The sequence below is a fragment of the Lucilia cuprina genome, chromosome 5 (assembly GCF_022045245.1).
Source record: "Lucilia cuprina isolate Lc7/37 chromosome 5, ASM2204524v1, whole genome shotgun sequence".
Taxonomy (NCBI): Eukaryota; Metazoa; Arthropoda; class Insecta; order Diptera; family Calliphoridae; genus Lucilia; species Lucilia cuprina.
The window spans coordinates 67,023,911-67,094,372 of record NC_060953.1 but is presented as its reverse complement, the minus strand read 5'-3'; the positions used below and the strand labels follow the sequence as shown (position 1 = coordinate 67,094,372).

General features: G+C 28.4%; 13 protein-coding genes across 19 annotated transcripts in view; 6 read left to right on the top strand and 7 right to left on the bottom strand.

Moving 5' to 3' along the window:
- LOC111690716 (larval cuticle protein 65Ag1-like) overlaps nt 1-2,210 on the top strand; it is a 6,660-nt gene extending 4,450 nt beyond the window's left edge. Inside the window, exons 2-3 of the mRNA XM_023453255.2 lie at nt 1,733-1,857; nt 1,950-2,210. Of these exons, the coding sequence (XP_023309023.2) occupies nt 1,739-1,857; nt 1,950-2,148 (318 nt within the window). The 5' untranslated portion in view covers nt 1,733-1,738 and the 3' untranslated portion in view covers nt 2,149-2,210. The remainder of the gene's footprint in view (nt 1-1,732; nt 1,858-1,949) is intronic.
- The window catches only part of LOC124419903 (larval cuticle protein 65Ag1-like), a 9,968-nt gene extending 2,396 nt beyond the window's left edge, over nt 1-7,572 (bottom strand). The window contains exon 1 of the mRNA XM_046950895.1: nt 7,531-7,572. The gene's annotated coding sequence lies outside the window, so the exon portion shown is untranslated. The remainder of the gene's footprint in view (nt 1-7,530) is intronic.
- On the bottom strand, nt 15-488 carry LOC124419904 (larval cuticle protein 65Ag1-like). Its single transcript, XM_046950897.1, has 2 exons — nt 352-488; nt 15-279 (listed from the first exon to the last, which is right to left on the bottom strand). Exons 1-2 carry the CDS (start codon nt 468-470, stop codon nt 81-83), a joined length of 318 nt encoding a protein of 105 aa, XP_046806853.1. The 5' UTR covers nt 471-488; the 3' UTR covers nt 15-80.
- LOC111690728 (larval cuticle protein 65Ag1-like) lies at nt 3,729-4,247 on the bottom strand. The gene is made up of 2 exons (XM_023453272.2): nt 4,064-4,247; nt 3,729-3,977 (listed from the first exon to the last, which is right to left on the bottom strand). The coding sequence occupies exons 1-2, from the start codon at nt 4,195-4,197 to the stop codon at nt 3,779-3,781; spliced, it is 333 nt and encodes a 110-aa protein (XP_023309040.1). The 5' UTR covers nt 4,198-4,247; the 3' UTR covers nt 3,729-3,778.
- On the bottom strand, nt 7,057-7,597 carry LOC111690722 (larval cuticle protein 65Ag1). Its single transcript, XM_023453265.2, has 2 exons — nt 7,406-7,597; nt 7,057-7,305 (listed from the first exon to the last, which is right to left on the bottom strand). Exons 1-2 carry the CDS (start codon nt 7,522-7,524, stop codon nt 7,107-7,109), a joined length of 318 nt encoding a protein of 105 aa, XP_023309033.1. The 5' UTR covers nt 7,525-7,597; the 3' UTR covers nt 7,057-7,106.
- A 3,887-nt stretch (nt 7,598-11,484) lies between these two features.
- Nucleotides 11,485-12,008, bottom strand: LOC111690727 (larval cuticle protein 65Ag1-like). Its single transcript, XM_023453270.2, has 2 exons — nt 11,837-12,008; nt 11,485-11,733 (listed from the first exon to the last, which is right to left on the bottom strand). Exons 1-2 carry the CDS (start codon nt 11,953-11,955, stop codon nt 11,535-11,537), a joined length of 318 nt encoding a protein of 105 aa, XP_023309038.1. The 5' UTR covers nt 11,956-12,008; the 3' UTR covers nt 11,485-11,534.
- Nucleotides 12,009-12,671: 663 nt separating this feature from the next.
- Nucleotides 12,672-13,186, top strand: LOC111690696 (larval cuticle protein 65Ag1-like). Its single transcript, XM_023453234.2, has 2 exons — nt 12,672-12,846; nt 12,941-13,186. Exons 1-2 carry the CDS (start codon nt 12,728-12,730, stop codon nt 13,137-13,139), a joined length of 318 nt encoding a protein of 105 aa, XP_023309002.1. The 5' UTR covers nt 12,672-12,727; the 3' UTR covers nt 13,140-13,186.
- Nucleotides 13,187-14,331: 1,145 nt separating this feature from the next.
- On the bottom strand, nt 14,332-15,113 carry LOC111690694 (larval cuticle protein 65Ag1-like). The gene is made up of 2 exons (XM_023453231.2): nt 14,871-15,113; nt 14,332-14,671 (listed from the first exon to the last, which is right to left on the bottom strand). Exons 1-2 carry the CDS (start codon nt 14,999-15,001, stop codon nt 14,482-14,484), a joined length of 321 nt encoding a protein of 106 aa, XP_023308999.1. The 5' UTR covers nt 15,002-15,113; the 3' UTR covers nt 14,332-14,481.
- A 4,078-nt stretch (nt 15,114-19,191) lies between these two features.
- On the top strand, nt 19,192-20,017 carry LOC111690691 (endocuticle structural protein SgAbd-6-like). Its single transcript, XM_023453229.2, has 2 exons — nt 19,192-19,686; nt 19,755-20,017. The coding sequence occupies exons 1-2, from the start codon at nt 19,493-19,495 to the stop codon at nt 19,951-19,953; spliced, it is 393 nt and encodes a 130-aa protein (XP_023308997.1). The 5' UTR covers nt 19,192-19,492; the 3' UTR covers nt 19,954-20,017.
- Nucleotides 20,018-25,713: 5,696 nt separating this feature from the next.
- LOC111690693 (endocuticle structural glycoprotein SgAbd-5) lies at nt 25,714-26,393 on the top strand. The gene is made up of 2 exons (XM_023453230.2): nt 25,714-25,972; nt 26,037-26,393. The coding sequence occupies exons 1-2, from the start codon at nt 25,797-25,799 to the stop codon at nt 26,215-26,217; spliced, it is 357 nt and encodes a 118-aa protein (XP_023308998.2). The 5' UTR covers nt 25,714-25,796; the 3' UTR covers nt 26,218-26,393.
- A 5,691-nt stretch (nt 26,394-32,084) lies between these two features.
- On the top strand, nt 32,085-32,865 carry LOC111690695 (larval cuticle protein 65Ag1-like). The gene is made up of 2 exons (XM_023453232.2): nt 32,085-32,286; nt 32,382-32,865. Exons 1-2 carry the CDS (start codon nt 32,168-32,170, stop codon nt 32,578-32,580), a joined length of 318 nt encoding a protein of 105 aa, XP_023309000.1. The 5' UTR covers nt 32,085-32,167; the 3' UTR covers nt 32,581-32,865.
- A 13,904-nt stretch (nt 32,866-46,769) lies between these two features.
- On the top strand, nt 46,770-56,047 carry LOC111690721 (protein lethal(3)malignant blood neoplasm 1). 6 transcript variants are annotated; one of them, XM_046953247.1, is made up of 8 exons: nt 46,770-47,099; nt 47,178-47,292; nt 53,872-54,009; nt 54,071-54,328; nt 55,040-55,180; nt 55,247-55,372; nt 55,429-55,587; nt 55,649-56,047. In XM_046953247.1, exons 1-8 carry the CDS (start codon nt 47,079-47,081, stop codon nt 55,963-55,965), a joined length of 1,275 nt encoding a protein of 424 aa, XP_046809203.1. In that variant the 5' UTR covers nt 46,770-47,078; the 3' UTR covers nt 55,966-56,047. The 6 variants fall into 6 exon arrangements, with proteins under 6 accessions (XP_046809203.1, XP_046809201.1, XP_046809202.1 ...); XM_046953245.1 differs by having other exon boundaries at nt 55,040-55,372; nt 55,432-55,587; XM_046953246.1 differs by having other exon boundaries at nt 55,040-55,372; nt 55,652-56,047.
- Nucleotides 56,048-59,869: 3,822 nt separating this feature from the next.
- LOC111690711 (DNA-binding protein D-ETS-3) overlaps nt 59,870-70,462 on the bottom strand; it is a 57,895-nt gene continuing 47,302 nt past the window's right edge. For both annotated transcript variants that reach the window (XM_046951840.1, XM_023453249.2), the window contains 3 exons: nt 65,969-66,158; nt 61,513-61,721; nt 59,870-60,006 (listed from right to left, as the gene is read on the bottom strand). In XM_046951840.1, the coding sequence (XP_046807796.1) occupies nt 59,870-60,006; nt 61,513-61,721; nt 65,969-66,158 (536 nt within the window). The remainder of the gene's footprint in view (nt 60,007-61,512; nt 61,722-65,968; nt 66,159-70,462) is intronic.

Sequence of the window (70,462 nt, the reverse complement as noted above, 5' to 3'; positions counted from 1 at the left end):
AAAAATTGCAAAGGTTTATATATTCATATTTTTACTTTATTACTAAGGAACTACTTATTATATAATAATAATGACTAAACTTAGGCTTCAGGGGCAACCGGCAAATGAGCACCTTGGGGTTGGAAACCGTTTTCATCAGCAACATAGTTGACGGTGTAGGTTTGACCATCATCAGCTACAAAGGAGTAAGAGCCACGTACGACAATAGCTTCATCTTCAGAACCAACATTCTTCAATTGACCTTGTTCTTCAGCTTTGTTGCCATCGCTAGTTTCGTAACTGTAATTAAAAGATAATTTCTTTAGTAATTTAATTACAATTTGCTTTTGTAATTGTTATAGTAACACTTACGCATATTGGTATGATTCGGGTCCTACTTCAGATTCTGATTTCAAGACAACAGCATCTTCAGGACGGGGAGCGGCCAAAGCAACGGCGAAGAGAGCAGCGAATACAATGATGAATTTCATTTTGATTTGTATTTTGTTCTTAGCAATCGAAAAGCTTGAAACTGTATGGTTGATGATGGTCTATCGCTGTTAGTTTTTATACAAATTTTAATTTGTGCATAATTTTATTTAATCTACGTAAGAATCTATCTGCTGAAAATTTGTTTTTGGAGATTATTTGGTTTTATATTCAGTTATTATATTTTATATGAATTTTATTTATAAAAGTTGATACGAACTAGTTTGTGTCGCTGTAAATGCTTTATTTAAATTTATAGTCAAATAAAGATGTGCGTCATAAGGAAAGGTGAATGATTAAAGTGAAGAAATGAACAAAAGTTTTTAAAGAACAAATTATTTTACCATTTCTAAATTTATTTACATCAGAATTTTATAGACGAAATTCTGATGTAAATTAATAATAAACATAAGAACTAATGTTTTGAATCCATTTAATATCCCATATATGGTTTGTTTACTCTATACGATTTTGGTAATTTTTTCAATCTTGGTGGCTGTAAGCCTAAAACTTATCTTTCTTTATGACGCACAGGAATAGAAAAAGTAAATAAATAAATTTTTTATTTGCTTAGGGTCACTCCAAAATTAATCAAACCAAATAAACTTTTTTAAATTTGTTGCCTTTTTGAACATACAACATATTTTGTGAATGAGGTATTAATTGGATTTACTTAAAACTTATATGGTCCAAACTTTATAGATCTCTAAACATAGGCATGTCGGGTAATTTTTAGAAAAATTATAAATGGTATAGACTAAATAATTTTGGAACCCTTTATTTCATATTAACAAATGTGGGTTCGATCTCAGAACATCTATTACTCGTAATGCACCAAAAGAAAAGCGAAAATATCCTGTATCTTTTTATAACTTATAAAACGATTTTTCTTAATTGTTTACGCAAAATATAAAAGTTGAATGCACATGTATATGTATGCTTGTAGTTGTAATTAAACCAAAAGGGTTAAATATTTAAAGTGGTCGTAATGTCTGTGGAATGACTCTATACATTTAAATACATTTCTTTTGATTAACACCTATACAAACTAGTTCGTTTCAGCATTTATACATTGAAAATAAAATTATTAACTATAAATGAATAAAACACCAAATTATGACCAATAATAAATTTTCAGCATATAGATTCTTACGTAGATAAAATAAAACTATGCACAAATTTAACTTTGTATAAAAACTAACAGCGATAGCTAATCATCAACCACATAGTTTCAAGCTTTTCGATTGCTAAGAACAAAAAACAAATCAAAATGAAATTCATCATTGTATTCGCTGCTCTCTTCGCCGTTGCTTTGGCCGCTCCCCGTCCTGAAGATGCTGTTGTCTTGAGATCAGAATCTGAAGTAGGACCCGAATCATACCAATATGCGTAAGTGTTATTGTAACAATTGTTTAATTTAACTTAATCTAAAAAAAGGAAATTGTAATTACAATTATTAAATAAATTATTTTCAATTACAGTTACGAAACTAGCGATGGCAACAAAGCTGAAGAACAAGGTCAATTGAAGAATGTTGGTTCTGAAGATGAAGCCATTGTCGTACGTGGCTCTTACTCCTTTGTTGCTGATGATGGTCAAACCTACACCGTCAACTATGTTGCTGATGAAAACGGTTTCCAACCTCAAGGTGCTCATTTGCCCGTTGCCCCCGAAGTCTAAGTTTAGTCGTTTTTATAATATAATAAGTAGTTCCTTAGTAATAAAGTAAAAATTACGAATATAAATAATTATTGTTTTTTCTTAATTTGATTTAAAATATGCATTGAGTTTCCTAGTCGAACTGAAATTAATTAAATTACTTAGCAAAAAGTTTAATTGTCGTTGTAACTCTTATGAACAGAACGTATACAGCTTCTATAGCTTACTTATAAATTGGAAAGTCTTAGCAAAAATAAATCGTACTTCCAAAAGAATAACATGTTTCACCACTTCAAATGTATCACTAAGTGAATTTGTTTACCTTCTGTGGAAGTGGTTTTTATTGAGAATTGAAAAGAATCAAATTTTGTTTAAAATTGAGGGTATATTTTTTGTACTGAAATTTTTTAATTAAACCGATTTTATTTTGGAGTTGTTTGATAAATGCATGTAATTAATTCATTAATTTATGTTAGTATTATTTAAGTCAAATTAGTTGTATTCTATAATGCAACAATTTCACTTCCTAATAACTTCCAAAAATAGAACATCAGAATTACTTCCTAAGAATGACTACAGAAGTAGTGAATTTGGAATCAAATAAAAAGGACATCCCCCCATTGTCAAATAAAAGGACAAGCCAGTGTTAAAATCATCACCTCTTCAGGTTTCTTTCAGTACTTCCATCGAGTAAATTCTACTTCTTTTTCGTTTCTTTGGAAGTTATTTTTTGCTGGAAGCATGTTTATAACACATTGTTAGTAAGACTTTATTTGTAGTATTCATTGAAAAGTATGTTGTTATGTAAGTAATTACAATTTAAAGTCATAACTTAGTTTGTGCTGGGTATGTAATTTAAATTCTTATTTACATTTATGTCTAATTTAAAAAAAATCATGTGATCGTAAATCCCTCAAACAATGAGGATCAATCCTTTAATAATCTAGGGTTATGACATCTTTAAATAGCAAAATTATTTCATACAATTATTTCATACAATAATACAACTGGTAAATCATGGGCTTGCTGCGGAATTTTATATAACTCGCTGAAAAATTACACATAGTATCTCCTTACCATTATTAATAAGTTTCCAGTAAAAAGTTTCATTACCATGTAAGGGGTAAAAATGCTAAAATTCACTTACACAATAGCATTTTAAGTAATTATTTTAACACGGTGATGTCATTGGAGGCAAGTACTTACCACAAACAATTACAAGTCATTACAAAAAGTTGTCATTGTAAGTTTGTAAAATTTTATTCATAATTATGTCCTATGACACTTAAGGCCATATAGTGATTTTCGGCTAAACCATATAACAAAGTAAAATTCTAATTGTTACAATATTATTATTAAATTAATATAATATATTTAAGATATTTAAAAAAACTGTCTTAACGAACATATAGAGCGTAGAAGGTAATTTTTCATTTACGACTGCAGTAAATGGTTTTATATATCCTCTATCCTTAGACGCTTTTTTCAAAAATAGTTAATCCTTAATTGATTTTTTCCAATAATATTAATTTCTTAAATGTCAAAATATCTTGATCAAAATAACCGAGAATTGTTATTCTTTTAGTTATTGATAAGGAAAAAATTTTTTTTATAAATAAACAAGTATTTATTAATAAATAACAATCACAACTTAAGCTTCAGGAGCAACGGGCAAATGAGCACCTTGGGGTTGGAAACCATTTTCATCAGCAACATAGTTGACGGTGTAGGTTTGACCATCATCAGCAACGAAGGAGTAAGATCCCTTGACAACAATAGCTTCTTCATCAGTACCAACATTCTTCAATTGACCTTGAGCTTCAGCTTCAACACCATCGCTGGTAGCATAACTGTAAATTAAAAAATAAATCGGGAAATTAGTTATTTTTTATTTACTAATTATAAAGTATTTTGTGTGAGCGTTGTTAACACTTACGCATATTGGAAGGATTCGGGTCCGACTTCAGATTCTGATCTCAAGACGGTAGCATCTTCAGGACGGGGAGCTGGGGAGCGGGGTGCGGCCAAAGCAACGGCGAAGAGAGCAGCGAATACAATGATGAATTTCATTTTGATTTGTTTTTTCTTCCTAATGATCGACGTCTAATCAATGTTTAGTTGACTAAAGTCTATTGCTGTTAGTTTTTATACCAAAAAAGAAAAAAATCGGCTAATATTTTATGAATAATTTGGTGATAAAAATGTGTTTATGTATATGATTATGGTCATCTATTTGCTTAAGCGCACATGCTTTTTTTTAATAATTTAATGCTAAAACTAGTTTAGTTAAATGTTGTAAATGCTAAAAGGTTTGAACTTTTTTTAAAGTTAAAGTATCTAGACGGAAATATTTTTTTATTTTTGTATTTAGGTACATATGTACATAAGTTTAAATTCTTAGGGATTTTAAAAATATGAAATAAATTGCTTTATTATTTAATATTTAAATCTTAAAGCCAAAATTTATATTATTCAAGGATTCTACTCAAGTTTAAAATATTAACCCTTTGTATTGATAAAGATATTATCGCTTATTTTAGGTTTATTACGCACATTTTCCATACAAAATTCGTACAAAAAACCATCAATAATTATATTCTACACCACTATAGTGGGGAGGGTATTATGCGTTTGTGCTGAAGTTTGTAACCCCTAAAAATATTGGTCCTAGACCCACCTTAAAGTATACCAATCACTTTCTGAGTCGATTTAGCTATGTCCGTCTGTCTGTGTGTCCATTTAAACCTTGTGTGCACGCTACAGGTCGCAATTTTCAAGATAATTTGATGAAATTTGGCATACTCCTTTTTTGATTCAAGGACGAACGCTATTGAAAATGGCTGCAATCGGTCCATTATTTCTCCTAGCCCCCATACAACCGTACCCCCCGAATCGGACCTTTAGGCTCATAATAACGTCAAATGTATAATAATGTCAACAAAAATCAACAAAAAATAGTTTTATAGAACAATGAATGCCAATACTAATACAAACAATACAAACTCCCATTCAGATAATGACTTGTAGGTCAAAATTAACTTAATAAAACGATTAAAATCTACATAAATGACTTTGAAGTAGACGTTAATTCATCTACCAAAATTTATAAGGATAGGCCAATATTTACTCTTTCTCCCCTATGAGTCCTCTTGCAGAAAATCTCTTTTTTTGTCAACAATAAGTAAAAAAAATATTCCACAATAAAACAAATTAAATGCTTTATTAAAAAAAATCCACAATTTTAACATGTTGACTGGTGTAGGGTATCACATGGTCGGCAATGTCCGACTATAAATTCATACTTGTTTTATAAATCATTTATAAATATGGGGTTAAGTTATTGGGACTTACAAACAGTATGTGTTTGTACGGATTTAAGAAGATCTTGAATTATTTGCTTAAAAATAGTTAAAAAAAACATTTAGGAACTGTTAACGGTATCGGTTTTGGAATTATTCCGGTATTTTTGCGGTAACTTTAAGAATAATTTCTCAATTTTGTAATGAATATATTAAGCCACATCTTTTTTATATAAAAATTAAAAATATAAAAATATTTCTATATTCACTTTGGTATTCCGTTTGCAACACTATGAAGTATATATGTATATTCTTGATTCTTATTTAATTTTAAGACGATCTTGCTATGAAGTCTTGCTATGTATGTACGTTGAAAGCATGAGTGAATCCGAAAAGTATGTTTGGAATTAGAAATGGGTAATATCGATGTACGTTTTGGCATAGCCGCCATATAAATGGTCCTTCGAAAAACTGTTTTAACAGTTATGTTTTAAAATACAAGTACATACATAAATTTTCTATATCTAAAGTCTCTAAAATATTCCCCTTTTGAAAAAGACTATAACCCTAATACTGGCTTAATACTACTAGTATATCGTTAAAATTGACATACGTCAAAATATCTCTACAGAATTTTATGATTATGGTTAAAAATAGCATAAACAAGTTCTATGTGAAGCCAAATTGCTCTATAACTATTAAACTCTTTCATAAAATTACTTTAATGATGATAACAGTATTAAAAATATAGTTTAATTAAATAAAAATAATGTTTGAGGAATAAAGGATTATAGGATTATAATTCTTCATTCCGGATTTAATTGGTATGCCTTAATATAAGATTCCCTTCTAGAAAAGGGTTTTACATTTTATGAATATCGTTTCATAATTGATCCTACCCTTATATAATTTCCTCTTTAGAAAATGACCTTTACGCTAATGACAAATAAGTGATATACGAACCGAAATCTATCCACAAAATTGTTATAAAATTTGGTTCATAATTAAAATAAATAATTATGTCCATGGTTTTAAAATTGAAAACCAATTTATATTTTGTTAATTCGAAAGAGCTCGGCCAAGGAAGGAGCATTCCTTGTACGCCATACGGTTTGATGACGGATTTACTGGATTTACTGGGGTGGTTATATTGGGATTATGCATATCAATAATATTGATCCTTAATGTATACCAATAGGCTTAGAATAATTTTCTCAGTCGATTTATGTAGATATAATCGCGCTTCTATATAAACCTTGTTATCAAACTACAGGTGGCAGTTCTGTAGAAAATTCAATGAAATTATATTGTCCCAGAGACGAAGTCCATTATATCCCCCATTCAACTGAACCTCTCGAATATGGCTTGAAAAGGATCATGTATCAATAAAATTCAGGATAAACAAATTTTAACAACAGTTTTTATAGTAGCTCAATCCTAATATACATAAGTATGTATATTGTATATTCCCTGCAGTTAGAAAAATGGCATTTGAGACTAAATTTTTGTTTGTAATTATGAATTTAAATAATCTACAACTTAATTATTTTTAGCAAACCTAAGTACCTCTAATTCTTCCAACTATCTACTATACTCAAAACTACTTTATATAAAAAATAATATATCGGCATTTTTTTTTTTCAAATAAACAAATATTTATTAATAACTAACAATCACAACTTAAGCTTCAGGGGCAACGGGCAAATGAGCACCTTGGGGTTGGAAACCGTTTTCATCAGCAACATAGTTGACGGTGTAAGTTTGACCATCATCAGCAACGAAGGAGAAAGAGCCCTTGACGACGATAGCTTCTTCATCAGTACCAACGTTCTTCAATTGACCTTGAGCTTCAGCTTCAACACCATCGCTGGTAGCATAACTGTAAATTTAGAAGGAAATCAGGAAATTAGTTATGTTGTCTTTTTCGCTTATTAAGTATTTTGTGTATAAAAGTTTGAAAACACTATTGAAATACTTACGAATATTGGAAGGATTCGGGTCCAACTTCAGATTCGGATCTCAAGACGGTAGCATCTTCTGGGCGGGGAGCGGCCAAAGCAACGGCGAAGAGAGCAGCGAATACAATGATGAATTTCATTTTGATTTGTTTATTTGTTCTTCTAATGTTTCACGGATTGTGTAACGATTCGGAATGATGTTTTGGCCATTTAAATCATGTGCTTTTATATGAGTTTCGATAATTTTGTTTAATATTCAAAAACTATTAAAACATACGTACAACTTTAAGGTAGAAATAAAGTTAAGATGTGTAGTTTTATTTTACGTTTTTGTTTTTGTTAGTAGAATATAAATATTAAACAAATCTTAAGATAATATACATACATATGTATGTACATATGTTTGTATTATATATACATATGTATGTAAAAAAGTGTCAAAATACGTCATAATTATGTATTTGTTTGTATTATTTCTTCTTTTTAGTTTTTAATCTAAAATCTTTTAAGTTCATTTTGTTTAACTTTTCATCGGCATCATCTTCTTAATGACGTTTGAATTTTTTAATAAACCAGATTTATATATACTTGACATGTTAATTTTATTTGCTAGCTTATTTTAGCTGGTTCTATATTTTCTTATTGTTGTTGTTGGTTTTCCTTCTAGTTTTGCTAAGAATTTAGAGTTAAGGTTTTAATTAATTATAATATTGAAATACAACTAAACATATAGCCAGGGTTTTATTTAATACTAAATTTTTTAGTAATTATAAAAATATTATTATTTAATTTTATATTATTTCATATACCCAGCAAACATTATTTTAAAGAAATTTTTAGAAACTATTAAATATAAAGTTTGAATTGAATTTAAATGAAAATTAATGAAATAAATAAGAATTGTTTTAAAAATCTGCGAATATTTGCAATCTTATTGTTTGCTGGGAAATTGTATATGTATGTGTATGCAGGAGTATAACTGTTCTAATGATATAACAAATTTGTAAACATTCTTACATACATATGTTTATCAAATATGTTATCAAAGTTTATTCTTTTTATATAGAAGAACTTTTATCAGTATGATCGATTTAGCCTACTTAGATGAAAATTTCATGCCACAAGGTTCCATTATGTAGCTACATACATTCACGCATACCAACGTATTTTAATTATTTTTTCAACGTTGAATAAAAATTTTATAACTATTATAAATACCACGTTTCCGATATTATCATATTTTTAGAAATATAATTTTTTAAAACTTTAAATATTTAAACAATATTACAGTTAAAAGTTCATTTTAAAGTTTTGCATAAAATACATATATTGCATATTCGCAATGGAAATGGTGTTCAATTTATTAGCACTAATATGTACATACATTCATATGTATTTATTAAAAAAAACTGCAAATAGTTTTTGTTTTTTTAGCAAATATTGCTTATGTCTCGTTTATGAAATACTTTTATTTTCATTAGATGTGTAAACTAATTAATTTTAAATAGTCATTCATATATGCTAATTATAATTCATCATAAAACAAGTTCTTTTGTTATTAAAAATATTTGATTTTTTTATTTCCATAATTTATGTAAAAAACTAAATGTAAAAAGTTAAAGATTGACGTCAATATACAAAATTTAAACGAGAATTTCATAGGACTAAAAGACAAAGAAAAAATTTTGAATTTAAGATTTTCAAACTTTTTGGAAACATATAATTGTTTATAATGCTGAGCTGTTTTGCATTAATTTTAGTCTATAGATTAAAATATAACCTTCGATAATATTATCAAAATTTTATTCTAACAGGGTTCAAGAAACTGTGTAAAACTGATTACAATTATTCGGTTTTAATTATTCAAAAAAATTAGCTGATTCTTTGTTAAGCGAATGCAAAATCACATTTTAGAAATTTCCCGTTATTAACAGTGGAGCCGTGGCCTCCGGTAGTGGCCTCTGGTAGGTTAGTGTTCTAGTCTGGTAGACGGGAGGTGGTTAGTTCGATACCCACCCGTGGCACTGGTTAAGGATTGCACAACAGGCCCGATAGATGCCTACGATGCCTAACTAAGTAACTAACTAACTAACTAACTAACTAACTAACTAACTAACTAACTAACTAACTAACTAACAGTGGAGCAAAGTTGAAATTGTTGGGTTTTAAATCTATCACAAAATTATATTTTTTTCACGTCTGGAAAATAGTTTTGCCTTTTTGTTTTACTTAAAGTATTATGACTAGTTCCAGATGAAAATCCCAAATCTTCGAATATGCAACAGGATACAATTACCGACTGCAGTATGTTCAAATATCATTTAAGTTTTTAGTTCAAAGCAAATATGATCCTGAATTCCCCAGCAAAAAAAGAACTTCCAGAGAAGCGAAAAAGAAGTAGAACTTACTCCATGAAAGAGCTGAAAAATACCTGATTTTAACACGGGCTTGTCACAGGAAGGATGTCCTTTTATTTGACTCTAAATTGACTACTTCTGAAGTCATTATAAAGATGTTATTATACCCTACACCACTTTAGTGGGGAGGGTATGTATATTGGGTTTGTACTGATGTTTGTAATATACAAAATATTCGTCCTTAAATTATACCAATCGGTTTAGAATCAGTATCTGAGTCGATTAAGCTATGTCCGTCCGTCTGACTGGTTGGCTGGCTGTCCATGTAAACCTTGGGCGCAAGGTACAGGTCACAATTTTCAAGATAATTTGATGGAATTTGCACACACTCCTTTTTTGGTCAATTATTTCGCCTAGCCCCCATACAACCGTACCCCCCAAATAGGGTCTTTGGGCTCATAATTCAGTTAAATGTTCTAATATGTCAACAAAAGTCTGCAAAACTTAGTTTTATAGAATGTTTATGACATTACTATATATAATTTTATGACATTACTAATATATAATAAAACTTTAAAATTCTACATAAATAACTTTCCTCTACAAACATTTATAAGGATAAGCTCATATTTTTGAGCCCTTTTGTAAAAAAAAACTTTTTTTTTGGCAAAAACCAAGTAAAAATATTCCGGCATAAAGTTAAAAAACAAATCAAATGCTTATTTTTTTTAATAATTCCCATTTTAAACATACTGACTTATGTAGGGTATCATATGGTCGGCTATGCCCGACTATACATTCATACTTGTTTTTATGTTATTTTCTTGTAAGTTATTTGGAAATGAAATTGTAGTTTTGTATAATAAAAAGAATTTGACTTAAATAATTTGTACCCTGGATGCTTCAAAATTCCCAAAATAAACCATCAAAAACTGTTTTTATACATATTTAGTACTTTATTTTTATTGCTTTTTATTAATGTGCAACAAAAAGTACAGTTTTCTTTTGTATCCAATAATGATTGAATTTAAAAAAAAATACGAAACAGATAATTTAGGAAGATATTTCTAAAACATTTACAAAAATGTTATTATGTTTATTAAGTAAAAAGTCATGAAGAACCAAAAAATCACCTCTGTTACTCAATTGTACCCATTAAAAGTACGAATTTCAAAAGTACCAGTATGTTTATAAGGATTGTCCTATATTTTACCTATTAATACCTGTCGTGATAGGTGCCATAATATTTGTAATTTTTAGCTGATACAACTGTAACAAAAATCTTCTTATTTTTCCCTCCATACCAAAACGTAGTATCATAAAGTATACTCTTATCTTACTCCTTATTTGGAATAAAGAAAAGTGTTAAACTTCGAAATGTAAATGTCACGATCGATGGTATGGAAATGCCCATATTCCTCATTTGTCAAAACAAAGAAGTCGGGCGGCGCAAGAATATAAGGAAATTGGGGCTTGTCAGTTGGAATTTTTGCATGTCATATTATCTTAGCATAATTTGACGAAACTTTTTATAGTTTCGACTGGCTTGGAGGAATACATGCACGATATACATAATACAAATTTGATTATAGCAATAAATCCATTTGTTATCGCATAATTCGGTTCAAATTATTTCCTTTTTATAGTGTTAAAACACCATTTCAATAAATTCTGTTTTTCTGCATACGACACTTTCTTGCACAAAACTCCAACATTTTCGGATGAATCAAAAAAAGCTTTAAATTTTTTTCGGTCAAATAAACAAATATTTATTAAAAAATAACAATCATAACTTAAGCTTCAGGGGCAACGGGCAAATGAGCACCTTGGGGTTGGAAACCGTTTTCATCGGCAACATAGTTGACGGTGTAGGTTTGACCATCATCAGCAACGAAGGAGTAAGAGCCCTTGACGACGATGGCTTCTTCTTCAGTACCAACATTCTTCAATTGACCTTGTTCTTCAGCTTTGTTGCCATCGCTAGTTTCGTAACTGTAATTAAAAATATTTTATTTAATAATTTTTTTATATTTTTTTATAACTATTTCCTTTTTTAAATTGAGTTCAATTAAACTTTTTTTATAAAAACACTTACGCATATTGGTATGATTCGGGTCCTACTTCAGATTCTGATCTCAAGACTACAGCATCTTCAGGACGGGGAGCGGCCAAAGCAACGGCGAAGAGGGCAGCGAATACAATGATGAATTTCATTTTGATTTTTTTGGTTCTGAACGATTAGAAGCTCTAAAACTGATTGTTAACTAAACGCTTGTCATAGATTAGTTTTTATAGGTTGAATACTGAGATCAACATTATTTTTCACTCAAATGTGTATATGTATATGTATTTCTCATTTCAAATGGCTACATATCTTACTCAAAAAAAAAAAAAAATAATAATAATAATAATAATGTCATTTGCTTGAATGTACATAAACATATTTTTTTTAATTTATGCACATTTTTGCTATTATCAGTGCATGTTATTTTTTATAGATTTTGGCTTAATTTTTTAAAGAAGATCATTACTCTCTTTGTTGCATTATTGTTATTAATATAAAAATTTACTTAAACTTACGCACATTTTTTTTATTTTATTTTTTTTTTGTAAATATATATTTTAATATTGTTAAGATCAGATAAAGTGCCATCTGAGTTAAATAATCTTAAAACCTTTCTTCCAACGCAGAATTTTATTAGATGACTGCGAAAAATTTACATAAAATTATAACTGAATATTTAAATTAGTTTAAAAGATGATTTTAATCAAGAAATATAACAAATAATATTCGCAACATGAATACGAACGTATAAGAATCAGATGAGAGATACAAACAACCACAAGTACACACATATTCCTACGTCTATTTGGGCGTGAAAATATGTAGTGGTACAAGTTTTCAACCTATAAAAACTAATAGATAACAGCTCTAAGTTAACACACAGTTTTAGAGCTTCTAGTCGTTCAGAACCAAAAAATCAAAATGAAATTCATCATTGTATTCGCTGCCCTCTTCGCCGTAGCCTTGGCTGCTCCCCGTCCTGAAGATGCCGTCGTCTTGAAATCCGAATCTGAAGTTGGACCCGAATCCTTCCAATATGCGTAAGTATTTCGATGTTTTTAAACTATTGCTGCATTTTTTAAAATTTAAGAAGTGACAATCTAAACTAATCTATTGATTTCTTCTAATTTACAGTTATGCTACCAGTGATGGTGTTGAAGCTGAAGCTCAAGGTCAATTGAAGAACGTTGGTACTGATGAAGAAGCTATCGTCGTCAAGGGCTCTTTCTCCTTCGTTGCTGACGATGGTCAAACCTACACCGTCAACTATGTTGCTGATGAAAACGGTTTCCAACCCCAAGGTGCTCATTTGCCCGTTGCCCCTGAAGCTTAAGTTGTGATTGTTATTTATTAATAAATATTTGTTTATTTGACGAAAAAGAAAAGAATATTGCAAAATTATTATTTAATCAAGCTATAACTGAAAGGGAAATTCAATTCAGAGGATTAATTGCCGCTTGTACTTTGAATATTACGGATAATGATGACTAGTTTGATTTAAAAATTTGTGTTCAAACTATACAAAATGAGTAGATTATAGACTAGATTATAGACTAGACTATAGACAAGTCTATAAACTAGACTATAGACAAGTCTATAGACTAGACTATAGACAAGTCTATAGACTAGACTATAGACATGTCTAGACTATAGACTAGACTATAGACTAGACTATAGACTAGACTATAGACTAGACTATAGACTAGACTATAGACTAGACTTTAGACTAGATTATAGACTAGACTATAGACTAGACTATAGACTAGACTATAGACTAGACTAAAGACTAGACTATAGACTAGACTATAGACTAGACTAGACTATAGACTAAACTATAGACTAGACTATAGACTAGACTATAGACTAGACTATAGACTAGACTATAGACTAGACTATAGACTAGACTATAGACTTGACTATAGACTAGACTATAGACTAGACTATAGACTAGACTATAGACTAGACTATAGACTAGACTATAGACTAGACTATAGACTAGACAAAATGAGTAGATTATAGAATAGACTATAGACAAGTCTATAGACTAGACTATAGACTAGACTATGGACTAGACTATAGACTAGACTATAGACTAGACTACAGACAAGACTATAGACTAGACTATAGACTAGACTATAGACTAGAGTATAGACTAGAATATAGACTAGACTATAGACTGGACTTCTATAAAAATTTACGTTATATTTTGGTCTCATTACAGTATGTTCCAAATAAAATTTCTGCAATCTTTTCGAATTCTTAAGCTCTTGTATTTCTGATCTGTAAAACTGCATTATTACATTCATATAAAATCCAAATTAAGCTAAAAAATTTTTGTTACAAAAATTTTAATTCAAACTATTTATTTGCTGAAGATTTTCAATAGCGAACTAAGAACCATTCAAAACAATATATTTTAAATTTTTCTAGTGCTCAGTACGTTAAAACAAATATATGTAGGTTTAGGTTTTTCCTCTGAACGATATATGTATACCTCGAAATAAAAATAAACAACACTTTCTACCTAAATTTACATTAATTTTTATAAAAATATAAAAAATACATTGACTTTATTTGAATTCGCTCACAGACTTATGGATTAAACAGTTAGACGAAAGATTACTTAAACCTAGTTAACACAATGATTAAAGCAAGCACACTAAATGTTTACATGTTTAAAGACGAGGCAAATGGTCACCTTCTGGTTGGAAACCATTCTCATCAGCAACATAGTTGACGGTATAAGTTTGACCATCATCACCAATGTAAGAGTAAGAACCACGAACTACCAAAGCTTCGTTTTCAGTACCAATGTCTTTCAATTGACCTTCCTCTTGATGAGTTTTGCCATCACTGGTTTCAACACTACAAAATAACAAAAGAAAAAAAACAAGTTTGACATTGAAACAATCTCTCAGGCACGAAAATAAATCCTAGTTGGCCTTGATCACATGACCCAGTTTAATAGGCAGTAATAAAGAAAGGAAAAGTCTGGTTTAAAACCAGTTTAGATGCAGCTTAACAATTATAAAATCCACAACACACACGCTTAGTTGATACTCACGCAAACTTATATCCCTCGGGTTGTACATCCGAATCGTAACGCAAAACTTGTACTTCTTGTGCATCCTGTGGTGGAGCAGCCAAAGCACAACCGATTAAGGCAACAAACAATACAGCCACACAGAATTTCATTTTTATTATTAGATTTTTGAATTCAGTTAAATTGTTAAAAAGAAATATTTCGTTTGTTTTCTTTGTGGTTGTTAACCGTACAAGTACTCAACAATTAATGTTAACTACAACGTCTCATTATCGGCATTTTATACATATTTCACGATAAGACTCTTTTTCCCTTTATTATAACTGAATTTGTTGGTATTTAATAAAGACACAAAAAATAATTGTACATCATCAATACTTTGATGTTAAGTAAAAATAATAATAAAAATACATATATACGAAAAAGAAGTAGATGTACGTACTCTCATACATTGCGTGTAGTATTATACACGTAATTGTGTTTATTTACACTGAATTTGAAACACATACTTACGCACTGACAAAAAAGGGTTTAACCAGACAAACTGATAAACTTGTAGCAACATGGATGTGTGTGCTGCAGAAATTTTATGAAGAGATTTCAGATTTGAATTTAAAAAAATGTTGCTGGCTGTGATCCCTAATTAAACGGCTGGTTATTTAAACTGAAGTTTAAATAACCAGCTAAAAGACCACTTACCGGTGCTAAAAGATGTTAGCACCGGTAAGTGGTTTTATCAAGCTAAATATTATTATGGAAGCATTACAACATAAATAAATTGTAAATGTAATAGTGTAAAGCTTTAGAATTAAGTAAAGTTTTACATTTTATTAGTACATTTTACATTTTAGTAGTATTACGTTAGTGTTCTAGCCTAATATTCAACCTCAGGCACTGGTAAACCAGAGCAAAACAGGTCTGATTCGGATTTAATATATTAATATGACTTGTTACCAATCCAGCAAAAACTTTTATTATCGTGTTAAATGCTAAAGTTTACTTACACAATAGAATTTAAAGTCATTATTTTAACACAGTGATGTCATTGTAGATAAGTACTTACCACAAACGCTTACAAGTAATTAGAAAAAGTAGTTGTTGTAAATTGCATGAAAAAAAGTATAAAGCATTTATCACAGCATCACAGCTTCACAAGAGGACAAAAGGATTTCAAAGTATTTATATAACTCATTATTAGCAAGATCTTAATGTACTTCTTCTATGGAACCCAGGCGATATATAGTAGTCATAGAAATGTACATATGTTGTTAGGGAATTATCTATCATATCATCACATGTCTAATAAGGAATTAGTGGTTCTAACCCCAGTCAATATTATAAGGTTTTAAAAAAATATTAATTTTTTAATATGTATAAAAACCATTGCAGATGAGTAATGGAATAAACTAATAAAAATAGAAAATAAATAAATACCTGTCTTAAATCCGGAATAGTTAGGTAAGTACATTTGTAACCAATTATTTCTACTACAATAAGTAGTTATTCTAATGAAAAGTAAATACTGACCGGTTAAGTAAAGATTTTTCTGGGTCCTTTCAAACTAACAGATTGTTTCCATTTGATATTAACAGATAGGACGTACACTTAGGGAGTAGTGTAATCTAAACACATTACACCTTACTGGTACAATTAAAACTAAATCACAATATAACGTTGCATGCAAAAAGTACAAACTAGTTTACTTTAAACTATAATTATTTAATCATTCCATTTAAGCAGATAATTCATCAGAATTTAGTAAGTGGATTTCCTTTAAAAACTAGTTATCGGAAGAGAGCTCTGTTACTGTTTTATTAAACTAAAGATTATTTATTTACGATTTTGTTGCTAATCTTTGGCAACGTTATTCATATTTTTTTTGCTTTTTTTCATTTAAAGTATGAATGACCCCAAAATCTCAACTTAAAATTTCGTGCATCTATCACATAATCAAAAATTTTATAATGAAATTATTTGATTTTTATATTTTAGTTATTTGTGTGTCAAGTTCAATTTAATTTATATTTAATTAAGGCGTGGTTTTAATGAAATTTTCAAGCTTAATTTTATATAAACAATTTTTTCTTCTCTTTTTTTTCACAAATAATGTTAAAAATGCAGTTTTAGTTTTTCGTTTAAATGAAGAAAAAATTCACCCAATATATTATTAATAATTGTAGTTTTTGTTATTTAAGCATTTAATTAGCATAATAATTCTCACTTTCAATAATGCTTTCAATGAAATTTGATTAATTCATTATATTGATTATAGGAGGAGGGAAATAAAATTAAGTCTATTGTGTTTTTTGATTGTATTTTAAGAAATTATACAAATTCTTGTGATGTTATACCTTGATTATTTTACACTACTTACCATACTGTCTCTTGGTATCCAATAGAGGGATAATGGTAGATAATTTTGATAAAAATCCCTTTATGTTTGTTATTTGAAAATTTTTAAAGTTGATTTAAAATTGATCGGAAAAAGTATGATCTGAAAGGATTTTATTATTATGTTTTGTTTACGTAATTAATTCATAATTAATAAGTTAACCCTCGTAAAAACATGATATTTTTAAAAACAACATTGGTTTTCATCATCTTTTTTCCTGTTTGGTTATTTTAGTTAAATGATCGTTTTTTTTCAAAAAAAATTTTATTTAATTTCAAGTTTCCTGACTAACTGACTGCCATTGAAGAAGCGCCTTTATGCCATGAATATAACAAGCAAAAATTAAGATAAAATTTTAATTTAATAAAAAAAAACAGCAAAAAACTTCCAAAAATAAAATACAAAACAAGTATTTAGAATTTCAAGTTTCACGTGCTCAACTAATGATCAACAAAAAATAAAAATTAAATATGTTTAAATATCAAAAAAAACTAAAAACTTGTCTTAGAAGTTGTCTTAAAAGTTTTATTTAAATTTATGAAAAATAAAGAATTTTTTGTTTGATATAAAAACAATAAAGGAATTTTGTTCGTTATGCACGTGTTTATATGTTGGTATAAATATGTAAATAAATATTAAAAAAAACAGTGCTACAATAAAAACATTTCGTAAGTTATGTTTTAGGGGTATTTATTTATAATTATAATAAATAAACAAAATTAACACTTAAAAACAATTAAGAATATCCCTGCAAAAACTAAGATTGAAAAGCGATAAGTTAAAATGCCATTAAAACTACTCACTTGCAAATAAGTACTTAAATTAATCATTACACTCGGTAAAAACTTTCATTACCATATAAGGGTTTAAAATGCTAAAATTTACTCACACAATAACATTTAAAGTAATTATTTTAACACGACAATGACATCACATTGGAAGCAAGTACTTACCACAAACGATTACAAGTAAGGAGGAAAAGTTGTTATAGTAAAAACTTTCATTACCATGTAAGAAGTTAAAATGCATTGGAGGCAAGTACTTAACACAAACGATTAAAAGTAATTAGAAAAAGTAGTCACTGTAAATCACATGAATATACGTATACAGCATTTGTATCTTCAGTGCAAGATGACTAATGAATTAGAAAGTATTTATATAACACATTATTTGTAAGACCTTATTAGACTACATCTATGTAATCCAGACCATATGTAGTAGTCATTGAAAAGTATGTTATTAGGTAAGTAATTACAATTGAAAGCCATTACCCAGTTTTTGCTGGGTATCTTCACTGGCAAGATGAATAATGAATTGTAAAGTATTTATACAGCACATTATTAGTAATACCTTATTACACTAAAGATATGTAATCCAGATCATATATAATAGTAACTGAAAATTACGTTGTTAGGTAAGTAATAACAATTGAAACCCATTACATATGTTATTATAAAATATGAAATGCTCAGTTGCAATTGAAAACTAATTTGTGTTGTAAGTACAAATCATTACCAAGTTTTTGCTGGGTTATTTATCTAAACTCAGCTAATATTATTAAGTTGTTGTTAAACCAACCAACATTGGGTTTGATTTAAAGCAATTTAACTGCATTTAACGGACTGACATTTATTAACGTATCCATGTATGTATTTGATTTAAATGTTTCCCAAATTGGATCATTATACCAGTTAGAATATAACATTTCACTTCATATGTTTGAAGTGCAGTCAACATTCTAAATAAAGTGACTGTTATTATTTGAAATAAACTTTCTTGCTTCATTTAACGGTCATTATTATTCAAGGAAAGAAGCTAAAATTTATTCTGTTGCCAAAATACAAAAGAAAAAAGAAACCGCAAAATAGTGATAAGAATTTTGAATAAAACTGGTCTCATAAAGTGGATAATACAACAACTATCGTTTGTCTAGATTTGTAGTACTTTTTTATCTTATATGCCAAAGAAAAATTCTTTCTTGGCTTACGTCTTCTGTCTGACGATTAACGCAAGTTGTATGTAGTGTGTTGTTTTTGTCTATAAAAACCCTTAAGCACGTCATGTTCAAAACAAAATCATATTAAAATAAAATCCGTAGTTTTGTTTGAAAAACAAAAAATTGTTTAAAGAAATACGAAACAAATAAAAAGTATATTTAAAACACCATTACCGCTTGTTGTTCCTTACTTCTATTTAAAGCCTAGAAGTACAACATACATCTTGTGCTTTCTGTTAAGTGAGTGTCAGAATTATGAGATTCTTTATTCAAACTATTGGCATAATTCTAATATGTTTAAATCTCATAATATTGCACATTGCTGGCTCTACGGCCGCACCACTAGACACAGTGGACTCGACAAAAAGCCAACAGCAACTAACTGCCGATATGGTGAATACACTTAAATATGAAAATTCCAATATTGGTATTGATGGTTATGATTTTGCGTAAGTTTTTTTTTTAATTTTCTTCTTAAAATCATAAAATTATTATTTAATTCTTATTTTAACTTAAGTTTTGAAACAAGCGATGGTGTGTTGCGTAAGGAAACGGCCACTGTTAAGAATATCGGCACTGAGGAGGAGGCTATATCGGTGGAGGGTACCGTTAGTTGGGTTGGACCCGATGGTGTTCAGTATACTTTGAATTATTTGGCTGATGAAAATGGTTTCCAACCGGAGGGTAAACATTTACCAGTTGGTCCCGAAAGCTAATTTATTAAAAATGTATTTATATGTTAAAAAATTTTATTTGTTACGCATTGAACATTCTGTGAATTTCTAGTCTTTTTTATGTTGTTATGTTGAAAGAAATACAAAGAACTATATTTTTAAAAAGATTTTTTCGTAAAAATTTGGAAACGCTTTAGTTTTGAATTCTTGTACAGAGTCCCCTCAGAGAATCAAGGAGGTAAAATCTACTATGGAGAATAAGAAAAATATTACGATTTAATAACTTAATTAAAATATTGAATTACGCCTTTCTCTGATTTTAAAAATAGAAAGTATTTAAAAATGTTAATAATATTAACACCGAAAAAAATTCATACATTTACTCTCTCCCTAAGGTGTCTTTTGTTTATAACAATTATAACTCAATTTCGGTATGATTGATGTTTGAACTCTATACTTTGCCGTTAACCAATTAAAAGTAAAATACCACCCTAATTCAAAAATAAATACATGCACATCATAAATTACATAAAACCTAATAATACAATATAATTCAATCTGATTTCAACAAGCAGCTATGATAAATGATGTTAATGCCACCACCACCACCTTTGAAGTAAACAAAAAAAAGCTAGAGGTGTTTAAACAATAAATAATAAATAAAATAGTAAAAACAAAAAAAAATTTAAACAAAATTGGCAAAAATTGCATAATCGCCAACTACAAATTGCCACCTACAAAACTGAAGTACAAACAAATTAACAACGCACTTAAAGAAACGCACTTACAGATAGACGCACGGATGTTAGTGTCTAAAGTATCTATTGTGTTAGTTGTGTTTTTTTTCTGAAATTTAAAATATAATAATACAACCAATAAATCATTAGTTGAAATACAACTTCACAAACAACACAAAAAAAAAACGTCAAATCACACAAATAATAAAAACAAAAATCTCAAAAATTTTGTCTGTTAATCATGTCTGATGTATGACTTGAGTGACCGAGAAAACTTCCCTATAAAACTATGACGAATAATAAAATGAATTATTATGTATTTGTTAAAAGATAAAAATAACCCTGCAATGTTAATGGGGGACATTTTTAGAATTTGTATATATCTTTAAATCTGGAGGATGTTAATCAAAGAATATCTTTTAAATACATAAACTTTCTTTCCTTGCATCTCTTTTAATAATACAAGGAAAATAGATTTTTACTACAACTCCCTATCAGTGGCCATTATTTACTATTATTTTTACTGCTCACTTGTAATGCAATGAGTGTCAACACATCAGCTGTCGACAGTTAGAAGGGGGGCTTAATTGTCTTCCAGTACTGCAGGGGTATGTATAACATAATTAAGGCATGTAAATAAACAAGCTTAAACATAAACATTAGCTTATTATAAGCAACAAAATAAATAAAATTATTTTTAAATACAACACTATTGGTAGTACTACTTTAACTATAGGTTTAAATAATACACATAGCATAACATAAAGCTTAAAGGCTATTGTTGGAATAATATATCCAATTTATCTGTTTAATAAAACATAATATTTATACTCATCTTACGTTTTCCACTTTAAAAGAGTTAAAACATTTGAATCATTTGGTACTCTTCGTCACTTCACTGTACCCTAGGTAAACGAGTGCGAATACAATCTACACCTTATTGTATCCTAAGTAAACGAGAGAGCGAACGTTTGAATCTTTTTTTCTTATTGTAGTCGAAGTGATGCGCTGTTTCCAAAGTGCCCTAGTAGGTCATTCAGTAGTGGTCATCCTTATTAGTAGGTTAAATTGCTTATTCGGTAGGGTCAGCATGAACTGCCGTAAACTAAATGCAGTGTAAATTGTACATTTTTAATTGAAGTAATGAGAGAGACAAATCGTCAATTAACTTCATTCTATTTCCGATTACGTCTTATCACCTGGTTGGATCTATTTCATCTTTCGTTAAAAGATGTATTTCTTGTAAACGATCGTGAAGACAATCGTCACTTTAGTGTACCTTTTGTAAGCGAGAGAGTGGATACTTGAAAAACAATTAAGCTTTTTTGCTGCATCTTCATAACTTTTAGGGTGACGTTTGATTTCGTTGTGGGACAATCACATGTTAAAATAGCTAGTCATCTGGACGTTTGGTGACTTGGGGTAACCCCAAGTGGTAGGTTAAATAGGTAGTTCAGAAATGTGTTACTGAACTGCTGGGTACTGCAAGGAAACAGCTACATTAACTACATGGTAACTTGCACTAATTCTTTAAAACATTCTCTTTTTGCCAAAACTATTTCTAACTAATACCATTTGGTCTCTAGTTTTGTTGATCATCAATCAATCTTCTTTCAGTATTTAATATTTCTTAAAAAGGTAGGAGTTTACATAAAAGGAAACAAAATGGCTGCTCAAGTTCGATGAAAAAAATGAGCTTTTAGCTTTTTTCTTCAAGTTAGCGATTGAATATCACTTCAACATCTGCGCTTCGGTGGTAATTGTGGGCAACTGAATACGTAATCTCAATGAAATGTCATCAAATGGAATAAGTGAGAGTAAGAAGAAGATCTTTGCTATGCATTTAGCAAAAATAGTATTTGAAAAAGCCGTTTTAGTCTTTGATTACCCTACAGTTTTCAAGATTCTTTCAGACTCAAAATGGAATATCATACATTTATAGATTCTATAACATTCTAATCTATGTAATTCATTTCTTAAATTAGACATTCCAATTACTTGGTCGGGTACTAGTCGTGTAAACCTTATAAGTTAAAACACTTTTATTTAGAAACTAAGTGACCCGTTAAAAGCATTGTAGGGTATTAAAGAAAGAATAAACATATAAAAGTTTAAATAATTTATTAACATCCCAACTATCTTCCGCAGCAGCAGCTGCCTCTAAATGGCGTTGGAGTAACAAGATCACCGTCAATAGAATATCGAATTTTATATACTTGTGTTTGTATTTCCAATAAAATTTAATAAAATTATGATTGATTTATGTATTATGTTTATACAGGTATGTCTAGATTATGTTAAAAACAAAAAAATAATGCATTATTTTGTTGTTGTTATTATTTATTATTGTTAATAACTATTTGTAGATATTGTAGTTTTATTGTGTAAGGTCATCAACACATTAAACACAAGTTTTTTTAACACTGCCTTAAGTGTGAGAAATTCGATTTTTGTTATTTATTTCTGAAATATGCAGATGATCGTTTTATTTTTACGCATTTAAATAAAATTTAGATTTTTTTAGAATTTGATTTTTTTGTGCAATGTATAATAAGTTGTTTTTTGTTATTGTTTGTATTTAGGAATTTAATTGGATTTTTTTATATTAAAAGGTCGCAAAAAGTTGGTTAAAATTTAGCAGTGACATTTGTGTTTTATATATGTTTTTTTTTCTTCTCAGAATTGTCACAGACATATTCAAGGTTATTGCAGTTTAACATTGAAATTTTGGCATTTTTTGAAAACCTCACCTATATACAAAAATACATGTGTATATGTTAGTCATTTACTTTATTCTCTAGAATCAAAAACTTAAAAATAAAACGAAGTTAGTTTAAAAATGTATATCATAGAAATTAATCAGCTTAAAAGAGATTTATAACTGGTTCGTTTTTTTCCATAGGAAAGTAATATGAATGTATTAATGGAAGCTAATTACTATTCTTTGGTGTCTATGCAACTAGGTCAGATTGATAGAAACACACCTAGGTCACTATAGGACCTGTTGTGCGCTTCTTTTCATGGAGGAAAAATGTTTGTTAGTAAAAATAAATTGTTCAAAAATTCAGTATCCTTAATTCTTTAGAATTTTACAATCAATGTTCGTGAGGAATATTACTTACGGAATTATATCACTCCCAATATATTTGGATGTAACTTCGTCGAATGCCTTCGACGGATGACAAAAAAATGATATTCCCCACGTCCAATATTGTATAGCTCTGCCAGTAATCATTTGTGCCCACTTAGAGAGATTTCTCGTCTTGCTCGTATCTGTGTCATTATACCAAGAGCCCCTTTGTGATTCTCTGGGATTTAGGATTTAGCTTTCGTTGCATCGAATGGTTTTGCGTTCGTCAAATTAAAAACCTTCCCTTTAGTGCTAATACATTTGCCCTTTCGTTGACGAATACTCCCTAGTGGCCTGGTATGGTGTAAACCTTAACTCTGGAAGAGAATTCAGTTTAAGCTTTTCTACAATCCAATAAGGTATTAGATGTAACTTTATCGTCTGATATCGGTACACGGTATTCAGTTTCTAAATATTTAATATATATCCTACGGCCACGTTGTCACCCAATTTAAGGCCATCTGTGTAGCAACGGATTCCTTCAGGTATTTGCTTTAATGTTCCCCTTCACTCATATTCCGACAGTGGATCTAATATGAGAGAATAATCCAATTAGGGGCAAAGTCTTTAACCCTCTTTAGTGTTCCTTTCGTAAGCGAGAAAGTGGACACTTAAGAAACAAACTTAAGCTTTTTGCTGTCTCTTCGTTATCTATGGGTGACGATTGCCTTCCTCGTGGTGGCTAAAGGTATCCGTAAATGGTAGGATAAATAGTTAGTTTGGAGTTTTCCGACCGAACTTTTGTATACGGCAAAGAAACAACTACATTTACTACTTGATACTTTGACAATATTATTAGAGAACAATTTATATGTGAAAAAATTATCTTTTTGCCACAACTATTTCAAACTAAAAGCTTTCGGTCCCTAGTTTTAATGGCTGCTTAAGTCCGATGGAAAGAATGAGTTTTTAAGACTTTAAATAATCACTAACAATTCTTGATCTTTAAAAAATGCCATTTAAAAACCTGTAACGCAGAGCGTCAATAAATTATTGCAACTAAAATTATAAACCAACCGTATATATAGTTTAAAAAACCGTTAATGACATAAGTCAACCAACACATGTAATTATAAAATGTATCATGTGGAGGAAAAGAAGAAGACCTTTACTTTTTTTCTTTACCTGGCTTTAAACGACCTTTATAGTTAAAAAAAAAAAACAGTTGTGGCATAAAAAACGCAAAGAGGTGACATAATCTTATAAACAGTTTGCAAAAATTTTGGTTAAAATTTTTAATTTTTATTTTATTTCTTTGTATGAGGGTTTTTTTGTATTATCGGTCATAAGCCGAAGATGATCTTGATTACGATTAAAAGAGGATGAGGTGCAGTTGTAGAAGATGGCCAAAATCGAGTATGGAATGGAATGTTGTTGTCGTTAAATTTATATCACCGAAAAAATATTAAGTTCATAAAAAACTTGTATGCTTATTAAATAAGTTTCAGCTACTTTGTTTTTTTGTAATTTTTTGCGTTTTTTTAATAAATCATTAAAATTTCATTTTATTTATTACTTAGAAAATAATAATTACTTCAAAGAAAGCCGTTATTGTTTTAATTTTTAATTGTATTCGTTTTCAACACCCTGTCAAAGTATATGCAATTAAAGATTTTAATTAATTTGTAATTAATAAATATTACAAAATTTTGCAATATTTCATAAATTTTAGAGTAAACATTTGTTTTTGTTGTGGGGGCTTTTATTGTTTTCGTAACACTAATTTGATTGTGGGTTCATTTCGAAGAATTTCAGCAGGAGTTTAAGATATTACTTCATTGTTATCGATTTTATTTTTTTTTACTTTTTTACGACTATGATATTAATTTTTGAAGATGAGGACATTGTTAAATTTAAGTGTTAATAAAAATAAATAATATTTTATTTTTGTTCAATATAAACAAATTTTTGACTATATAAACATGTTGTTGCAACTTTGGAAATCAGTTAAGTTTAAACATCTTGCCTTCAAATAACAATTTTAAGGATTTTTTTTGCAAAACAAACTTCTTGTAAACATGAAATATCAATTGATAGTATTGGCCTATTTATTTGCTGTGGTTTTGTCAGCTCCTCAGCATTCTGCTTCTCAGCATTCTGCTTCTCAGAATCCAGCTCCTCAGCAGGATGATACCCATGCCGAAACTTTACGTTTGGAAACCGAAAATAATGGTGTTGATAAATACAATTTTGCGTAAGTTGTTAAAAGATCTTGGTATATTTTTCAATTAATACATTTCTTTATTTTCACAAATTAGTTATGAAACCAGCAATGGCATTGTTCGCTCTGAGGAAGGAGAACTCAAGACTACAGAGGACGGTGCTGCTATTGTTGTCCATGGTACTACCACTTGGACTGCTCCAGATGGCAAGAGATACGAAATGACATTTACTGCCGATGAATTGGGTTATCATCCCTCTTTCAAACTAGTCGCTTAAATTTGTTTGCTTTTCGGTTAAAATCAATTTGTTTCTCATTAGCCTACAGTTGTGTTCAATTTGTAAATATGTAGTTTATTTTTGTTTAAATAGTTTATTTTTATATATCATTTTTATTTGAATTTTTGTTTAATACTCAATTTAACTTTAATAAATAAAGGTTTTAGAAGAACATATTTTTTATATCCTTAATACAATCTTTTCTCACATCGCCAGATATGAAAGAAGTCCTTTTTTCGATTCGACGAATTTTTGTTCTATAAACCAATAACTTAGTCTATAAACTAGGCAAAGGATTAGCTTATCGACTAGTCTATGGACAATTCTATGGTCTATTCGATAGACTTCTCTATAATATGGTCTATGCACTACTGTATGGACTAGTCTATGGACCTTTTTAGTATTTAAATATCGATAAGTATTTTATCCACTATATGGATTAGTTCAGTTCTAGTTCAGTTCTAGTTCAGTTCTAGTTCAGTTCTAGTTCAGTTCTAGTTCAGTTCTAGTTCAGTTCTAGTTCAGTTCTAGTTCAGTTCTAGTTCAGTTCTAGTTCAGTTCTAGTTCAGTTCTAGTTCAGTTCTAGTTCAGTTCTAGTTCAGTTCTAGTTCAGTTCTAGTTCAGTTCTAGTTCAGTTCTAGTTCAGTTCTAGTTCAGTTCTAGTTCAGTTCTAGTTCAGTTCTAGTTCAGTTCTATTTCAGTTCTAAATAAATTTAAAATTAATTCATAGATCACAATCTTGATTTGTTTTAATGGAACATATTTCTAAACCATCATGAAAATCAGCTAATCTCTTAAATTCTAACAATAAACATACAATTTTAGACCTGGCAACAGTAAAACATATATGTACATACATACATATAAACCATAGTATTTTAAGAGCAGTTTAAAATGAAATGGAACAACATTGAACACCAAAATTCAAGTTTAAGTGACAATGATCCGCATCATCACTAGCTGCCGAAAATAAAACTGTCCCTTAAAATACATTTGCTATTGTTTAATTTATTTAAAAATAGATTTGTTTAAAGTTGAAATCGAAATTTCTTTTAAATGAATTTTAACTAGTAGAGTTACTTAAGAGCAAAGACCTCCGAAAGTTCTCTAACAAGTTGCGTCATACACAAACTTAATTAATTTGCATAAATTATTTAGTTCATTTAAATTCTTTTATATAATATTTTATAAATAAATAAAATACAAGCAAGTTAATATTTATTCATGTAAAATATAAACAAAATTTTTGAAAATTAGCCAGAATTTAATGAAACGTTTTAAATGTTATAAAAAACATAAGAAGTTTATAGAAAAAACCAAACGTTTTTGAACTTTAAAACGAAATATAAACTTGTTTTGAATAAACATACAAAACGTTTGTACAAATGTATACGTTTAAAGACGAGTCTTGAAATTTATAGTTTTTTTTTTGCTAAATTTTATGGTTTCTTAGAATTTTAACAAAAAGAAGAGATTTTTTTAATTGCTTTATACATAGTTTTGTTGCGTTAAAACTTTGCTAATGATTTTGCAAAATGGAGGATTAAAACAGAAAATAAACAATGACATAAATCGAAATAGGTATTGAATGAACTAATTGATTTTAATTAATTCTAACTAAAATTTGAATTTAAAATTATTTTTGTTAACCATTTGAGTGTTGCAAAGATGGTGGGAAAAAATCTTTTTGATTTTTACACAAATTACAGAAGTTTCACAATTTTTATGGCTAAATCAATGATTGTCTTAAAGAGAATGATAAAAAACGCAGTTTTTTTGAAACTTATGACATGGTTTTGATATAGTAGTGCTTTTGTACAAAACATGAGTTCTAGCTTAGTTTTAGTTCAGTTCTAGTTCAGTTCTAGTTCAGTTCTAGTTCAGTTCTAGTTCAGTTCTAGTTCAGTTCTAGTTCAGTTCTAGTTCAGTTCTAGTTCAGTTCTAGTTCAGTTCTAGTTCAGTTCTTGTTCAGTTCTAGTTCAGTTCTAGTTTCAGTTTAAGTCCAGTTCTGGTTCAGTTCCATAAAACCGAACAGTCGATTAGATTGTTTCTTTTTAGATAGATTGAACTTCAATATAACACGGCCTTTAACGCCAAACATTAAAACTGCACTCGTAAAGAACAATATTAAATAACAAAATAACGTAATAAAATAAGTATTATTTTTTAAATACTTTTATGCTTTGCATGCCAAATAGACTAACATTTAAACAAAAAGTATTCACAAGAATTTAAAAAAATCAATAAAAATAAAACATTTATATAAAGTATTTTTTTCATACATATTTATATAAAATGCACTAAATTTTGGTTATAAAAATCCTAATTAAGAATTAAAAAATCTATTTAACAATTAAAACTTCTTAGACAAATAAATTGTTTTTAATTTGTTTCAAATGGTTCTAACAACCCAGAACTGCAATTAAGACTAAATGAAATTATTAAGTTATAAATGGCAAAAATGGGTAATAAACATTTTATTTCTTAAGTAAATTAAATCAAAATAAAAGAAGTTAAGAAAATTAAATAAACAAAAGAAAATAAATAAATATTTAAATACATACAACAAATTAAAAATTCACGTATAAAGCATTTGTTAAAAAACTACTCATACAGTTAAAAACAAAAAAAAAAAAAAAAACAGACGGACGGACGGACAAGCAGATACAAAATAAACACAAAAAAGCAAAAATGGAATTTTGAAGGTCATTATAGCCAGATTAAAAGCAGCAACAGCAGCATCATTATTATCATCTTCAGTGTTATCTCAGCACATATATTGAATACTTACTGGCTAACAACTGGTCACACGTTTTTTTATTTGGTGGACTGATGCTATGCTTTTTTAATGTTTAAATGTTTTTTTTTTTGCTGTTAATTTATTTAAGACAGACACCAACATTAAACTAACAATACTTTGAAAAAAAAAGTAAGTTAAAATATGTATGCATATAAAAGATTTACGTTGGTTTAAATTTGAATTTGCTAGATCACCCATAAACATTAGTTTTTTATTTATTGATTAGAATATGTTAAAGATATAGAGAATAAAAAATCCGCATAAAATTTTCATTAATTTTTAAAATTTTATTTTATGTCTTAAACTAAAACAGGTATTATACGCACTAAACCAAGTCAACAATGATGACGATCGAACGACCATCCAAACTGATGGTTTGTTCTTATTATGAGATCCATTTTTTCTGATTTATGCTAATCAAATTCAAAGAATATATTCAAAGCTGGCGTATCTTAAGCTATGTTTTATAAGTAATTTAAACATTTACGCACAAACACTTATCCCTCAAATAGCCATGAAGGTTAACTAAGTTTAAAAACCGAACGGTAGCTGGTGTTAATAGTGGGTGTAATGTATTATTAAGTTTTAATCGTGGGTCGTTTGATAAGTTTGTGTGCAAGTGGGTTGATGTTCGTTTTACGTTGACAAATTATGTTGTACATTTACCTACACTGAAAGAAATTCATGCTTAACTTTACGAAAATAAATTTCATAACTACTTTTTTCATAATATTTACGAAAATTTCGTGTATAATACGAAATATTATATAATAAAACCTTTTTCTTATTTTATGAATGTACGAAAATCTGTCGTAATATATTTTTTTGTGTATATTAAGAAACATTGATTTATTTTACAAAAATAATTTCATTACATTAACTTTCGTAATATACGAAAATATTTTTTTATTTAGGAAGTTTTTTCTGTAATTAAAAAATATACTTCCTAAATTTCGAAATTTTTTTGCTTAAATTACAAAATTATTTTAAAAATTACAAAAATAATTCAACTAAATAAACAAAACTATTTCTTAAAATATATAACATTATTTTGCATTATACAAAAATATTTCGTACAATTTCGTATATGTTACGAAACAATTTTGAGATGCGAAAAAATGAAGCCTGTCGAATTTTTTGTTATTGTATAGAAAAACAAAAAAAAAATATTTTAAAATTTTGGAAATGTTTATTAAAGGTAATGTAGTTATTTCACACATTATTTGGTAATGAGTTGTCGTTATCAATAACATTAATTGAAGAATAATCCTAGTAAATATAAACAAAAAGTAAGTACTTACATTTTGGTCAAATATTACTTGCCTACTTACCGGTTAAGTAAAGATTTTATTGGGAAGTAATAACTAGCTCTATAAATTGATTTTTATGTTTTAGCCGAACTAGAATTTTAATTATAGCTTAACATAAAATAAGCTTGTTTTTTAAGCGTTGTAAGAAAGTTGTAGCTGATTAATGATCAAATGATGCATTTTTGAGGGAGTGATTATCCTGAAATAATACTATTTTTTTGGATTTGGGCAAACTATTTTTTGTTATATCCAGCAGAAACTTGGTAATAATTTTCAATTTTAACCACATATTTAATAAATAATTTTCAATGACTGCTATATATAGTTTTAATTACATAGAAGTACTTCGATAATGTCTTATTAATAATGAATTATATAAATACTTCCTAATTTATTGATTGATTTTACTTATTATTTGTAAGCAATTTTGTTATGTACATGTTAAAATAATGACTTAAAATACTATAGTGTAAGAAAATTTTGTTATTTAACTCCTTACCAGGTAATGAAAGTTTTTGCTGGGTATATAGGTGATCAACCTCTTACCAGGTAATGCAAGTTTTTGCTGGGTATATAGATGATCATAAAATAAGTTTGTTTTTTATTGAAACGATGATTACATAATATTTTTCTTATTGTTTAGGTTCTCATGATGAAATTCCATGCCAATTTGCATTTACAATTTCTTAATTTCCTTAATCAAGCATAACAAATATCTTTCTTTAAGTTCAACCACTCCTTAAGTAGTTAGAAAAAATTACAAAATTAAAAAAAACTGCTAACACATTTCTAAAGAATAGTTTTTGCTACAAATAATTCTAAAATTATTTTCTCGTACATTAGGATTTAAACATAAATACGAAAAACGTGATAAAGATATTATCAAATAAATTTAACAGCAAATTTATTACTAATATCCCTAAATTCAAACTGTGCAGAAAACTTCAAAAGCCACATAAAACGTGATAAAGATTTAAACATAAAGTTATTTTTTGTCCAAAAGAATTTAAATAAAAAAAATTATTATACAACCCTCGCAATATCTCAGCTAACGGTAAAATAAACAAAATTTATTATAATAATTATAACTATTACAGTTTACATTTTTTTATTACATTTGTGAACATATTTGGTAGGTTTTTTTTTAAATTTAGAAAGAACAATTAATTTAGAAGAACAATTCAAAGAAACCATGTTGTTTAAGGGATGGGTGTATAGAAAACATAAACTAAATATTCATAAAAAATATTAAACTTCTTAGTTTTTGATCATTATATACAAAAAACTTAATTGTGTTTCTAGTGATAAGACCTTAAAGTAAATAACAACAAAAGAAGAAAAAAAAAAAAACAATACAGTACCAAATAAAACTAAAATCAAAAACCTTAACTTCCACAGATTCATATATTTTAAATTAACATGTTGGTTTATTAATTTAAATATGTACAAACATACATATATAATTTTAATATGTTTTATTGCTTTTTTCCATTTTAAAAAAATTTTTGGAACTTTTATGTTTTTAATTTATGTTTTGTTCATTTAGTATCTTCTTCGTTTTGCACGCATCTTTTTTTTGTATTTTAAAGTTACTTCTGGTTTTTGGTTGTTTTTGTTTCTTATTATTAATTTTTATATATTTCTTTTGATTTAGTTTTGTGAATTCTTTAAAGTTTTCTTAAAAAAATCTAGGTAATCTTCTTTAGTAGTAAAAATTATGCAAATATATTTCATTTTGGTTTTTTGCTATAAATTGTAACAAGAGATCAACGAAGGCATCATTCAATCTTAGCAACTCTTCAAGTGAAGTACGCACTAGAAACCACAAAAACAAATCAAAATGAAATTCATCATTGTTTTCGCTGCTCTCTTCGCCGTTGCTTTGGCCGCTCCCCGCCCAGAAGATGCTACCGTCTTGAGATCCGAATCTGAAGTTGGACCCGAATCCTTCCAATATGCGTAAGTATTGCAATATTTGCAAACTATCACGTTAACACAGTAAAGCTTTTACAAATGACAAAACTAATTTCCGGCTATTTTTTTTTAATTTACAGTTATGCTACCAGCGATGGTGTTGAAGCTGAAGCTCAAGGTCAATTGAAGAACGTTGGTACTGATGAAGAAGCTATCGTCGTTAAGGGCTCTTTCTCCTTCGTTGCTGATGATGGTCAAACCTACACCGTCAACTATGTTGCTGATGAAAACGGTTTCCAACCCCAAGGTGCTCATTTGCCCGTTGCCCCTGAAGCTTAAGTTGTTTTAACTGTTATTAATTTCTACGATTAAACAATGCAATTTTCCACCAAACATAATCCTCCTGTTAAATCTCAACAAAAAATATCCCAATTTGTTAAATTATCACAACGTCCCCAACCCCTTGAAATCCTTCCTTATCCTAGTCCCGTTTGTTAACTGTTCAACGATCTATCATTAACGTTATTTGTTAGCGATAGTTTATCGTTAAAGCAAACAAACAAATTGTTATAAACATTAGGCTAAGTGAAAAAATATAGAAAAAAATACGTTAAAAAACAAAAATTTCCAACATGGTTTTATTTATTATTTTATATTAAATGTTAACAAAAAGGTACATACTATTAACACTTTGCCTTAGCCATGTTAGTTAGTTAGTTTGAAAGGAGGATGTATATACATCAAATCCGAAGAAATACACCTAGGCCTCTTTCGGGCCTGTTGTGCGCTCTTTAAACAGTGTCTCACGTGAGAATCAAACCTACCACCTTCGGTCTACCAGACTAGAACACTTACCACTAACCTATCGGAGGTCTTAGCCAAAGTAATATAAATGAATTGTTTTATGAAAATTAAAGAAAATTAAAGAAAATTACATAAAATATAATTAGATTTTTTAATTATATTCTATTTTTTACAGTTGTGACAACCAATTGTCTGAAAACAAGTATATAGTTTTCCAAAAGTGAGTTTTAGTTAGTTAACAATTTAGTTTTCAAATTATCATTTGTCAACTTAAACAAAATTATTAAAACTTTCCTCAGCTTCAGTGAAAGTCGATAAAAATACAGATTTTAAAAAATATTATATTCCTAATTCATTCAAATAATTGCAAAGAAATTATAAAACATGAATTATTTGACATTAGCTCCACATCTATAGCAACAGAACGATCACAAGTCTGACTTTCATTATTCCTTATGTTTATCATAAATCATAAATAAAAACACGTCCCTTATGAACTACCTATTTTTTAAAATTCAAATTAATCTATATTATCTCTCACATACAAAATGTATCTTTTTTATGTGCCATAAGTCTTTTGTTTTGTACTTACCCCGAAGTTTGTCGATAAAGTAAAGCATACTTCTTGGCTAAACAAAGTAATTTAATAAAAAAATGTAATTATTAAAAACTAAAACGATTGGAATACCATAAGTTAAGTTAACTTAATAGAGACTTCTTTTCATTAAGAATGTAATTTTGCAAACATTATATAAATACATAAAAACATATTAACTTATTACAGCAGCATTACTTGGGTGATGATTTTGCACTTTAGAGCAAATACAAAACAAAAAAAAATAATTTTAAATTTCAATTTTTTTAATGCAATTTTTGTCTTACTAAAAAGTTTAAACATTTAAAAACTATGAATAACATACTTTAAGGCATCCCGCAGTCATTAGAATATCGTATACGATATTAGTGATTAAAAATTTGATGTTTTTATTTATTTTTAAGGGTAAATATGTGTGATCACGAAATAAGCTTGTTTTTATGTTTCCGACAAAAAAATCGAAAATTTTATCGCGTTTTAACGAAGTTATATCCGATTTTATGTTTTCGACAAAAAAAAAACCGATTTTTGGACTGAAATATAGGTGATCACAAATAAAGCTTCTTTTTCGATTTAAACGCGTTTTAACGAAGTTATAGCCGATTTTATGTTTTCGACAAAAAAATCGATTTTTGGACTGAAATATGGGTAGATCACAAATAAAGCTTCTTTTTCGATTTAAACGCATTTTAACGAATTTATGGCCTATTTTATGTTTTCGACAAAAAAAATCGATATTTGGACTGAAATATGGGTGATCACAAATAAAGCTTCTTTTTCGATTTAAACGCGTTTTAACGAAGTTATAGCCGATTTGATGTTTTCGACAAAAATATGGGTGATCACAAATAAAGCTTGTTTTTCGATTTAAACGCGTTTTAACGAAGATATGGCCTATTTAATGTTTTCGACAAAAACAAAATCGATTTTTGGACTGAAATATTGGTGATCACAAATAAAGCGCGTTTTAACGAAGTTATAGCCGATTTTATGTTTTCGACAAAAAAATCGTATTAACGAAGTTATAGCCGATTTTATGTTTTCGACATAAAATCGATTTTTGGACTAAAATATGGGTGATCACAAATAAAGCTTCTTTTTCGATTTAAACGCGTTTTAACGAAGTTATAGCCGATTTTATTTTTTCTATTTAAACGCGTTTCAACGAAGCTATAGCCGATTTTATGTTTTCGACAAAAAACGCGTTTAAACGAAGTTATAGCCGATTTTCGACAAAAAATATGGGTGATCACAAATAAAGCTTCTTTTTCGATTTAAACGCGTTTTAACGAAGTTATAGCCGATTTTATGTTTTCGACAAAAAAAATCGATTTTTGCACTGAAATATGGGTAATCACAAATAAAGCTTCTTTTTCGATTTAAACGCGTTTTAACGAAGTTATAGCTTTATGTTTTCGACAAAAAAATCCATTTTTGGACTAAAATATCTGTGATCACAAATAAAGCTTCTTTTTCGATTTAAACGCGTTTTAACGAAGTTATAGCCGATTTTATGTTTTCGACAAAAAAATCGATATTTGGACTGAAATATGGGTGATCACAAGTAAAGCTTCTTTTTCGATTTAAACGCATTTTAACGAAGTTATAGCCGATTTTATGTTTTCGACAAAAAAATCGATTTTTGGACTAAAATATGGGTGATCACAAACAAAGCTTCTTTTTCGATTTAAACGCGTTTTAACGAAGTTATAGCCGATTTTATGTTTTCGACAAAAAAATCGATTTTAGGACTGAAATATGGGTGATCACAAATAAAGCTTCTTTTTCGATTTAAACGCGTTTTAACGAAGTTATAGCCGATTTTATGTTTTCGACAAAAAAATTGATTTTTGGACTAAAATATTGGTGATCACAAATAAAGCTTCTTTTTCGATTTAAACGCGTTTTAACGAAGTTATAGCCGATTTTATGTTTTCGACAAACGAAGTTATAGCCGATTTTATGTTTTCGACAAAAAAAATCGATATTTACAATGAAATATGGGTGATCACAAATAAAGCTTCTTTTTCGATTTAAACGCGTTTTATCGAAGTTATAGCCGATTTTATGTTTTCGACAAAAAAATCGATATTTGGACTAAAAAAATGGGTGATCACAAATAAAGCTTCTTTTTCGATTTAAACGCGACTGAAATATCTGTGATCAAAATAAAGCTTCTTTTTCGATTTAAACGCGTTTTAACGAAGTTATAGCCGATTTTATGTTTTCGACAAAAAAAATCGATATTTGGACTGAACTATGGGTGATCACAAGTAAAGCTCCTTTTTCGATTTAAACGCATTTTAACGAAGTATTAGCCGATTTTCGACAAAAAATATGGGTGATCACAAATAAAACTTCTTTTTCGATTTAAACGCGTTTTAATGAAGTTATAGCCGATTTTATGTTTTCGACAAAAAAAATCGATATTTGAACTGAAATATGGGTGATCACAAATAAAGCTTCTTTTTCGATTTAAACGCGTTTTATCGAAGTTATAGCCGATTTTATGTTTTCGAAAAAAAAATCGATATTTGGACTGAAATATGGGTGATCACAAATAAAGTTTCTTTTTCGATTTAAACGCGTTTTAACGAAGTTATAGCCGATTTTATGTTTTCGACAAAAAAATCGATTTTTGGACTGAAATATGGGTGATCACAAATAAAGCTTCTTTTTCGATTTAAACGCGTTTTAACGAAGTTATAGTCGATTTTATGTTTTCGACAAAAAAATTGATTTTAGGACTGAAATATGGGTGATCACAAATAAAGCTTCTTTTTCGATTTAAACGCGTTTTAACGAAGTTATAGCCGATTTTATGTTTTCGACAAAAAAATCGATTTTTGGACTGAAATATGGGTGATCACAAATAAAGCTTCTTTTTCGATTTAAACGCGTTTTAACGAAGTTATAGCCGATTTTATGTTTTCGACAAAAAAATTGATTTTTGGACTAAAATATTGGTGATCACAAATAAAGCTTCTTTTTCGATTTAAATGCGTTTTAACGAAGTTATAGCCGATTTTATGTTTTCGACAAAAAAAATCGATTTTAGGACTGAAATATGGGTGATCACAAATAAAGCTTCTTTTTCGATTTAAACGCGTTTTAACGAAGTTATAGTCGATTTTAAGTTTTCGACAAAAAAATCGATTTTTGGACTGACATATGGGTGATCACAAATAAAGCTTCTTTTTCGATTTAAACGCGTTTTAACGAAGTTATAGCCGATTTTATGTTTTCGACAAAAAAATCGATTTTTGGACTGAAATATGGGTGATCACAAATGAAGCTTCTTTTTCGATTTAAACGCGTTTTAACGAATTTATGGCCTATTTTATGTTTTCGACAAAAAAATCGATATTTGGACTGAAATATGGGTGATCACAAATAAAGCTTTTTTTCGATTTAAACACGTTTTATCGAAGTTATAGCCGATTTTATGTTTTCGACAAAAAAATCGATATTTGGACTAAAAAAATGGGTGATCACAAATAAAGCTTCTTTTTCGATTTAAACGCGTTTTAACGAAGTTATAGCCGATTTTATGTTTTCGACAAAAAAATTGATTTTTGGACTGAAATATCTGTGATCACAAATACAGCTTCTTTTTCGATTTAAACGTGTTTTAACGATGTTATCCAATTTTATGTTTTCGACAAAAAAATCTATATTTGTACTGAAATATGGGTGATCACAAGTAAAGCTTCTTTTTCGATTTAAACGCATTTTAACGAAGTATTAGCCGATTTTCGACAAAAAATATGGGTGATCACAAATAAAGCTTCTTTTTCGATTGAAACGCGTTTTAACGAAGTTATAGCCGATTTTATGTTTTCGACAAAAAAATCGATTTTTGGACTAAAATATGGGTGATCACAAATAAAGCTTCTTTTTCGATTTAAACGCGTTTTAACGAAGTTATAGCCAATTTTATGTTTTCGACAAAAAAAATCGATTTTTGGACTGAAATATGGGTGATCACAAATAAAGCTTCTTTTTCGATTTAAACGCGTTTTAACGAAGTTATAGCCGATTTTATGTTTTCGACAAAAAAAAATCGATTTTTGGACTGAAATATGGGTGATCACAAATAAAGCTTCTTTTTCGATTTAAACGCGTTTTCGAAGTTTAACGGTGAAGTTAAAGCCGATTTTATGTTTTCGACAAAAAAAATCGATTTTTGGACTGAAATATGGGTGATCACAAATAAAGCTTCTTTTTCGATTTAAACGCGTTTTAACGAAGTTATAGCCGATTTTATGTTTTCGACAAAAAAATCGATTTTTGGACTGAAATATGGGTGATCACAAATAAAGCTTCTTTTTCGATTTAAACGCGTTTTAACAAAGTTATAGCCGATTTTATGTTTTCGACAAAAAAATTGATTTTTGGACTGAAATATCTGTGATCACAAATAAAGCTTCTTTTTCGATTTAAACGCGTTTTAACGATGTTATAGCCAATTTTATGTTTTCGACAAATAAATCGATATTTGGACTGAAATATGGGTGATCACAAGTAAAGCTTCTTTTTCGATTTAAACGCGTTTTAACGAAGTTATAGCCAATTTTATGTTTTCGACAAAAAAATCGATTTCTGGACTGAAATATGGGTGATCACAAATAAAGCTTCTTTTTCGATTTAAACGCGTTTTAACAAAGTTATAGCCGATTTTATGTTTTCGACAAAAAAATTGATTTTTGGACTGAAATATCTGTGATCACAAATAAAGCTTCTTTTTCGATTTAAACGCGTTTTAACGATGTTATAGCCAATTTTATGTTTTCGACAAATAAATCGATATTTGGACTGAAATATGGGTGATCACAAGTAAAGCTTCTTTTTCGATTTAAACGCGTTTTAACGAAGTTATAGCCAATTTTATGTTTTCGACAAAAAAATCGATTTCTGGACTAAAATATGGGTGATCACAAATAAAGCTTCTTTTTCGATTTAAACGCGTTTTAACGAAGTTATAGCCGATTTTATGTTTTCGACAAAAAAATCGATTTTTGGACTGAAATATCTGTGATCACAAATAAAGCTTCTTTTTCGATTTAAACGCGTTTTAACGAAGTTATAGCCGATTTTATGTTTTCGGCAAAAAAAATCGATTTTTGGACTGAAATATGGGTGATCACAAATAAAGCTTCTTTTTCGATTTAAACGCGTTTTAACGAAGTTATAGTCGATTTTAAGTTTTGACAAAAATAGATTTTTGGACTGACATATGGGTGATCACCAGGGAAACCAAAATATGCAAATGCATGTTTTTTGTGGTGCGTCGTATGGACTCATGGATAAGATATTTACACGTTTCAGACCAATTTGAGAATTTTGGCATTGATTTGTTAGAGCATATTTTTGCATATTTTACCCATAAGAGCATAATTTTGCATGATTTGACTTTTTAGCATATTTAAGGCATATTTTCGAGTTTTTAGAGCATATTTTACTCTTTTAGTGCATATTTTGATGTTTTCGCTTTTTTCGTTTCAAAACTTTATTTAAAAAAAATAAAATTCATTTTTTTTTTTTTTTAATTTTTTTAGCCTATTTTACAATTTTGAAAAAAAATTTCGTTATGTTATAGTTTTTTATTCAATAAAGCATTATATTTTAAATCGGACATAAAACCGATTAGTTTTGATTTCATGAGACCAATCCATTTTTATAGTTTAAAAAACTAATTATTGGAATTTATGGCAACACCGATTAAAATGTCAGTTTAAAAGCTATGAATGCAATTGGAAGAAATGTGTTAAACTTTGTCGTTTGAAATATGTTTTTTGAGGACCAAATGGTTTCATGTTATTTATTGGTTATGTGAACGTAAAACGGAATTTTATTATACTAGTTCTTGAAACTATGAAATGAAACATTTATAAAAAAATGTTGTAGGATATAGAATATGATATTAAACATTTATTATTTCATCACAATTTCAGTCTTTTTGAGCTTTTCAATGTTAAAAAATAATAAAAAAATTTATTTTTGGAGCATATATTTTAAATTTTAAGAGCATATTTTGAGTTTTTTACGGCATATTTAAAGCGCTTAAAACACTTTTTTTAGAGCATGTTTTCGGTTTCCCTGGTGATCACAAATAAAGCTTCTTTTTCGATTTAAACGCGTTTTAACGAAGTTATAAACGATTTTATGTTTTCGACAAAAAGTCGATTTTTGGACTGAAATATGGGTGATCACAAATAAAGCTTCTTTTTTCGATTTAAACGCGTTTTAACGAAGTTATAGCCGACTTTATGTTTTCGACAAAAAAAAAGAACGATATTTGGACTGAAATATGGGTGATCACAAATAAAGCTTCTTTTTCGATTTAAACGCGTTTTAACGAAGTTATAACCGATTTTCTGTTTTCGTCCAAAAAAAATCGACATTTGGACTTAAATATGGGTGATCACAAATGAAGCTTCTTTTTCGATTTAAACGCGTTTTAACGAAGTTATAGCCGATTTTATGTTTTCGACAAAAAAATCGATTTTTGGACTAAAATATGGGTGATCACAAATAAAGCTTCTTTTTCGATTTTAACGCTTTTTAACGAAGTTATAACAGATTTTATGTTTTCGACAAAAAAATCGATTTTTGGACTGAAATATGGGTGATTTTTGAGGAACGAAAAATAATATTTTTCATAAAGATTTAGTAATGAGAGATTCTGTTAAAATATTATACATGTCCAATGAATTATTTGTACACGATTAGATTATGATCATATTATTTAAAACATATTATTAATCACGAAAATATCTTTCAATAGAAATAAATCAAAACTAATTCCCATTTAGTTAAATTTCCTTTGTCCGGAAAATTATCCACAATTAAAAAAATATGCAAATATGATAAATATATAAATAAATAAAAGCAATTCATTGTCATTTGCAACATGAATTTATAGGTTTTTTATCAACCTAAACAAACCGTTAATTGTTAAGGCAAAATGCAATTACAAACCAACAATGTAATTGTTAGATTACAATCTCATCTTACATTGACAAAATATTTGTTAGATCAGATACGTGTTTTAAAATATTTTAAGACAAAATTCTATTTTATTAGGGTAAACCTTATAGGAAAATTTTACATCATTTGGATATTTTGTTGTTGTTATTGATTATTTAAACTTGTTCACTGATTGCAATAACTATAAATCAATATTATAGTTATTGCAATCGGATATGTAATTTTTATGATATTAATCATTTATTATCTCTAAATAACAATTTTTATTAGATGAACAGCCTAAAATATCAAAAAATCTGTATAGTTTGCACATGTATGTATATGATTTTCATCCAACACATTTGCTATCAATCATTATTCGAAACATCAGTTGTAATGAAATATTTTTAGTATAATTCTAAAAGACTACAAATCATCGAGCATGATTTGTGAAAGTGATGATTATTTAAGATTAGCTAATCGATTAGTTAAATAAAATTAAAAAACATATTATCATAATCCCCTGAGAAACCAGGAAATGATTAACAGCCTGTCTTAATGTTTGTGTTTTTAGAATTTGAAAGATGCATTGCAACAAAGAAAATTCTTAAGGTATTTTTTTGTTTTACTCCTATTAAGCTGATATATACAAAAGTATTTAAATTCGAATTAAATAAATTTACAAGAAACTCATTTGTTATTAAAATTGTTTGTTTAATTTATTAAATCTTAATAAAATATCATATACTAGTATTAATTATACAATTTATTTTACTTAAACTTCTCAGCATTGTGAAAATATATGACATTTTTAATAGAAATATCAATGATTATGTGAGTTAACCAGGTGGGAAGGTGTAGTAGAACTAGTCCGATCCATTAATACCTTACAAACACACTATGTTGTAGGTTATATTATATAATATTCGCACAGCCGAGATATTGTGAAGAAGGGAGAAGATTTTACAGATGTTAAACCTTTATTTTTAAGCCTGATACCAGATTCGTCCCAGCAAAATATTTTCAAATTTAATGAGTATTATTTCATATATTACTTGATAATGAGTCGTCGTTAATAAGTAGTTATTCACCCAAAAAGTAACTACTTACACTTTTCTCCAATATTACTTGCAAAACTTACCGGGTAAGTAAAGATTTTGCTGGGGTATTTCGAGTAGCTTATGGCGATCACTAGCACATATACACAAAAATTATAGAATTGGTATTCTGGTACTTAAAAATGCATGTTGGACCAATATTTTAAGATATCAAAGAGAACAGCAAAACTTACAAACATTCATAATGTAGGGTATAAAATAACAAGCCACAATTAACCCATTCAAAGACACAGACATAACTCATATAATACATATAATATATAAACAAATTAAATATAAATAATGATTACACAGACGAACAAACTTTTTACCCAAAAACCAAAGTATACTTTTCTAAAGGACTAAGTTCCGCTGATTCCGAATCTGGCTCTAGAATTTCTATCGCGACGTTATGTTTGCTTGAAGGCATTCTTATTCATAAAATGTAATATATCATCTGAAAGTTCATTTTATCAGCTGACAAAATATGTATTTTTTTTTCGTAATTTTCGTTTTTATTTTACAAAAAAACTTACATATTTCAATTAAATTTTATGAAAATACCTATTGTATTGTTTTAAAATTTATTGTAGTTGCTGAGATATCATCCATTTGTTTTTAAGCTTTAGGTGAAGTTATCTCGAAGAAGAAAAAAGTTATAATATTTCAAGAGGGCTAAATATGGCGTTTTCTCAAATTTTGGGACACGTCCAGTAAAATCTTTACTTATCTGGAGTACCGTAGACGAGTACTATTGGAGCAAAGACTAATTAGTTACTTTTTGGGTGAATAACTAAGCATCTTATATCGACTATGGTCACAACTACTAATTCCTTATTAGACATACATATGCTATAAACAATCCTATTCGAAAAAATAATAATAATTAATATTTTTAATAACGAAACTTATTACCAAGTAATGTATGAAATAACTACATTACCAAAATTTTAAATATTTTACTTTGTGATATTTTAAGTCCCAGTTGTTAGATTCAGATTCAGTGCTTTAAAAAACTACTAATTTCAGTGCTTTATAAAAGACTATCCAATTTTGACGACCTGTGTTATTATTAATTCGAACATTTTTATCGACAAGATAATCTTAAGGGTTTTGAAATTCATACAACTACAAAAGGTATAGGAACAGGAAATGTTAATATTAAACAAAAAGATATTAAAGATGTTTTTAATTTTTAATAATTAATTTTTAAAATAACTTCATAAAGTGTTAAAAATCTAATAAAGTGTAGAATTAAATGTCAAATCAGATAGCTTTGTATGTTAAACATTGTTTATCTTTAAACAGATGAATGTTTTTGAAGATTTAAATACTTAATACATAGCTACTATAATTTAACAACATAAATATTATATAAGATAATAAAACATAGTAAAAATAACAATAAAAAATTCTTAAAAGCAGTGTCACAAAGTTAAAAAAAAAAATCAATAACAATATTCATGCATTTAACAATATGCAATCACTATCGTCTTCTTTACAAAATACATAATAATCTTGGCGTGGATCCGGCTAGAATTATTTACACACATGCTACTCTGTCAATAACCACTCAGTCAGTATAAGATAGAAGATACTACGTCATCTTTTGCCATGCATTTGCTCAATGACTCAAACACTACATTATTTTTTTTTTACTTGTATCTCACAACCAACAGATACACATAGATGATATAGGTAGATATACCCCTACAAGATTATAAACATTTATACATACAGATTTACTGGTCATATAAACTATTTAGACACACGTCTGTGTTGATAATGTAAAACATATTAAGTGACACTTAAAATATTTCATAAATCAAATAAAACGAGGGAGGTGAGAGCGTAAGATACGATGACCACTTAATTGTTAATAATTCTGAAACTTTTAAATAGATATATAAAAAATTAGCTAAGTAATAGTAATTGATCAATTTCAATATCAATTTCCTGATTTGTTTATTTTTTGTTTTTTTATAAGTTAATTTTAAATAAATTATTGTTACGATCAAATTGCCAATTTATTTATACGTTTGGCCATACAAATTGACAGAGATGACGTTGTTGTGTCATATTTCAATTATTATTAACGTCATCGTACGTAGATCTCTTAGATTATGTTGATAATTTTTTTTTTTAGAATTTTTTAAAAGTAGATATGTAAATAAGTTTTGTCATTTTGGTTAAATATGCGTGTAAATGCTGCATTGAACAAGTGTTTTTTTTAATTTAAAATCTGTTTACAGTTTTTAGACGTTTTTATATTTTCCAATAAGTAATAATTGCAAACCAGTATTAATTAAATATAATTTAATAAATGTTTTTATCATGTCATAAATAATATCATATTTAATGTTATGTGTAGAAAGTAGTTGGTATATTAATTAAATTTTTTTATCCTATAGGATAATTGAAAATAATAAATAGAGCGAATTTGCTGAAATTATTTCGTGATTATATAGCTTCAGTTTAGTTTTCTGATCATTCTTGAGAAATATGTTTTATAGTTCTGTGATCGTTTACCAGATTGTCGTGTTGTCGATATTCGGATTGACAGACTAGAATACTACTAGCTAGAAAGCTAGGCAAGCGATATTAAATATCCAATACAATTACTAATTACATTATAATTTAATGTATCAATAAATTTGAATCTCTGGTGGGAATCGAACTCTCAACTTCCTGACTGATAAGCCAACATACTAACAACTAGTCCAAATCTGTTCTTACTCCTTTCCCAGCTAAAATTTGGAAAATTGTTGGATGATTAATCAGTATACTGATTCATTTTTGACTCCTTTTGATGACCTAAAAGTGATTAGTAAGTTGAGCGCTTAAATTGTGGTCATATTTCTTATTTTGCGGATAGTTGGGCTGTTGTACTGTATTTGTCTGTGACAAACATAAAAAATAATCAGAAAAGACTCAAAAATTATTATAAAATATTTTGGAAATTACTTAAAAACGACCAGTTATTTGGCTCATAAATGACTCAAAAAAGATAAAAAATGAGTCATAATTGATCAGAAGTGGGGCTCATAAATGACTCATTTAGAAGAGTCGCGGGTAGAGTACCATTTTCTCCCGACGAATGTTTCATTTATGATCAGAAAATGAGCGCATGTATGATCATTTTAATCGTGCAGAAGAGTCATAAATGACTTGAATGTGATCAAAAATTTCTAAAAATGCTAGCTGTATCTAAACTCGTATAATACTATCAGAGACCTACGCCTAACAGCAGAGAGACTACGGATTGTGGCCGCCGATTGTCTTTAAAATAAGAGAAGTCTCTTATATATAGACCGAGTTTTTTGGGGGATCTTGTTTAGATACTTTCAGTGATTCACAGATTTATTTGTTTTACTTTTCCTTCGATATTTAAATAGACAATACATCAAAGAAATAAAAGAACTAACGGGGTTTGTGAGTGTCTTTAATGGGAAATTTAGATTTGCAATAAATTTATTGGTCCCTCGAATATTTGACATGTGGCAACATCCTGTTGAAACTAAATATTAATATTAAGTTAGGTAAAGGAAAAAAAGATGTTGCTGTTGAAAAATTCGCGACAAAAAAATTCAGATTTATGTAGGTCATTATAAATGGAACCCAACTATATTATGTTCTAACATATGTCGGCCAATATTAAAAATCTTTTTAAACTAGTTCATATTTAAACATTTCAATAACCTGATGTCGATAATAAAATCTAAATTAAAGTTTTTATTCTAATTAAAATGAGAAACAATATTTGTAGACCATGAGTAATAAATCAAATTATTTATTATGGTACTAGTCCATTAATCAGCTGTGTTAACAATAGGTATTAAAATTTGAATTAATTAATGTTTTATTAACGCTGTTTTTGGGGATTTGAAGTGTTAAAAGATATTATTTAGATACACTACATTGAGTTGATAGTATATTTGGAACGATATATTGTTAGTATGGTCAAGCAAATATCGGAAGCAATTTTCAATTATTTTGAAATTTGATTTGTAATAAACAAAGGAAAAAGGATGTTAAAAAAGAGTATGTATTTATGTATGTGTCCTTAATTACAAACAACCGACGATATAATACAATACACCTGTTACAAAAATACAATATAATTAAGCCTCAATTATGCTTAAGCCATTTATTGTTGTATTTTGAAAATTTAAGTCAAACTTTTGGGTCAAATGAGGCCCTATAATTATAAAATTCATGAGGATCATAGGTGCTGATATAAAACTTGGTTTTGCATATGTATGTGTCCTTAATTACCAAAAAACTAGTTACAAACCTAATGACAAACTAAAAATGCTTTATAGAGAAAAGTATACTCTCACTTTCATAAAGCGGATAGTGAAAAATCTCTAAAAAAGTGCAAATAAACATTAAATACTAAACACTTTAAAATGGCAATATGCAAATTATTTTAACGACAGGTTATTCATTATATTACCCCTCTTAATACTATCAATAATCATAATGGCCAAAATTAAATAACAAATAGACGATAAAATGTTTAGCACTCTTTTAAACAAGCAGACACATAATTTAATTAAAAAAGATTAAAACGATAAGTTTACGTTTTTCTCTTGGTGTAACGGTGTTGGTTTATAGATTAGAAAATGCAACAGGAATAGTTTAGAAAAAAGCCAAGCTATTTTCACCCACGATCGATATGCACCAAATCAATACATACAAAACGTATCTATGTTTTATATCCCCATAACCAAGTATAGAATAATGTTTGTACAAGTATCTGTGAGTATCAGTTGAATGAATATCTACCTATCTACTCACTGGTTGATGACGCTGGCTGAGTATTGTTGATGATCTGTTCTATTCAAAGCAGCAGATGCCTAAATATTTATTTCTGACAAACGGACGACAAAAACAACAATTTACTTGGAGAACCAGAGAATGTATCTATAGGTCCAGTATGTATTTGCCTGTTTGATCATATAGTATGTGTATTTTAAAGTTAATTGTTGTTGTTGTTTTGTATCTGTTTTTTACGATTCTAACGTTTTATAATGTTTACCTAGTATTGTGAGCCCAGTCAATATCGAATAGAACGTCGTAAGGTGTGTTTCACAAGTGGCCAACTCAGGCAGAAAAAAAATATCTAACAAAAAACAATTAAAAACGAGAAAAATAATAAAAACGTTATTAAAATTTCCAAATACTTAGATTGCAACATTTGAGCCTGAAGTTATAAAATTATTAACAATTATTAGTTGGCAAACTTTGTAACGCACATCAAAAACGAATTATTTTTTTTTTAAGAAAAAGTGATATTTAACTTAAAAAGTTTAAAAAAAGTAATATCAGTTTTCTTAGTGCAAAAAAAAAGTTTTTTAAAAAATATAAAAATGAAATATTTAATTAGTTTAGTAAGTGTTTTATTAATCATTATTTTAATAGTCATATTTCTATTAACCAAAACAAATAAAATTAAAATCTCATTAAAGTTTATGATTGTTGTATGTTGTCTGCAACAATGTTGCTGGGCTCAAAGCACAACAGTTCGTCCCTACAAATTCGGTTTCACCATAGACGAACAACAACATCGTTCGGAATCAAGAGGCAAGTATATGTTAATGTTTATTTATTTTTTATTTGTAAATAAGTTGTAGTTAGTGTTTATATATGAACGTGGTTCAATTGAACAGTAGTTGAAAAAGAATATCGAATTTTTATTTATTGTAGAATAAGTAGTCAGTATGTATAAATATTTTAAAGGATTTTTGTAACAATATTTGAGAAAGTTTTCAAAAGCATGCTTATCTATGTTCGCAAGCAAATTATTTGCGTAACTTTACTAAAACAATTAGTGAAAAGTAGTCTAAGCCAGCTAAAAAGGATCATATATTATATATGGATTATATATAAATAAGTAAGTATCTGTACCGTTCAAATAAAGAGTACAAAAAAACCTCTTATAGATATATTTGCCTATCGTTGCTATATAAGACACAAGTTAGCGTAGACACAATAGGGTGCATTTTGGATAATAGAGTCGATTAGGCTAAATAGTGTCTGTCTATCTGTATGTATATTGAAATAAATTTCTAAACGGCCAAAGTTATTAGATTTGCAGAAGTCTCCTATTTTAGTACAATCGTAAAGTTCTAACTGTTGCACTGAAAGAAAAACCTTTTTTTATACAACACTTTTCTTTATTTTATTAATAATATTATTCTAGTAATCAGTCTATTTCATTGCATTAACGACAAATGTTTGATTTATCTCGAAAATTTTGTAAACATAATGAAATAATGTCATTAATATAGAATATGTAAATAACGTAATTATACCTTTTTACAACGAAAAATATCGTTAAATCAATGGTACAATTTCGTCAGCATAATGAAAGAGTTTCATTAAATTAATGAATTCTTCATAAAAAATATTAAAAAAAGTCATTAATTTTGCATAATATGAAAACATATGTTTAGTTGATACAACATACAAATTTTCACAGCTAAAATCAGGATGGAACAATTTATGAATGAAATTCGTTTGTTTTTGACAAATTAAAAAAAAGTAAGAAAGTACCGTGTAGGGTATCATATGGGCAAAAAACTATTTTATGAAAGAGATTTTATATGGGGGCTAGAGGTAAATATGGTCCGATTCCTATCAAATTTTATGATTTGATTTACTATATTTGTGTTTTATTGAATTGTACTGAGTTTCAAAGCGATATTAGTGTCTATGAGTGAATTTTGGTAATTTTCTGATGGTGACCTTTTATGGGAGTCTAATGAGGTCCGATCTTTCTGAAATTTAGCAAGTTCCTTAGGGCTTGTATAAAGCTTAATCGATATACAAGTATATTAATATGATAATTACTTAGAAGCCTGTTTCGGGAGGATCTGTTGTATGGGAGCTTGTTGAAATAGTGGACCGATTTTAATCATTTTCATTGTCGTCCTTGTGTCAAAAAAAGTGTATGTGCCAAACTGCGATCTGTACCTTAAGCACAAGTTTTACATGGACAGCCGGTTGGAATACTTTAAGTTGGATATATAAACAATATAAACATTGAATCACACGATAAACAACATTCAAATGCGGACAGAGTAAAAACGCGTGTGAACAGGACATACACAGAACACTACCTATAGTGAAAATCATTAAAAAATATATAGTGCAGTGTTTCATTGGAAATGAATTGATTATATTTATTATTTTATTCTGAATATCAGCGATCTGTAATTATGTAATGGTTAGAAACATTTATATTTTAAAGCACAAATGAAACATCTTAATTGTAGACAAGTTTTACCCGCTAAAATTACGCAGAAATTTTGTTGTTCATTGCAAATATATTTAACGATTGTTAAGCTTAGTATTATAAATTAAATGCTTAAGTTCTAATATTTAGATATTATAAATTTTTTGCGGAACTTACTTTGTACATAAACGGAACTTAAATTGCTCGACTAATTGAATCTTTTCAACATTAGTTTTCAAAGTACTTCGCAATTATAGATAATAATTATTATCATCTGATTAGAATTTTCATTCAAATATTTTAATAAATTACTTAACATCAATATCATTGTGTGTTAATATCTATATTTAATTTATAGAAGAAATCAACATTTATAGTGAAAATCTTAACGCCACACATTTGCCAAGCTAATAACCATGTTTAAGAATTTATTAATAATTTAACATAAAATATCAATAAATGCTTTATAATATGGACAGATAGTTGAAAACTGCCTCATCATCAACAACACATCATTGTCAAGATATTTTATGGCAATTGTTGGCACATGGTGGCAATTGTTGCATCCACATTATGTCAATATTAGCAAATGATACTTGTTGGTAACCTCTTGTATCAATAATGCAACAAGTGGATAAAAACAAAATAGCTACAACAACTGTTTGGATAAGCCAGCAGGTTGCCAGTGCAAAATATAGCCTGTTGCTCATGCGAATTATGATGATCATTGTCGCAACAACTGCAGTTTTATATACATACATATATTTTTTTTATTTATATTTAGTAACTTGTTCTCTAAATAAAAATATTGACATTAAAAACCATAAAACATATGCAGGAACATGATTTCAACAGAATATTAAAAAATTCTTGATTATAACATTCTTTTTTTTTAAGCGACAAAAACAGACAAATAAAATTATGCACATATCAACATACACTTTTATTAATCCGCTTGCAAAGTTGCGCAACAATTTTACCAAAGAAGTTTGCAGTGGTTGCTGTCATAGTGTTTTATCCATTAGATATAAATAATTGCTGTCAATTGGCGGGTTTCTATTTAAAGTAGTACTTAAAAATCTATTCCATAAATATTGTTCTAAGCATATAACTTGTAATAGGTATATATGTATGAATGTTTGTATGTCTCGTCTATTTGATTGGTGAAGATGTTCTTTTAATTGTTTATTTACATTAAATTCAAATGATTTTATAAATCTATAACCGACGTGATTTATTTTTATACATTAATTTATAACTTTTAATTATAATTTAACATCTGTTTTATTGGTATTTGGTGACTATAATAAATAGTTGTTGTTATAATTAAAATGTAAGAAGATTATAAATTTGTAAAATGTTCATATGTATATAAAAATTTAAATTATTTTGAAATTTGTTGAAGATGTAAATGTTCAAATGGACTCTTAAAAAGAAGTTTGCCTTGATGAGCTGCATTTATTCATTTTAATTGCAACAGCATCATAACAATAAACTTTTGTTTTATTGTAAATTGTTTCTCATTTTGTATAGCTTCCTGTATTACTTTGTAACCTTTACACTACGATCGCAACAACTTGTTTTGAGCAAATGATTTCAAAACGTTGTTCGAATTTTTACAAAGACAATTTTATGTTTGGATAGAAACTCAATAGTAATGTGCTGTTACTATCATATTCGGCCACTGATATCATCAAAATGATGGTTTAATTTTTATCGCATTTGGCGAAGACACAGAAATATCATAAGTTTGTCATTAAGCACGGATATTATCAGTTTTCGTAAGACCATTTTCTTTAACGATCTTAGTTCTTTTTGGAAAATCGAGAGATCACGCAGTTCGGGGAGATAGTCTCGTAATAGATATATAATTAACGTACCATTTTGGATTACCTTAGCCAAATACTACCCTGTCGACGAGCCTTTTTAATATGTGCTTGTCCTATGAGGAAGTCAATCATTTATTATCTAGATTACTTGAGTATAGTTAAGTGACAACTGTCTTCGTTCTTGCTTACAAAAGGGACACTATGTAACGAATGTCTTCACTGCTCAAATATTTGGAATGCCTGACATTTGAGACGATATTTCTCGGCAACAGAGTCAACCTTACTAATAGAATAGCCTCTGTTATTTAGGCAAAAGCCCCAAAAACGTTTGCAGTACCAGTACTTAAAAATAATATTTTCTCTCGATCAGTTTATAGTACCGGCAGATAAAAGGTAACCCATCTGTTAGAATGCAACTTGCCCTAAAGGAATATATAGAAGCGGGGTTGAAACATATACAGGCAATGAAGGGAACTTTATCGATAGCAAAAAAAAGACATTTACTCCACAGTCTGTGAGCTACTGTGAAGTTGTTTTAACATAAAAACCGTGAACTTATGTCGAAATATTAATTTCGCGAGCATCAATAATTAAACGTTTAAGATTTCAACCACAGCTACTTCGTACGAGGTAACACTCCAATAGCTAGCATTAGACATAGTCCGAAACAATATTCCACAGCGAATCGAATATCTCCACCAGTTTATAGGAGAATTAAAGGTAATGGTAGCCATTACACATTTCTTAAAATTTATGTTTTATCCAACTAGTTAGAGAAGTTCTACATTCATCTATCAGTTCAGTAAGCTGTTTCGTTTCACTCTGTTATTTTTCTTAAATAGCGTGACTAATATACGATCTGTTTATTAGTCAGTTTTATATATTAGCATTTTTAACACATATGGCACTTATATTTTTTGGTCAAGTTTTACCCGCCAAAATTGCGCAGAAATATCGTTATTTATTGTAAATACATTTATCCAATGTATGTTACATTTAATAATAATAATGGTAATTGAATTTGTTCTAATACTGGCTAAATTTATAGGCGATAAATATTTTTTTTAATTAAAATTTAATGTCTGAATTTTAATACTCCGATGTTATAAATAATTTCCTAAATAATTATCATTTATTGTTATTTTTTATAAAATAAATATACTACTCTTTCATTAATTATTTTTAAAAAAATAATTTCTTTCTTTTTAACTTTTTATAACCATCACCTTCGTGAGTAGGGTATAAGTATGTACTTATATAAGTTTGTCATTACGTTTGTAATTTCTATAACATATATACAGTATGTATATTCTGGATCCTCATAAATAGAGGAGTTGATTTATATTAAATCTAGAAACATAAAACTACTTTTTGGTAATTTTTCGTAAATTTATATTTTTTGATTTAAAAATTGTACAGATCGTTTTCTACCACATCAAGATACAGTAATTTTGTTTTTTAAAAGGTACTTTTTGAATTTTCTATAATATTGAACCTAAAAATATGAAATTAAGTATGTGGTGTCTGAATTAGGTGACAACCCATAAAAGGGAATTTTTAGTACTTTTTCATTTTTCAAAAGGTACTTTTTGATTATTTTATAATATTGAACCTAGGAATAGAATAGAATTTTTTGGTACTTTTTCGTTTTTTAAAAGGTACTTTTTCAGTTTTCTACAATAATAATGAACCCAGAAATATAAAATTAAGTATGTAGAGTCGAAATTATGTGAGAACCGGAAAAAATGAACTTTTTGGTACTTTTTAGTTTTTCAAAAGGTACTTTTTGAGTTTTCCATAATAGTGAACTTAGAAACTTGAAATTAAGTACGTAGAGACCGGATTAGATGAGAACGAATCGATGGGAATTTCTTGGTACTTTTTCATTCTGCAAAAGGTACTTTTTGAATTTCCTATAATATTGAACCTAGAAACATGAAATTAAGTATGTTCATCCCGAAGTAAGTGATTTGAAAGAAGAGTTTTTGATACCGATTTTTTTTAATACACCATGGTGAAGGATATATAAGATTCGCACAGCCGAATATAGAACTCTTACTTCTTTAATATATATTTGAACATTTAATTTTTAATCTAAAATTCTTATTTCTTGAAACCCTTAATAAATCACATTGTAGGGTACAATCATAATTCGTTGATATGGCATATAATCGTATGCTTTCGATTTAGTATTTATCCTGTTAAACTCGATATTTGATTTTATTTTTTAAAAAAAGACACATTGTCACCAAATTAAAAACAAACAAAATACATACAAAACCAGTCAATAACTGTCACACGTCATTTGAATTATTTAAATTTTTACAATTATTTATGACAGGGGTATGTATTCTTAAAGAAAACAACAAACAAAATAGAAATCAAAACAAACCATTTCACCTGAAATTATGATTATGAAAAGCAAGGTCATAAAACCGATAACCATATTTAAACATATTTCTAATACTTTATCGCTGCGAAAGTGAATTTATTCAAACATTTAAATGAATGTTTTATTTAAATATAAATTTATTGTTTTACTGGCTGTTTATAGTCTCATAAATTCAAATTGATTATGGTTGAACCATTGTTAAATGTCATATTAAATATGGTCTAATATCTGCCAGTAGAGAATTAAAATAACAACAATAGTGATAATAACACATAAATTAATTAATAATATTCAATTTAAACTTAAAAATATATACGGCAACAATATAGTCATAATATGGTTAATATTTGCCATTTAATTATGGAATATATGTATGTGTATGTAGAAATGTGTGTTTGTTTATTTTATGTCATAAGAAAGTCCAACTGGTCCGAACACGAGTATATGTTTGCCTAAACACTTACTCCGTTATAACAGGAACACTTTCAAAGCGAAATAAACTTGTTAAAGTTAGTCAAAATTATTTATATTTAATAATTTATACAATTTAAATGAATCCAGTCGAACAAGCTGATTAGAACTATTGTAGCGGAATAGATTTCGAATATTAATTATAATTATGATTTTATTTATAATCTAATTAAAAGTTTAACTGCTTCATTATTGTTTCTTAAATTGTTTGTTTTGTTTTTCTCTTTTTTCAGATGAGCGTGGTATTGTGATGGGAGAATTTGGTTTTATAACAGCTGATGGAATTTATCATGTAACAGTATATGCCACCGATGAGCAAGGTCGATTTCGTATACTAGCCATGAGAAATTATCCTTATGAATCGCCGCCCAGTAAGAACATTTTGTGTTTAGTTTTTACTTTCTTAATCATATATGTTACTTTTCCTAATAGAAACTGTTGAGGTAATGGTACAGCCAAAGATAGCTCCAACGACTACTACCACTGCAAAACCTTTGCCTAAACATAATTTCAATACAGAAGCTTGTTCGGGCTGCTTTCTAACCAATGGCAACAATAAACCTAAAGGTCTTAATGGCATAGAAAGTAAAACTGTGAAGAATGATATAAGACCTTTGTCGAAATCATTGTCTACTAGTGGTACTAATGCTGCGGTTAATCCTAAAATTCCTAACAAGAATGTAGGAGCAGGTAAACTATACGATTTAAATGGTGAAAATGTTTTATTAACTTTTAATGCGAATGAAAAAGCAATAAAACTAAGTAAACCAGTAACTGAAACTTTAGCATTTAACGATTTAGTGGAATTACAAAATGCTGCAAAGAATCAGCAATTATTTAAAACAACACCTGCATCAGTTGCACCAAGTAGAGCTTATTTAACACCTAATAATATTAACACAAAACCTACAGCAGTTACAGCACCTAAAGTTGCTACGACACTTTCAACATTTGCACCAAGTGTCTCTATACTTGCACTTAATAAATTTGTTTCAACACCCTCTAATCTAACACCTAATAATGATCACACAAATCTTCCTACCTTTGCACCTACTAAGTTTGCCACAAATGTTGCAAATAATCTATCAAGTGAAAAACCCATTAAACCAATTACAAAAATTAGTGAAATTTTTGTAAACGATAAAAATAAATCAGTTACTAAAACATTACAAAATCCTTTACGAACACAACAACAATTAATTAAGAGCACACCAACACAACACAATGCACCTCATGATAAACACCAATACCAAGTGGTAGCACTTTCTATGATCGGTGATAAGGGCACACCCCTATTTACTGACAAAAACCAAGCTATTATTAATAATGTTCTTAAACCTTTACAACTTAAACCTATTCAATTTTTGAAACACGATTTAAAATTACCCACAAAAACTGCAGCACAGGAAAACACATTAACCAAAATACCAACAAAGAATTCTTTTGAGCCACAAAACACTGATACTACAGCACAGGAAAACACTTTAACTCAAACACCCTTAAAGAACTCAGTTGGGGATTTAGATGAGGCATCTACACAAGGTAAGAAAACACAGCTAAAGCTTATGCTTGAACAACCTAGTGAAGCCGACTTATTTCCCCAAGCAGCAGCAAATCCTGCAACCTTGAATAAAAACTCCGGCAAGCAACCTATACAAACAACACCAAACACAAATACATTAAACAAGCAATACACTACAAGTCCCACAGTTAGCAAAAACACCAACCAAAAAAGTATATAACACTAAAATGTCCTTAAAGTATTATATATTCAAATATTTTCATTATAGCAGTAAAACCTTTGTCTGGTAGTCCTGACGCAGCAAAGACAAACACCGGAAATCCACCACCCATAATGGACATTATAATGCAAAAAGTGCTTCCTGCTATAATGGGTAAAACACCTTCTGCCACCCCAACACAAACTACAACCCTTAATAAACCAAATGGTTTGTGTCACAGCTAAACTCTAACAATTTTTTATAATCAAACATAATTTCTCTATTTCAGCAGTGCCATCTGGCAAAAAACCTAACGGTATATCCGGTTCATCTTCATCTTCTCCTTCGGCAAACGGTGATGGTGATTTGTATCGTTTCAAATACATTTTAGACTATCACGGCCATACTGAGACCGGTAAACGAAACGGCAATAAGGAGGGCACTTACTATGCCATTGGCGATGATGATGTTGAACGTACTATTGAATATGTGGCAAATGAAAATGGCTATCAGCCACGTATACGTTGGCGTAAATTAGATCGCAATGAAATCAAGTCCAAAGAAAATACTCTTAAAGATTACGAATTCGTGTGGTTTAATCAATAAGCGAATGAGGAAAGAAAACAACTTCATAAATTATAGAAAAATTATTTAAATTTTTTTGAAATGTGTTCATTTTACTGATCCAATGAAAATTAATGTTTTTGTTGATTTAATTTTATTTTAGTTTGTAATAAATAATTTAAATTATTTTTTTTATATATATTATTTTATAATTTATCATAAAGTATAGAAAAAACAATAAATATTTGTCTTGAAATGATTTTAAATGTTTTACAAAGTTAAGTTAAACGCGTTTTAATGACTTTTTGTGTTTTCGAGTAAAAATTGCTTTTAAGAGGCTAATATAGTGATATATCATACAATCAGACCGTGTTCACAGTTTTAGATTCAATACAGTTTAAGAACAAAAAGTACCAAAACAATAATTTTTTTCCATCAGGATGTATGTATTTGTGTACATATGTCTGATTAAATGTCTCTAGGTTAAGTATTGCAGAAGAACCAAAAAATTCCAGTTGAATAACGAAAAAAGTGCCAGGAATCAGCACTTTTTCAGCGTTAATTCAGTTTTTAGGGTTAATATTATGGAATATTCAGAAAGTAATTTCTAAAGAACGAAAAAGTACTAAAAGGTCCTTTTTATGTCCCAATTTAGTCTGGAATCTATAAGCTTAATTTCAAATTTCGAGGTTTAAAAGTATCACCTAAAGAAACAAGTGTTGAATCAAAGTGTTTATAATTTTTAAAAAAACATGCACAAGTTATCAAAGTTGCAACAATTCGTTATTGATACACATCCGTTGTGTATAAACGTGGTATCAATTCCGGTACTTTTCCACCGGGTTTTCCCCCTGTGTAAGTTTGTAAGTGAATTTTTACATTCAAGTAATTTTCTGAAGAGGATTTTGTATGGGTTAAATGAAACTTTTATAAATTAAGTTTAGCCTGTGTTTCGTGATATACTAGAAAATTTAACATAATTATGAGCTCAAGTCCCTATTCGGATGATGCGGTTTTATGGGCCCTAGAGGAAATAATAAGCCGATTTTAACTATTTTCAGTCGGATTCCTTCTTAAGCCAAAATAAAATTATGTGCGAATTTCAATCACAGACGGACAGAGAGTTGGGCATAGCTAAATCGGATCTGATTCTGATTCGATTGGTGGTTGTAAGACCAATATATTTGCGTGTTACAATCCCAGCACAAAAGAATATTTCCATGACCACTATAGTGGAGTAGGGTATAATGATGTTAAGGTACTTTATTCTAATAACATTTTAACAATTAGGCTATGCCAGGAAAAACTTACATTGAAAAGTAATGAGTTCAAATACTTATAAAACCTGTTTTCACTGCTTACTCATTAGCATTTCAACTCATTATTTTAACACGTGATGTCATTATAGGCAAGTACTTCTACACTCGCTTACAAACAGGAAGTTAAAGAAGTATATTTCGCTTACAAAAGAGTTGTTGAGTAAGTTGTTTTGATTTTAATAATAAAAAAGAGCCAGTGAGAACGAACCAAGGACTTCGGTTTGTTAGTTAAATGTTTTAGTTACTGCGCCACTGCTTAGCTATTTTATTGCGCGTCAATTATTGATTTTGATATACAAACTGAATGTTGTATTATTTTTTTTAAATACAATTCTAAACACGGAATTAAATACAAGGGGCAAACCAAATCACAAAGCCAAAAAAATAACTTTTTTTATTAAATTAAAAGCAAGTCATTACTAGAGTACTTCAAAGTAATGCAGACGTTAAGTGGTAGTCTTTAAAAAGTCAGTAAAAAGTAAGTGGTAATGGAAGTACAACCCATTAACGAGTTCTTGCTGGGATAAGTTGAACTTATTTATCAAGAAAACAATGACGGGTTAATAATTAAAACAATTACTTGAAAACTGCTTTAAGATCTTGTTTATCTACCTTTAATAAATAAAACGTTTAAATTTTAATTTTTCCAAATATTTTTTTATTTATGGTTTGTTATTGTTATTATTTTTAATTTAAGAACTTAATTAATCTAAAAATTTGTTTTTTTATCATTAATGTTTAATTTACACAGAGACAAGATTAAAAATATTTTACATACATTCATCAATAAATCTGTTTTCTTCTGGTAAAGTTATCTTTTTGGAAAAGTGTATTTTTTATATATATATATAAACATAAATACGACGAGTACATTGAGATATTGGAATTTGATTTTCTTTTTTTTTTTCATTATATTAATTAGAATAAAACATTAATATTTAAACATCGATGGAATTATATTAATGGTTAATATTTTACAAGATATATTAAGATTTTTAAAAACAAATTAAACAATTAACAATTGTTAATGTAAAACTCAAAACAGTACAACTTTACATTAACAGTTATGAATTGCTTAAATTTAACAAATTATTAGTAGAAAATATACACAATTATAATTAAATTAATAAAATTTCATAATTTTTTTGTTTTATATATATTTTAATATATATTTTCTACTTTTTATTTTGTTGTTATTTAATAAATTTATTTATTTTATATATTTTTTATTTGATAAACTGTACATTTCACTATCACAGTCATCCAGTTCAATATAAAAGTCAATTTAAATTAAACTGTGAAAAAAGAGACGTCAAAATTACTTTAACACAAATTTATACAATTTCCATTTTGTCATTCTTATTATAATTAATGAAAATTTATAAATATTTTTTTTTGTTTAAAAATATTTTTTTAAAATTATTGCTACAATTACACGTTTTGTTTATTAATTAATTATATGGAAAAAACTACAATTATTTTTTTATTTTAATATATTTACAGATTAATTATTATTACAAGTAATTAAGTCTAGCAAGAGTTTTTTTCTTTTGTTTTAAAACAACATTTATGACTAGAAGAAGAGCATTATTTTATATTTTTATTTCAGATTTGGATTTTCTTAATAAATGTTTTATTTTTTTTTTTGCATTTAGACAATAACAACAATTGAAAATTCGTTAGTATTTTATTGAACTTTAGATGAGGATAATGTTTTTGTTTTATTTTTTTTTATTTTTCACTTTAATTATTTTAATTATATTTGCATTAATTTGGAAATACTAAGATTTTGTTTGGTTGCCTCAATGAACAATTTGTTTTTGGTTTCCGTTTGAGAGCTAAATTAATTTACACATTCATTTGAAATTTTGTTGCACGATTAAAATTAGAATACACAGTTTAGATTTGGATTTGTTTTTGTAGATTTGCTCATTAACTGGTGGTTTCGTTTAGTATGGTTGTTCACCCTTAATGTGTCGGTAGAAGGAGGGAGTATCTGTGAAAGTTGTATTATAGGTGGAGGCGTTTAGGGGCTCAATTGTATTTGTCATTGATGATGGTCGCGTTTCGTTTGTATTACCTATGGTTAAACCATATTCAGCCATATGTTATCATTTCAATATGGTAGTTAGACCAGAGTTCATCAAACGATTGCCAACTACTAAAGAATTCAAATTACTGCTACCTACACCCACACCTAAACCGCCAATACTGCCAAAACCACTGCCACCTCCAACACCCACACCCATGCCCACACCATGCGTATGAGATGAAGCCAGAGAGGCTGTTGCAATGTTAAGGTGATTTCCATTAATGAGACTATTTGTGCCACCGCTGTTGCTATTCTGTGTAAGACTGAGGCTATTGTGGTTAATACTGCCGCTCGAGTTGAGGCCACTATTTAAGCCGCCGGCTGTGTTGTTGGCTAAACCAGTTGACATGTTGCTGCTGGAGTTAACGGCTGAACTTAGATTGTGTAAAGTAGCTACATTTATTGCAGCCTGTGCTGCACTTGTACTTGTGCCACCCGAGCTACCCATCACACCACTTGAATGCATAGAATGTGCCCCACTGCTGCCAGCGATGGCGTTACTCTCATATTAGAAACCACCACCGGACGATGATGGTCATGCGTAATGAGGATAGGAGCTCAAATGTGGAGCAACATGAGAGGGTGTTACATGGCCCATCGAATGGGGTTGATACAAGTTGGTGGCATGGTTACCCCAATTACCCCACGAGGCGGCAGATGGAAATATGGAAGCTAAAAATAGATTGAAAATAAATGAAAATGTTATTAAAATGTTTTAAATCGAAAATTAAAATAATTAAACAATATTTTTGTTTTCAAACTACGGTTTTATTGTTTACACTAAGAGACAAAATTTTACTAAAAATCAAAATTCATAAAATTTGTAAAACTGAGTTTTAATTTTTCTTTTATTTGAACGAGTTTATTATTAATATAAAATTTCACTTTTATCAATTTCCCCTAATGTTTTAAAACATTTTGTATTAAATACTTTTAAATGCAACACTGTTGGGATGTTTATGTCCACTTTTTCTGTTAAGGAAAGGTTTTATTCTGTTTGTTACTGTATGTTAATTGAGAAGGTAAAGATGTCGTTGCCAACGTCTGTGAAAACCACTAATCTTAACACGAAAAAGTGTTATGCAAAGAATGGCTCCGTTGCCATTAAAAAACTCTCAAATTTTAAGTGAAAACTTTTACTTTTGACTTATTTACTTCTTTAAACTTTAAAAATTTTGGGTCGGTTTTTTAATATACTAGGTATACCCAGTGTGCTTTGCTAACTGAATGCAATATAAATAAAACCCATTTAACGATTTAACGGGGGCTTCAAGCTATCTAGAAGAAAGTCCGCTCTTTTCCTCTATTAGTTTCCCAGATAAAAACAATTTTGTATTTAATTGAAAATTGAATGTCGGGCCATTATACTTTAAATGTTAAGAAAAATGTCAAATCTTCTCAAGTAAGATTTGAAGATTCTAGCTTTTAAATATGGGAGGTGCCGCTCTCCTCATGGGTGGTCCACCAATTTACTATCCAAAATATTAAAATGGATGTTAATGTTTTAAGATTTTTACTGTAATAGTTTCCAAGATAAAAAAATGTTTGTATTTAATTTATATGGGAGGTGCCATACCTCCTAATGTTAATCCAAATAGTTTTTATCCTAAATAATATATTTACAGTTAAGTGACTGCGACAAAATTTGTTGACTTTAACTGTTATATTATCTCAAATATATGCATTTAATATTTTCTTAAAAAGGGCGTGGCTCTTTGCCCACTTTAAATTTCAAAATAATAGGTATGATATTACCTATTTTAGAAATACAGGAATACGCTGTGAAAATTTCAAGAAAATCAATTCAGCATTTTAAATATACAAACACACGTTCGAAGATCGTGGGTTCTATTCCCAACAGAGGCTTTGATAAACGAGGACAGTCCTGATAGTGTATTCTACAGATCTGATATAACATACATCGTTCATTAAAACTAACTAACTCAAAAAGCGCTTAATTGGCGCCATTATCAAAAAAGAAATATGATATTGTGTTCATATATATAATGAATATTTTTCATTATTCCCCCTTAAAACTTAATGAAAAATTGAATGAACATTATTAAAACTTGATTTCTCTACTTTAAATCAAAAATCTCACTAGAACTTTTAAGCCCTTAAAATATTTATATTCATGCTAAAACTTAAAGTTAAATATAAATCTAATTTTCAACTTACCAGATGATGATGTCATGCCATGATGAGGACTCATAAATGAGCTTAATTTGGCGCTGTGATGATATGGTGTCATAAACAAATCACTTTGATATTTATAGGTGGGATCACTAGCTGCTGGTTGGGTGGCAGCAGCTAAACCTTGAAAATCAAACTTATAAGCATAACGTTTGCCATGAACTTTGGTCATAATATTTTTGTCGTAATAATATCTAAAAAATAAAAGAAAGAAGAATAAAATAAATTAACATTAAATTAAAGTCAGCATAAAATAGTCGTAAAATTAAATATAATTTTCTTAAATCTATCTTTCTTCCACCCACTCAATCTTAATATGAAATACATTTCATTTTATCACTTTCTTTTACTATTTGTATTTCCCACACTTTTATTACGTTCGTTATGTTTAGGACTATTATTTTGTTTCAGGACTAATGCATAAACAAATAAAAAAATACATAATCACAATATAATGTCCATCATTTGAATTAAAGTTTTTTTGTATAGATTTTTTGCCAGTTTTGGTAGTTTCAGTTAAAACACTTTGTGGTTGGACATTTGTTGTGTAATTAAAAACACCCATAAATCTTAAAATAAATATAGACTTTTGTCCTGTTTTGTGTTGTATACAAAAGGCAAATATAATAAAATAAGCGTAACCTTTGTAGAAATTAGGGAGGTTTTCTCTTTGTTTAATTTAGTTTCTGTATAAAAGTCAAGTCAAAATTAACACGCAGTAAACCACATTTTTTTTTCTTTTTAACGTTTTCTCCGTTTTATAATAATTAGCGTGGAATTATAATTTTTATGTTGTTTTCGGTAAAATTATTTTTTTTTATAGTTATAAAGCAAATCACGGAAATTCAAATTCAAGTTTATTGTGTTTTTTTTTAAAGACCTAAATAATATTCTTTAGGTTTGAAAAAGATTTGTTTTAATGAGATTTAAAAGAATGAATAAAATTTTCAAACTATTTGCTCTGAACTACAACAGTGTACCTACGTACACTAGGGGCAAGTCAATTGATATTTTAACGATCCAAAATAACCTTTAAACATTATAAAAAATCAATAATTCGTGAAAACTCCTTCCAGTTATAAATTTTTCAATTGGCCATTTATTTACTCTATAAAATTTTAATATATTGACCATTTGTTAAATGTATCGCAAATGTGTAAATAAGCTTTAAAACATACATATGTACAGGGCCAATTTACCAAAAAAAAACTTAAATCCTTTTTTAAAAAAATAACCCTTTTAAATTTGCCTTTGTTTATTTAACTGTCAATTGCAATCATCTTAGAAAATTATATTTAAACAACAATTTCTAACTTGGTAAATAAATCAAAATAACTTAAAAGAAAATACAAATTGATTTTGGTACCAGACAAAACAAAAAAAAAACACAATCATATATGTACAAGGAATTAATGAAATCAAGCATGTAAATCGGAACAAATCAAATGCATAAGATTTCTTTTTGTAAAAGGCAATTTAGTTACTTTCTAGTTTTCATCTTAACAATTCCACTTTGTATAAATATTTTTGCCAACACAGACAGACAACACAGAAAATACGAAAAGTGTTAAATAGAAAATGTAAATTACAATAAAATCAAAAAGAACAAAATATAACCTAGATTTTCTCTAAAAAAGGGGAGATTTACAGTTTTTTCTATACAACATACTTTGTTATAAAAAGTAACTTGATGCCTTTTTTTTTGTTGTATGTTAAAATTAACCAAATAGACAGTATTTCATTTTAACACTTGAAATACTTTTTACATTGACATCTTTAGCAATCAGCAACCATCAACACATCTTCCATTATCATTCTTACAAGTATAATGTTTAGCTTTTATCATTGTGTTTAGTCAGTATTACCATTATCCCAACAAAGTCCTTTAATGCTTCATTTAATACATCTTTTGCTTGTTTACCCATGCATACTCATACACACATACATTTTCGTATAAATATTTATACCCCATTCTGGTATAAGGAATATTTGTTTTGGTAGTGTCATGTTTGTGTATATTTATGTGCTTTTGATGGACACTTGTATGTGTCAACGAAATGGTTTATTTTAATCCTTTTTTTCCTATTCCATTATTTATTATAAACTAAGCTATTGTTATCCTTAAATGTTTGTACTTGAACACAAATACATACATATATCTAAGACGAGGTATGTTTGAGGTTATGTTTGCCAATTTTGTTTTGTTTGATAGAAGAATAGGGAGCCAAATTAAATGAATTTAGACAATTGGCAATTTTCAATTGATGAAGCATTTCTATTTGTTGATTGGATTTAAAAGGATTCTGTTTTTGTTTATTTTATAAGAAATGTTTGTTTTTGTCAGTGTTATAGAGACAGGGGCTAAGATTTTGTAGAATTTTTATGATTTATAACATATGGTTTAAATCTTTAATGACAACTATATGGAACTAACTGGACATATAGTAGTCATAGTCTAGTCATAGTCTAGTCATAGTCTAGTCATAGTCTAGTCATAGTCTAGTCATAGTCTAGTCATAGTCTAGTCATAGTCTAGTCATAGTCTAGTCATAGTCTAGCCATAGTCTAGTCATAGTCTAGTCATAGTCTAGTCATAGTCTAGTCATAGTCTAGTCATAGTCTAGTCATAGTCCAGTCATAGTCTAGTCATTAGTTTTGATTCCAAATGGAAAAAAAAATTAAGTATTATATTACTTTGTTGCAAGTTTGTTGGAATATTTTATGCGGTTATTCCAGTCTCTAAATCTTGAATACTTTAAACTTTATTTATCATGATTTAAATATTAAACAACAATGATTTCCTTCTTCCTTATCACAAACATATTTCCATAATTAGTTTTAATTAAATTTCATACAAAAGAACAAAACTTTTTTCACTCTATTTTTCTTTTTTTTGGAGGGGAGAAAATTTCATTATTGTTAAAATATAAACAATTATTGTCACTGATGTCAAATTAAATTCGTGCCAATTTTGTGGAATGCTACAACAATAAAACAGAAAAATCTGAATAAAAAACAAAAATAACAACAACGAGAAAACATTTGCACAATAAAAAATATTGTCATTCTTTGGCAATTTTTCTCTGTTCACTTTTTTTATTTTTTTTGCATTTAACCATTCATTCATTTGGACCGGAAATGACCCCCAACTACAACTGCTACAGTACTGCTGCTGCTTCTGGTATAAAAAATGAATGAGTGAATGAAAAATGTTTTTTGAAAAAAAAATATAAATTATCATTCTATGTTGTTGTGTTGAACTTTTCAATAGTTTGTCAATGTTTTTCGTTGCTGCTGTACGGATGAAATTGTTTTTGTAAACTTTTTTTAGGTTCTGTTCCTTGACAAAGAAATAGTGTTGATATTTTATATATTTTGCAAAAAAACAATCAATTTTAAACAAAAAGTTGCAAAATTAAAAAAGAACACAAAGGGGGGTATATGTAGACAGACACACACTCTACCCGGTAACAAAATATAATTACAACATTTACAATTTAATAAATTGTCATTTATGGTCACATTATAATAACATATTTTTGTTTTCTATTTTTATTTAACGTTTACTTTTACTACTATTTACAAACACATTTTTATTACATTTGCAATTTCATTACAATTTCAATTTAGTTTTCAGTTCTATTCTCAGCAGTTGCCAGTCTAATTTGATTTGTACAAATAATACCGAAAGCAAAGAACGTTGTAAACGTTGCCCAGACATTTGTTATCATTAACCTATAAAACGAAAATAAAAATCAAATCAAATGAAAATAAATAAACCTTAACAGAAACTGTGACATATGATGACATTTCATGCCCCCCTTTGGTTTAGTTTGTATACCTTTGCCCACACATCCTTTGAGAATAATTTTACGTTTGAAAAAAATCTTTAATAGTGGTGGATTTCTTTTATTTAGCTGTAACTTAAATTTTGCCAATATTTTGGGAAAATTTATAGGATTTTATTAGTTATTTTTTTGGTTTGGGTGTAAAATAAGATAGCTATCAGTGTATTAGCTGGCCATCAATAAGACTAATCAATGGCTGGATTCAATTATCTGGAAAATCTTTAACTAAACAAATGCTCATATTTTGAGATTTTTTTTGCTTCGTATGCCCTATTATATATGCAGGTCACAAAAATACCGCATTTGCTTGGATGAAGAATTAGAAAAAAATTAGAACTTGTCTAATTAAGTGTTTATCATCATTATATTTTATTTTTGTATTTTTTTATCTAATGTCATGATTTCTGTTCTATTTACTATTAAATGAGTTTTATACCCTTAAGTCTCATGTGGAAATATTAAACAACCCTTAAATAAAAAAATAGTTTTATTGTTGTTATTGTTGGAATTGTATTGTTTGTTTTTCAGTCATTATCAACACTTAATTATTTAAAAATTTACAAGTAATTAATTTGTTTTTTATGTTTTCTTACCTTAAAGCACGACTTAATTTATCGTAATTCATGTTGGGTTTTGATTTACGTTCTCCCCATCTTCGGGCAACTTCATCTGGATCGGTTAATTTGAATTCTCCATTTGTACCTTCCCATGTTATGCAGCCAGCATTGCCGGAATCGGAAAGTAATTCTAATAAAAATTGCCAAAGTTGTATTTGACCAGAACCTAAAATAAGAATTATTTTCATATTAGAAATCAGTTTTATGAAATGTTTGAAAAAGTTATAATTTTGAGAAGCAATGGACGAGCAAAAACCTTTAAATGAAAATATGTGTCGTAAATTGAGCGGGAATTCGGTAAAACGGATCTATTGTAGTATAATATATCGGTATTAATTTAAAATAAGGATGTCTCTCAGTTTCTTGGTTTGAACCCTACTCTTAGACGGTTTGTTAAACTTTAAAGATAAAGTAATAAAACTTAACCTTATCTTATAAATATTTCTGAAAATTTCCATAGCTCCTCTTATTTAGGTCCTAACGTGTTTTTAGCACACAAACTGCTATACAGATAGACATACAGATATACATAAAGACTTCTTGATTTAATAATAAGGTCTCAGAATTTAAAAGGTTTTAATACCATGTAACTTTTGTTAAACTTTATCTGTATAAATGTATTAAAACTAAGCCTTACTTTATAAATATTTCGAAAAATTTCAGTTTCATAGCTCCTCTCATTCAGGTACTAACGTGTTTTTAGCACACAAACTGCCATACACACTAAGGACACAAATTATATATATATACATCAATAGGACTACGATAAATAATTGAATTAGAAAATAAAATTTCTACCCTCATTTTTAAGCATATGAATAATAAAGCCTATATAGTTTATGAAATATGAACTAAAGTTTATAATTTAAAAAATCAAAAACTATGGTCGATTTCCAGTTCCTGCTTTGAGTCAAAAGTATTAAGTTCTTTAGGTCTAAGTTCTGGTCTATCAAAAATGCCCACAAAATATAAAAGTAAATTACTTATGCTATGTATAAATGGTTGTTAGATCTTACGACGTTGGTAGTAATAACACTCCCAACTTACAAATTTTGTCTTGCAATTGTTTCGGTAATGCTTCTTCTGACAATGTTGCAAAAGAAAATTTGTAAGTTCAGACGATTATTAGATCTGACAACCGTATATCACGACTTATAGAAGAAGTGATGCACAAAAAGTAATAAATGTTTCATAATGTTTGAGCCATAAACTCCTAGTATATACTACTCGATCTGTTCTATTTTGGATATTTTGTAGTTAATCGACGGGTTTCCGGCAAGTATGTATAACTTGCAGGCAACAGGCTTAATATAAATTTGATAGAAGTTATATTGTTTGAGTTATAAGTTGTTAAGCCGTTTGTGTTTCTAAAACCATATTCCAAAAACTATCCAGTAATTCTCCTACTTATTAAATTTGTTTGTCTATAAACCTATAAGGATTAAGTGTTTTCAAGGTTTAAGAAAGAAATTTCGATAATATAAAATAGTCTAAAACAATTTTAGACACTTTTTATTTAATAATGATAGCTATTCGATATTCTTTGCAAGATGTTATTTTCCTAACAAACCTAGAAAATCTTGTCAAAACCTTAATCTATTTTCGCAAAAAAATTTTAATTTGAAAAAACTTCTCAACAAGTGTTCCCAAAAAAACCTGGACCACCCATAGTTTTGTTTATGTTTTTCTTTATATAATTTTCAAAAACTGTATAAACATTATAACAAAACACTTGTGTGTAATAAAGAGAATGAATTAAGCCCGAGGCTAAATAAATCACACATATTTAAAGACATTAAAGGCAACCGCAAATAATTTTAAACAACTTGATGAAACATTATTCGATTCGTTACGCACTTCAAAAGACTTTACTGATGAACATCATAAATCGCTTAATCATTTGGCAATTAGAAGTACGAAAGTTTTTATACATAAAGGGTGGCACAGAAGACAGACAATGAATACATAGGACAATATTTGAAACAACCCTTCAAACTTCCAGTTATAAAAAGAAATAAAAGGCAAGAATTGGGAAGGGAGTGAGTGAAAAGTAAAAATTAAGTGTTTTCTAAATGCTAGATGAATTTGAAACACAACTCAAGTGTACAATTCAACAAAATTAGTATGAATATTGTGTTAATTGTAAAAATCTGAAAAAAAGTTTAGTTCAATAGATTTGTAATTTTTTTTTAAATAAAACACGTGCTATTTTAATGGTTTCTAATGTGGCATGAAAAATATTTAAATATTTTTTTTAACATTTAATTTTACACAAAAAAATATTTCGTTACATGTAAGTGTTGAAAGCAATTGCCTTTTTTTTGCAGCAACAGCAACGGCAGGACTCATTTAAATATTTCACCAACACTTGCACTAATTTTGATTTCCGTCCTTTACACAGTTTAGTTGCTGTTCTCTTATTTTTGTTGCTATTTAAAAATTTAACTTTGCTTCTTTACTAAAAGTCTATAAGAAAACGGAAAGTAATTTTAACTTAACAAACGCATGTTGGTAATATTTTAATTACCAACATGCAACATTATTTGCTTTCTTTCTACCGTCTTTATGGCAAATTGTTTTCTTTCCTTATTATTACTTTTTTTCTTTTTTAGCTTTAAAGCAAAAATTTCATACACCCGCCATATTTGTTGGCACAGCGACTAGCAGGAACTTTTTAGTTATTTTAAAGTATTATACAGACGTCTAACGCCATTTTGTTTTGACTTTATACTACAAAGAATTAGCATATTGTATGAGTTGTATGTACATATATACGAATGTATAAATTTTGTATTTTTATATGTATGTATGTAGTAAGTAGATTGAAATATATTATATACAATATATTTTTGTAGCTACCTCCTACTCCTTAAACTTTGTTTGCTAGAAACTTACTACTTTGCTGTAAGAAATGGGTAGCAACTATTAGCGGAGGGCTTTGCCTTTGATCTTAACTTTGTGGAAATAGAAAAAAATGTTAATTTAATTTTTAGTAAATGAAAAAATAGTAAAGAAAAAACTTGTTTAACTTAAATGCTTTTACGGAAATAATTAGTTGTTGTAATCTTGCAATTTTGCTTGTATTTTTAATTTTTTTTTTGCCTTTTTGTTTAATTCCTGTCAAGTGTTTTAAAAACATGGGCTAAATTCTTTTTTTATAATTACTATAAGAAAATACTAAATATGTCCAAAAATTATGTAGTGATTAAGTTTAAGACAAAGTAATTAGCTTTATGTGTTTAATATTTGTATTAAAATATTTTAAATATTTAAAAGGGCAAGGATAACGGATTACCGTTATTAAATAATGAAACTTCTCTCTGGTCTAGTGTTTAGTCCAGTATACAGTATACAGACAATAGACTAAGTCTAGTCTAGTCTATATACTACTCTATTAGACTAAACTATAGACTAGACTATAGACTAGACTATAGACTAGACTATAGACAAGACTATAGACTAGACTATAGACTATAGTCTATAGTCTAGTCTATAGTCTATAGTCTAGTCTAGTCTATAGTCTAGTCTAGTCTAGTCTATAGTCTAGTCTAGTCTATAGTCTAGTCTATAGTCTAGTCTATAGTCTAGTCTATAGTCTAGTCTATAGTCTAGTCTATAGTCTAGTCTATAGTCTAGTCTATAGTCTAGTCTATAGTCTAGTCTATAGTCTAGTCTATAGTCTAGTCTATAGTCTAGTCTATAGTCTAGTCTATAGTCTAGTCTATAGTCTAGTCTATAGTCTAGTCTATAGTCTAGTCTATAGTCTAGTCTATAGTCTAGTCTATAGTCTAGTCTATAGTCTAGTCTATAGTCTAGTCTATAGTCTAGTCTATAGTCTAGTCTATAGTCTAGTCTATAGTCTAGTCTATAGTCTAGTCTATAGTCTAGTCTATAGTCTAGTCTATAGTCTAGTCTATAGTCTAGTCTATAGTCTAGTCTATAGTCTAGTCTATAGTCTAGTCTATAGTCTAGTCTATAGTCTAGTCTATAGTCTAGTCTATAGTCTAGTCTATAGTCTAGTCTATAGTCTAGTCTATAGTCTAGTCTATAGTCTAGTCTATAGTCTAGTCTATAGTCTAGTCTATAGTCTAGTCTATAGTCTAGTCTATAGTCTAGTCTATAGTCTAGTCTATAGTCTAGTCTATAGTCTAGTCTATAGTCTAGTCTATAGTCTAGTCTATAGTCTAGTCTATAGTCTAGTCTATAGTCTAGTCTATAGTCTAGTCTATAGTCTAGTCTATAGTCTAGTCTATAGTCTAGTCTATAGTCTAGTCTATAGTCTAGTCTATAGTCTAGTCTATAGTCTAGTCTATAGTCTAGTCTATAGTCTAGTCTATAGTCTAGTCTATAGTCTAGTCTATAGTCTAGTCTATAGTCTAGTCTATAGTCTAGTCTATAGTCTAGTCTATAGTCTAGTCTATAGTCTAGTCTATAGTCTAGTCTATAGTCTAGTCTATAGTCTAGTCTATA

What these genes read in the sequence shown, in the direction of transcription:
- LOC124419904 (XM_046950897.1), bottom strand. Translation starts at nt 470, where the DNA reads ATGAAATTCATCATTGTATTCGCTGCTCTCTTCGCCGTTGCTTTGGCC. An exon ending in CCCGAATCATACCAATATGC is followed by an intron (nt 280 to 351) that starts GTAAGTGTTACT and finishes TTTTAATTACAG; the next exon opens with TTACGAAACTAGCGATGGCA.
- LOC111690728 (XM_023453272.2), bottom strand. Translation starts at nt 4,197, where the DNA reads ATGAAATTCATCATTGTATTCGCTGCTCTCTTCGCCGTTGCTTTGGCC. An exon ending in CCCGAATCCTTCCAATATGC is followed by an intron (nt 3,978 to 4,063) that starts GTAAGTGTTAAC and finishes TTTAATTTACAG; the next exon opens with TTATGCTACCAGCGATGGTG.
- LOC111690722 (XM_023453265.2), bottom strand. Translation starts at nt 7,524, where the DNA reads ATGAAATTCATCATTGTATTCGCTGCTCTCTTCGCCGTTGCTTTGGCC. An exon ending in CCCGAATCCTTCCAATATTC is followed by an intron (nt 7,306 to 7,405) that starts GTAAGTATTTCA and finishes CTAAATTTACAG; the next exon opens with TTATGCTACCAGCGATGGTG.
- LOC111690727 (XM_023453270.2), bottom strand. Translation starts at nt 11,955, where the DNA reads ATGAAATTCATCATTGTATTCGCTGCCCTCTTCGCCGTTGCTTTGGCC. An exon ending in CCCGAATCATACCAATATGC is followed by an intron (nt 11,734 to 11,836) that starts GTAAGTGTTTTT and finishes TTTTAATTACAG; the next exon opens with TTACGAAACTAGCGATGGCA.
- LOC111690696 (XM_023453234.2), top strand. Translation starts at nt 12,728, where the DNA reads ATGAAATTCATCATTGTATTCGCTGCCCTCTTCGCCGTAGCCTTGGCT. An exon ending in CCCGAATCCTTCCAATATGC is followed by an intron (nt 12,847 to 12,940) that starts GTAAGTATTTCG and finishes TCTAATTTACAG; the next exon opens with TTATGCTACCAGTGATGGTG.
- LOC111690694 (XM_023453231.2), bottom strand. Translation starts at nt 15,001, where the DNA reads ATGAAATTCTGTGTGGCTGTATTGTTTGTTGCCTTAATCGGTTGTGCT. An exon ending in CCCGAGGGATATAAGTTTGC is followed by an intron (nt 14,672 to 14,870) that starts GTGAGTATCAAC and finishes GTTATTTTGTAG; the next exon opens with TGTTGAAACCAGTGATGGCA.
- LOC111690691 (XM_023453229.2), top strand. Translation starts at nt 19,493, where the DNA reads ATGAGATTCTTTATTCAAACTATTGGCATAATTCTAATATGTTTAAAT. An exon ending in ATTGATGGTTATGATTTTGC is followed by an intron (nt 19,687 to 19,754) that starts GTAAGTTTTTTT and finishes TTTTAACTTAAG; the next exon opens with TTTTGAAACAAGCGATGGTG.
- LOC111690693 (XM_023453230.2), top strand. Translation starts at nt 25,797, where the DNA reads ATGAAATATCAATTGATAGTATTGGCCTATTTATTTGCTGTGGTTTTG. An exon ending in GTTGATAAATACAATTTTGC is followed by an intron (nt 25,973 to 26,036) that starts GTAAGTTGTTAA and finishes TTCACAAATTAG; the next exon opens with TTATGAAACCAGCAATGGCA.
- LOC111690695 (XM_023453232.2), top strand. Translation starts at nt 32,168, where the DNA reads ATGAAATTCATCATTGTTTTCGCTGCTCTCTTCGCCGTTGCTTTGGCC. An exon ending in CCCGAATCCTTCCAATATGC is followed by an intron (nt 32,287 to 32,381) that starts GTAAGTATTGCA and finishes TTTAATTTACAG; the next exon opens with TTATGCTACCAGCGATGGTG.
- LOC111690721 (XM_046953244.1), top strand. Translation starts at nt 47,079, where the DNA reads ATGAAATATTTAATTAGTTTA. An exon ending in CAAAAACACCAACCAAAAAA is followed by an intron (nt 55,373 to 55,428) that starts GTATATAACACT and finishes TTTTCATTATAG; the next exon opens with CAGTAAAACCTTTGTCTGGT. An exon ending in AACCCTTAATAAACCAAATG is followed by an intron (nt 55,588 to 55,648) that starts GTTTGTGTCACA and finishes TCTCTATTTCAG; the next exon opens with CAGTGCCATCTGGCAAAAAA.